This window comes from Coffea arabica, chromosome 10e (assembly GCF_036785885.1).
Source record: "Coffea arabica cultivar ET-39 chromosome 10e, Coffea Arabica ET-39 HiFi, whole genome shotgun sequence".
Taxonomy (NCBI): Eukaryota; Viridiplantae; Streptophyta; class Magnoliopsida; order Gentianales; family Rubiaceae; genus Coffea; species Coffea arabica.
In genome coordinates this window covers 6668803-6720862 of record NC_092328.1, presented here as the reverse complement: position 1 = coordinate 6720862, position 52060 = coordinate 6668803, and the positions used below count along the sequence as shown (strand labels likewise).

Genomic DNA, 52060 nt, shown 5'->3' with positions numbered 1-52060 from the left:
ATGGGAAATGGCATGTGGGACCAACTCAGGATTCAACTTTCAAAAAAGGGGGGAGGGCTTGCGTCCAAAAGAATTTTGAGTAGTGTATTGCTTCAGAAAGGGAGGAAAAAAAATGGAATTTTAGTAGTAAGTGTGTGTTGTGTGTGTAAGACATTGGAACATTTGTGTATGATCAGATGGCATTGATGGTGAGGGTTGCTGGGGACGTCATCGTGTGCTTTTATTCAAGTTGGTACGTACTAAAAGAAGATTAACTTAATCTCGAAGAATCAAACCTGAAAACAAGAAACAATAAATCATATGCCGGATATAACAAAAGATTGAAAGACAGCCCCCGCCGTAGTCATGTGAATTACGAATTTTAGATGATAAAAAGTTGTCACTGTTTTCAATCCTGAGAGAGCCATGTGGAATGTGGTTCTTTGTGCTTTTGTCCTTTAATGGCCAAAGGATGTCCAGTTCAAAAGAAGAACCATAAAAAAAAAAATAGTGAAAGTGATTGTGGAGGTCACAAACTAGACTAATCGTTAGTGACTATATAGCTTTTTCTTTTTTTTTTTAGTTGGGGAGTAAGAAGCTTTTCTTTTGTATGAGTAATAAAAAAGGAATGAACAAAGAGTTCCAAACTCCATTTTCCCTTTAATCAGTAACTATGTAGTCAGTTTGTCTAGCTTCTACAAGCAAGAATGACATTCCCAAAGATTTAGGGGCTCAAATAAGTGGAGGTCCCATGCCCAAAGAATTGGAGATTGTCCATGGTGAGTTAGTGAAAACATATGCATCCTGCAGGCTTGATCTTGTACCCACGTACATGATAAAAACGTCCGGTCTGTATGTATTTTTTTCAGCACAAGAATTTTAATTGAATGCTTAATTCTAATAAGAATCAATAGAATTACTTCAATTACCTTATCTTATCTACCAAATCTACCCTTGTTTGTTAATTATATTCAAAATTCTTATCTAATTAAACAATCTAATATTCTCTATCTAATGATTTTCTATTTCTTTTTTCTCCCTTTTGAATGATTTTCACATCTTCTCCATACTCCTCATATAATATATTTCATCTTTTATATTAATTTTCTTTGAAAATAAATATTGTCATTTTCATACCTAACATTTTTAGTTAATTAAATCATAGGTTCTATTTCTTTTTTAGATGAAAAGATAAAAGGACAAATTTGTCAAATTTAACTTATTCAGCATTCAGTTATAAATGTTTATCAAACAGTATAAATAGGTTTAACATTAAAATTCAGACATTCATATATTTTTTTCAGTGCTTAAAATTCAGCAAATTAATTGTTTCAGAATTCAGACTTCAGAATTCAGATTCAATTTTATCAAACGGAACCTAAATCTTACGTAAAAACTCCATTTTTTTGGGTGGGGGGGTGGCATAACAATGCTAGAGAATAAATGTAAGTGCAACCAAACAAATGTGTTTAGACAAATTAATTAATTAATTAACAGAGTCAGAAAAATGCAAAAGTAGATCTTGTCTTGGTTCGTTAGATTGCATTAGCACTAAATGAAGAATATTCCCGGTCTGTTTTTAGTTGGTAGTATTACCTATAGTATTCTTGATTGGCAGTTAAATGTTTCTTGTCCTGTTACCATCAAGCCAATAAAAGTGGAGAGGAACATGCAGCCTATTTATTTTCAGGTTTGCTTTGTACTTGTTCCAGATAAAGTAAAGTTATAAAAATAAAAATAAAAATAAAAAAAGCATTGGCATCCCGCGTTCCAAATGTTGGTTTCTTCGTGGATTTCTACTTGCTAGTAGGCTGCATGTTCAGATGTTGTTCATAACTTTTAGAAACTTCCCCATTCCATATACCTTTCAACTTTCCCCGACTTCCCTTAAGAAGGAAAATCTTTTGCGCAAAGTAAAGAAGGCATGGGGAACTTGGAATGGTAATGGGCGGTGTGGGAAGTGGGTTACATGGATATACACTGTTCCTGAATTCAAGAGCAGAAGGATTATGATTGAGACAGCCGCTGATAGAAACACTGAGATGGATCAAAGAATTCAAGGGTCTGATATAACATTGAAAGACTGGATGCAAATATATATGGATTACTGCTATGTATATATACATATATAATAAGGTTGGATCTAAGATTACACAAATTATGTATTCGGTAGTTCTTGAAAGATACCATATCAGAAAGAAAAGAGATACCATATATGTCAGAAAGAAAAGAGGTACCATGTCAGAAAGAAAAGAGAACAGTATAAGTTTGGCAAGAGACTTCGCTTACTGCTTTTCTCTTCACTTTTTCATGGCCTGTCCTGTGTCCCGATCGATCTTGAATCTTCTTTTGCTGCTTTTAGGACTAGTTTGCGAGTCCAGGAGCTAGCTAGCAAAGCAAACTTGAGTACGAAACATAAAAGAAAGAAAAAAGAATAAAAAGCGTGGTAAGAATCCTCTCAACTTACGTGGGAGAATCGAGAAGAAATGCATGATTTGTTTCGATTTGTTCAGTATTATTACTGCAGAAATTTGTGCTGATCAAGAATCTTATAAGCCTCCCCTCCACTTTCATAGGCAATTGCAAGAAGGGTAATTAAATCAAATCAACAACGTTATACTCTTCTTAAATCTTAATTTTGGTTTGACAGTTGACTGAGCTATAAGAGATCCACCAATTCAAGTTAAGTAGCTCTCGATATGTGTACATCTAGATTTCAGTTTTAGGACAATGCTTTTTGAAAAGTCAGTGAACATTAAATCTTGTCTTTTTATCGAAAAAGACATAAGACACACACACCCAACTAATTAAATTGACTGAGGGTTAAAGCTAAGAGGACCTAAGAGGTAAATCTAAGGGGGGTCCACAGGTTTGCCTTTCAGTTACCAATTGGCTGTCCCACATCGCTAGGATGTGGGTTCTTTAACCTCGACTTAAGGTCCACAGGTTTGCCCACAGGTTTGCCTGAACGGTTGTTTCTTTTTATCGAAAAAGACATAAGACACACACACCCAACTAATTAAATTGACTGAGGGTTAAAGCTAAGAGGACCTAAGAGGTAAATCTAAGGGGGACCCACAAAGCTTACCTATCCAGTCAATTGGTAACTGAAAGGCAAACCTGTGGACCTTAAGTCGAGGTTAAAGAACCCACATCCTAGCGATGTGGGACAGCCAATTGGTAACTGAAAGGCAAACCTGTGAACCTTAAGTTGAGGTTAAAGAACCCACATCCTAGCGATGTGGGACGGATGCCCATCCCCCCCCCAGCCGATCTCACCACCTGAACGGTTGTTTCTTTTTATCGAAAACGACATAAGACACACACACCCAACTAATTAAATTGACTGAGGGTTAAAGCTAAGAGGACCTAAGAGGTAAATCTAAGGGGGACCCACAAAGCTTACCTATCCAGTCAATTGGTAACTGAAAGGCAAACCTGTGGACCTTAAGTCGAGGTTAAAGAACCCACATCCTAGCGATGTGGGACAGCCAATTGGTAACTGAAAGGCAAACCTGTGAACCTTAAGTTGAGGTTAAAGAACCCACATCCTAGCGATGTGGGACGGATGCCCATCCCCCCCCCCAGCCGATCTCACCACCTGAACGGTTGTTTCTTTTTATCGAAAACGACATAAGACACACACACCCAACTAATTAAATTGACTGAGGGTTAAAGCTAAGAGGACCTAAGAGATAAATCTAAAGGGGACCCACAAAGCTTACCTATCCAGCCAATTGGTATGAACATTAAATCTTGTCGAAGTTTAATTTTATTAGTTGATTTCATCATCAGTCAAGAGTTCCCAGAGAAAAGAAAAAGGTTTTCATTCTCTCTTTCGCTTCTCTTCCATCCAAATCTTCTCCGTTGAACATAGGTATCAGTGCCTCGAGACACCTTATCAACCACTTGTAGAGATAGCAAATGAGCCGGATAGGAGCGATTTGGATGGGACTTAGTTGGGATTGCAAAATATGGGCTATACCCAAACAGTTCCACATTACTTAGTCATGAGATCAATATGGGCTAGACTAACAATAGGCTAGACCCATTTTAATACCGCCCAAATACCAAATAAATCACATTTTGTTTTTTTAACTCTTCTTTTACTAATCAAGTGTCTCAATATTACTTGCTTTTAACATCATTTAGTTAGCTTGTTTAGCTTTGTAAAATTTTCATGCAATACTGGATAGCCCACCCCACCAGAAAGCTAAGCCGGGAACAATGTGAAAGTATGATGGGGCATACAAATCTCCTGCTCATGTTTCTGAATAGTTTAGTGCAACCTGAGACATGGAACGCATGAAAAAGGCTTTAATCATCGTTCAGCACCTTTGGATGTCGATACCTTCATTGAAACAATAAACTTATCCAGAAGGAAACCTTCCGCAAACCCCGAAAAACTAGCACCAAAGAACCTTAACGGACAGAAAAAAGATGGGATCGGAATATAGTAATGGCTCTAAACCCAGCATTAAGCTGGCCAACGAACAGGAACCCGGAAAGCCAGAGAACCAGAAAAAGAGAAACTCCTGAAGCTCAACTGCCCGTCTGATCAATAAATCTAAGAAGAACCTAGGTAAAACAATTATATATATGAAATAGATTCATCTAATGATACAAGAGACAAATATTTCCAAGCTAAAGAGCATATGAACCAATAACGAATGACCTGTTGATTCTAAATAGCAAGAATGTACATCATGACCCGTTCCCATACACAAAACTTGTGAATTTTCTATGCCAGCAATCATACAGCCGAGTTTGGGTGTGTTGTTTCTAGGGGACAGGTCTCCCATGAAAGAGCGGGGAATATGGGTTTATCCACTAAGTTTTGAGTGCTGTTTGTCTTCTTTAAGCTCGCTTCAAAATCACCTCCTCCTTCCAGCATTCATCTTTTAGAAAAATTTCTTTAAACATGCTGAAACAAAATCCCACTTATCACCAGACATCATGTACTCCTACAAGTTCACTGGAGGACTTCCCTAAATTAAGAACATGGAGGACAAGTCAGAAACATTTTGATAGCGAACCTTATATTGAAGAAACAGCTAATATGATGTGAAACTAGTCTAAGGACTAAAAAGTCCGGAGAGAAAGATGCTTCACCCACAATTGCTAGAGTAACTAAAAGGCCAAAGCTATTACCTTGAATAAAAGATCATGAGCAATATGTTCCCATGGCAGTGATATGGACATCAAGCAGCACCTCAGGGGGAGCATCTCCTCATAAGAACTGCGGGTGGAAGAAGCAGCAGCATAAGCATGCTTTGCTGCGACAGAAGCAACAGATGCTGCCCTCCTTACAATTTTGCCAATGCTTAATCCTTTACTAGAATGATGATCCCATTCTTCCTTGCCTTGGTCTGCAAGAAAGAGAAGTAGCACATCAAATTCCGTCCTTAGATACCAAAACTTAACTGAGTTGATCAACCAGAAAGAAAGAGACATCGAGGTTCTAAATGCAAGCAGCACCTGAGAATACAATGCACTTATCAAATAGTGAAGTAACAGAAATTTGAACAGTTCCAGAAAGAAAGTGTACAAGAAAGGAGCTTGTAAAGAACAGATGAGCAATAGTGCAACTTTGGTAGCCCACTCAAAAAGGAGACAAAAGTTGAAAATTGGTAAAAAAACATGTTAGTATTTTAAATGTTTCCCTACAGTTGAGTATAATTAATTACAAAGATGTAGTTGACACTAATGCATCCAACTATTAATAAAATTTGAAACAAAGGCCCCAAAATTATCAGCACATATATGCTTCTGCAACATGGAAACAAAATTTTCAAATAGAACTATTGTTTCCACAATTGTATAAGCATCAGTGAGTTTTCTACCTACAACACCAGAAACAGCCACCTCAACTTCGCCACGTCCTCCAGGTCCTTTCATGTAAAGTCTATCTGCTTTGCCTGGAGAATGAGCAAGTGACAGAAGGCTCCCAAATCCAGTCCTCCCAGCTGTAAACTCAGGAGAAATAGAGCAACAAAACTAGATCAACTTGAATTACCAACCAGACACCAGACAAACTTTACGGAGAAAAATGCCATGTAAAAATTAAACCTTGAATGTTCATTTGACAGAACAGGATAATAAAAAAGAAATATACATCTCCACTTCCATATAAATGAACTCCAATGGAGGTCTAACACATTTGTAATTTTCTTTTTGAACTATACTGCTTTTCAAGTCTTGATCAATTATTCATGCCAATTCAAACTATGGCAATCCACAAAAAAATGAGGGTCCGCCAAAAATATAAGTTCATTCGAAGGACCCATATTCATTACGCTGTAACTGTTAGCACCTCAAATGGTTTGGTTCCCAACACCAAAAGCTCATGGTTATAACACAAACTCTTAGTCTTACAGCAAATTTAACAATTGTTCAAGGTGATCATTAGAAGCCAAGATTAACAGTGGACAAACTTTGAGGAGAATAATCGCCATGTAAAGAAAAGCTTCAATTTAGAATAAAACTTGAATGTCCATTGGACAGAACAAGGGCCTAACATATCTGCAATTTCCTTTTTGAACTACACTGATATTCAAGTCTTGACTGATTATTCATGCCAAGTCAAACTATGGCCATTCAAATAAAATGGAAAGCTCCCCCAAAAATATGAGTGCATCTGAAGAAGCCACATTCAGTGAGCTGTACCTGTTAGCACCTCAAATGATTTGATTCCAGCACCAAAATCTCGTGGTCATCACACAACTTTTAGTCTTACAGCAAATATAGCTACTGTTTATGGTTATCACTAAATGCCAAGATTATCCTCTAGGTAGTACGTATTGCAAATCAATAACAGTCAGCTTGAACTCAAAAATTAGGTTTAAAGTACAGAGAATGAGCAAAAACAATGGCGTAACTTACTATTGATGGAACATTACAACACAGAACTCAGCTTACCATCATAGGCATCTCGGACCATCTGATAGCTAACAAAGCCTGAGAAAAGAGTAGTCTGCACACAAAAGCAGCAACTTCAAATCACCATCCATGTCCAGTCATTCAAAACTAATGTAACTATGTTCCAGAAAAAATGTCAAGTACCTGAGCTTGACATTTGAAAACTGACTGAGTGTTTAAAATCAATCAGAAACATCTAGGCTATAAACCTAGAATTGATAATTTCTGGTGCATGTTAAAACATTATTGTGCATAAACTTCTCTTAAAACATCTCTTATCATGCTCATTGGAGTATGGACTGTCAATGCCATAAACATTTGCAAATAATATTTGAATTTGCCCCATGCTATTCATTTTTCTGGAGAGAGGAATGAAACAGAGACATACCCATACACTAATAATAATCTCCTCAAATATATTTCAAAACTATAGATGCGATTGAGAGTTGCCAGTTTTAAATTTGAGAAAAATAAAAAGGATTCTTATGATAAAATACCCTTTTTGTATTCTAATTGAATTCCTTTCCTTCCCTTCTAAAATCTTTCCAGTAATATCCACTTTTTAAAGATGAAAAACCCTTCGCTACCAAAAAGAAAAAAGATAAGAGAATCTAACTAACTAACCTACTCTCTGTTCTTTCATAAAATACAAGTAACTTGTCTGGCCCTCTCTATTCTCCACTGTAACCCAAAATGCCTTCAGTTCTTACATACATTTAATTAAGAAAGATACAGGTGCTATTGTGACTCCTCTCTAATCTTAGATTCACTTTGCCATCAATGGCATGGCAAGTAAATTCAATTAAAAACTTCTGGCAGACAGAAGAGATCATGCCACAACAGCTAGTGCATCTACCAACCGAGAACCAAGAAGTCCAACATGATCCTTAAATTACCAGTTAGCAACATAGAGAGCAGAAATTTATATTCCAACAAATGATCAGTTCATTCCAGACCTTAGAACTCTTTGTCTTCACTGCTGTTGTGCCACTCTTCAAAGAAAAATTGTCTCTAGAACTGTTATCTTGCTGTAAATTTTCATATGGAAATGCTGCCCCATCATTTGCATTAAGGATTACACAATAACAATGATCTACATCTGTCAACACCTACAAAAGAACAAGAAGATAGTGACTTGTAGAAATACTAGAGTGAGGTTAGTCTTTTCACTTGGTAAACTGCAATTTTAAATGTATCAACATGAATACACACAGACTTAAGCAGGGCAGTCATAATCAATGCAAAATCATGAACTATGATAGAAGGTTTACAGAACATGAAAGATGTTGACAGAGAATAAGAAGAAAGGTATGCCCAAAAATTTTAAGTCAATAGAGATTCAATTTTAAAAAAAAAAAGGGGCCTTATTAACCAAAATCTTAATTGTCAATTTTCTTGGTGTGCCCTCAAAGCCATTGATGAGCCAAACAAAATGTTTCTGATAAGATGATCAATGTTACAGTCCAACAGTTCTTTAGAGAATAGGTATGAAGCTAACATAATTACCCCAACCCATCCATCCCAAGAAACCTAAAGTGGTAGAGTTAGGTAAAGACAGCAGAAGGGGGAAATTTGCAGGACTGGATGATTAAAATGAACAAATTCATAAATGGCTTTTTCGTTTTTTCAGGTAGTCAGACTGCAAAGATAACTAGTTTATTGGTACTTTACCTAAGTACAAAGTGCATAGAGCAGAGTAGTGTTCTACAAATCAAACTGGCCACTGGTGTTTTTAAATGACAAAACAAACAACCCAATGCTTCAAAGCAGCACAACCTTCAAGGTAGAACAACAAAATCTAATTAATCGACAACCACAAAGATATTTACCACTGCATCAAATGTGGAATCAAAGTCGTCAACAGCGAAACATATATCTGGATAGGCAGCGGTTGTTTCTACTTCCTGAATGGGCAATTATAAGAATGTATATAGAAACTTGTATGAAACTCAAGCATAAGAATAGGACAGTTCTAGCAAAAACCTGCCTTTCTAGAGTCCAAATGGAAATTGATACGACTTGGAGATGCATAGACAGTCTTCACAACCTATCAACAGGCCAAAGAAACTGGTGCATTCAAATCTGACCAATATATCTTGAAGGATGAAATGAGAATGAGGAAAATATGCATCCACCATCTGAAGTGGAAAAGATACATATGTAATTTTTCTTAGTTACCATAAAGAAAATGGTCCTAACGGTTCATTCAGGTTAGAGAAGTCTTTTGGGGTCGCACTTAATGCTTTCAAGCGACAGAAGCTAGACTCAAAGAGAATATCAATCATAAACATAGAAAACATAGTTCATGCAGTTCTAAGCAGAAATTTTATTGTCTAAGAATACACAGTGTTTAGCACAAATACCTTGTATATTGGAGCCAGAGGTCTGCCTTGGACACTCTGATAATTCCGAAGCACCTGATGACTGGAAACATGACACCATCAAGAAAATGCTACTAAAAACAGCAGAACAAAGCTTTTGCACACATACCAAACCAAACCACCATATAGCACTCATATTACACATGTATGGCATAGCAAAGATGGAAGAACCAAATAACCACACACACAAAATAACAACAATGTCTAATGATCAGGAGAAGATGTCTATACCCAATGTGGTGAATGAAACATATTTTTTTAACTATACTATCAAATTGCATGTATACCATCTTTTCTCTCTCCTTTTTTGATGCCTATTATCTTTCTGCTAAAATGAAGAATAAAAAGCTCAAGCTTACATGTCAGAAGAGCATCTTTAAAGAAACAAATTAATAATTAAAGTTGCACTGAATAAAGGACATCACCTGCAAATAGCAACTGTAACAGTAAAGGAGCTATGAGCAATTAAATTCAAGTAAAATGAGCGCCGCCAGTCCACTGTTAATAAACTATCACCGACTAATTCATCCAACTGCAGACAGAAAACAAGAAGAAGGGTCAATAAGAGTCAAAATATAGTCTTTGCTTACTAATAAAGATGTTAACTTTGATGTCCAAAACTAGTCTATAGAGAGTTGGCATGTTTCAACATTCATGAATTACTGAAGTACAGAGTTTCATGTTAAAAGGACTTGAAAATTTGCTTCAACCCACATAAAGGAACATAAATTACAAAATTATCCAGCATTTACCTTAGGTGCCCACCTGCGTACGAAGAAAGGAGAATTGTCTTCCCCGCTCTCACTTGAACCATTTCCATCCGAACCCTTTTAGCAGAACATGCAATATCAGATTTCACCACAGGGGACATGTAACTCAACCTTTGGGACCAAGAAAATAAACCAAGCATCATATGAATAACAAAACACCACCTTTCTAACAAAGAACAGCATATCATCCTCCTGACGGCCCCTAGACTCCTTACCGCTTACAAAATACACATTCAATACATCATGCCAGAAATGGATATCCATTTCCACATCCGAGGCATCATCTTCATCTGCTGAAGGTTTTGCTAGAAACTTGGAATGCTTTCTCACCATACTCAACAACTCAACCTGTTTCATGATAGGAAAAACTTAAAAAAGAAACATAAAAATAAGCCAAGAAGATTTCCTTTTTTATTTTCATTGTTCCTTTTCACAACTCTCGTAGGCAAAATCTATTCACCAAATTATTGCTCATTATTATGATTTAGACCATGAAAGTTCGCTAGTGTTTATCACTATAAATTTTCCCTTCTTTCTTTACAGCAGTACTTGTATTTGCATCAGTAACTTCCCGTTCCCACAATAACTAAAAACAACTGCACTGTACTACATCGAAGTTGCTTCCTCACCATTTTCCAAACTACTTGTTAAAAAAAAAGAATGCTACAAAATTATCTTCAGTCTTTTTCTTTTCTCCATATTTCTAAGTAAAAACTCAATACAAACTCCTGAATTAAATATGCACTTCCAGAGCACTTCCTCAATAAGTCAAAGTTAGCAAGGTCAATTACTCAAAACAACAAAGAAGCAAGTCCAATAAACCAAAATTACAGAATTAACAGTTTCTACTTTAATACTGAAATTAAAAACTCGGATAAGCTGAAATACTAATCATTCAAATTACTCCACAAATTACACAAACGGAATTGCAATTCTGTACTTGGGCTTACCGACTAGGAGTTTGGGTCATGCCGTCACGCAGCATTTTTTTTGGACTTCGGCCGTCTGTCGCCGGAACTATTAACCTAACCAGATGGCAAAGAAACTCTTAAATTCAATTACAAAACGAACTTAAACTGCACAAAAAATAGTGAATTTCCGTAGAGACTTGTGGAGGAGACGCGTGGATTTGATGCCACGCAGGACACAGTAGATTTTCGCTCTCTCTCCACCTGTTTCCACGGGAACGAAGATGCTCGATGAAATTGAGCTGGGAAGGACAAATGACCAAATTCGTCCCTCACTTTTTCTCAAAATACCTTTTTTTGTCCCCATCTTCGAAATGATGCAAAAAAATCGCTCACATTTTGAAAACATACCAATTCTGTCCCAGGACCAAAATTCAATTAACTTAATGTTTTCTTTCTTTTTTGTCCAACAAACGTGATTAGTACTTTTATATATTAACACTTAATGTTTTCTTTCTTGCCCACCGTTAAAAGGATACAAAATCATCCTGAAATTTTTATTTATCAATTTTTTCAAAGTAGAGAATGATTGGGATTTAAGAAGCGGGAAATTTCATGCTATTATCAAATTTAAATAAACTTTTTAAATGGAGATAATCTTGTATATATTGTCAGTGTATACACTATTATCGTTAAACATATGACGTGTAAAATTTGAATTTCATTCATATAACCATGATAGATTTACTCTTATGGCTGAGAGTCGCATGCTTTAGCCTCTAGCCATATTATATTGCGACTCAAGCCATATTTATATTGTTTTAGGGGCCATTACAAAAATTAAACCTGACTTTGTGCTTCACTGAATAATACGTGTTTTGTGCTTCATTGAAAAATACATGTTTAATTATTAGTAAATGGTAATGTATAGCTAGAAAAACTCAATTATGAAACTATCGATTTTAATAAAAATTGAAGGAAAACAAATAACAATATCGTTGGGGAAAGGAGGAGGCCTTAGTCTATTAGTTAAAGTTAAGACTAAAGGACTTTCTTTCTCGCAACTTACTTTTTAAATCTTAGCTCTCTCCTATTTAATAAATAAATAAAATATCATTAAAACATAAACAAATTTTGCTATCTTTTTATCCGCTATTGCATCAATAGATTCATATACGGAATTTTCCTTTTTGATGGACATTAGGATTGGGCAAGGGTTGGGTTCCAATTTCATGCACCATTTTGTTGACTCGACCCGCACTTTACGCGTGAACTATTTTTTTATTCATTTTTGCCCCACATATCAGCGGATATTCAATAATCGGGTGCTTGTTAAGATAGAGTCAGATCAATGGGTACTTGCCCCGTCCCGCTCATTATTTAATTTTTTTTAAAAATAATTTCTACTAATTTAATTTTATATCTTACATATTTATCTAAAACTTAACGAAGATTTTTCTAAAAATAAAGTCTCCTACCAAGAAACAAGCATGCAAAGAAAATACAAGAAAAAGGAAAAAATTAAAAGAATTCAAAATGATGAAAATTTAAAATAAGTAGTACCTTTTTGTTTAAATATATATATTCCACATCAACTAAACTCTTTTCTAAAAAATATAAGATATGACCTCTATAAATAAATATTGTAAACAAACTATGGTCTCTTGTATTTGTAGTGCAATTTGTTCAATGAAATTACTTAATTAGTTGTAAAAGTATTATTTTGTAGTATGTGCATAAAAAAATAAATAATATATATATGCAGGACAGGTTAAATACTTAGGAATTCTTAATTCTATAACCCTTATGCGACCCGCATATAAACAGGTTTCCAATCGTCTTTTGACTCAATTAAATAATGCGGATCAAGTACCCTATTTTTCAGATTGGATATAGAGGGTTTTCGGATCAACAAATATTTTATCCCACCCCTAACGAAACATGCATTACTAATAACAACAATGTTTAGTTTGTCGTCTGCGCTTTTTTTTCCCCTATCATTTGCTTATATAGACAGAGCCAAGGCATGCGACTCTCGGCCAAAACAGTGATAAAAATTTAACTTTGGGACAAGATCGTACGTTTCTAGTAAATTACGGTTGATTTGCATCCTTTTAAATATGAAGATGAATAAATAGTATCATTGAAAAGTAACCAAGAAACACGTTACGAAGAATAAAATTGGTCATTTTCTCATTAAATTTTGGAGGGAAAGAATTTTATTTTTCCATTCTGCCCTTGATTTAATACGCATGTGACTAGGACATGCATCTCAAAACTTTGATTGGAATTGGGTTTTGGAACAAATTTAGTACGTTTTTTATAATGTGGAAATGATTTTTTTTTTGATAAAAAAAGAGAGAAATTTTATTTATGAGACTTAATGGAAATCATCCAGTACTGTTTGCTTGACAAAGGTAGGCGTTGAGTTCCAAAAAAATTCAACCGAATTGTTAAGACTTAGCGTGAAATGCCAAAGACGTGTTCAGCTTTGTTTGATTCCCTTGGCACCCATCTCAAATATACATTACTTAAGCTATTCAAATGATCACGCAAGTCATTAACGATAGGACCTATGACTAGGCGAGCTACTTGGTCAGCAGCTCGAGCTCGAGCTGCTCGTTAGAGCTATCGAATCGAGCTCGAGCTTGGGAATATAATACTCGAGAGCTCGACGAGCTCTATCGAAGTTTTTGTAATATATATTTTAATTTTTATTATTGTGAAATGTCAATAATATTCTTTATTTAAAATTATATATAAAATATTAATTTTTATTACTTGAGCTCGAATAAACTCGATTGAGTTTGATTTGAATTAATTACATTTAATCAAACTCGAACTCGAGTTCGAGCTCGAGTTCCATAAATCGATGTCGAGCTCGAGTTCGAGCTTAGTTATTTTGCCTCGAGTGTATTACTCGACTCGACTCGACAGCACCTCTACCTATGACAGAGGAATCATCTTCTTCTGTGTTCCGCATTTTCCGGATAACTGCGGTTCAATGGAGAAAGATAGAATAAGTAATGCCGTCGCAAATAGAAAAGCTTCCCGACCAGCTACAGCCTCAGCAATTCTAGCAGAAATGTGGAAATGATTTTGTATAGTTTTAAATGTAGAGGATATTTTTAAAAAGACTTTTTTTTTTTTAAATTGCTGGTTACAGACTTAAAAGTGGACTTTCAGGCGCATTTTTAGGCTTGAGCCTCAAATTTCATATATTCCAACACAAGCAAGCAAGATTGCCGCCTGGTTAACCCAGGCCTAAGCTCTCTGCACGTCTGAAAACTTAGGCTCCCTCATTCGAAGCCCTTTATGGTGATTGGTAAACACCCTGGCAAAATCATCTTCAAACCAAGTGACTAACTCTCGACTATGCATCAACAAACCCAATATCATCATTCATTGGGCTTAGTCCACACCATTTTTCACCGTTTTTAACTCATTAAAATCTAAAGTAACAAGTACCAGATTCGCCATTGCCCCTTGGGATTGGCTCGAATGGTTTCGGGTAGTTTAGGTAGGTCCCGACATCATGTGTTTGAGTCACTTTCTTAATTTGTGTATCTTTGGGAGGCGGGGTGTACAAGCACAGGGAGATTAGTCTGGCAAAATTTGGGATACTCCTTATGTTAAGAAAAAAAAAGAAGTACCATATTTGCCAGGAGCCCTTTAGCCTGGTGGTCACTATCAAACACATAAAGTCTTAGTGGTGTTCAGAGGTCAAGGGTTGAATCCTTATTTCCCATCAAATTGTCACTGTATGTGATTATCTTTAGCGATTTTCTCTTATGGATATGGAGTTTCTATTAGTGATTTTCTCCGATGAATATGGTTGTTTGGATAGGAGGTTATTTGAAATAATTATTGTAGCACTTTTTTGTGATGTGATGTATGTAAGATAAAAAGATGACTGAAAATTGTGTGTATGATGCAAGCAAAATAAAATTTGAAATTTTTATTTGAAATTCTTGTAATCCAAATTTCTATTTCCATCAGTTCTTCCTTCCTAGATTAGCTGAGATTAGACTATAAGAATGATACCGTTGCGACAAAAAAAAAGTATCATATTCGGTGGATCATTCAAGAGTGTCATAATTTAAACGACATAATCATGATAAAAAGTAGTGTTTTACCAAGAACAAAAGCTACTTTAATGCTCGTTTACTTTTCTTTTTTGCAATTCTTTTGGTACTAATTATAAAAGCAGGAATCAGCCAGCACGCTAGTGCTTTGTGCCAATTTTGGTGCGTACGCTACTCTCGAATGATGGCACAAAATCAGAAGATAGATGATTCCCAATCTGTCTTCTCATCTTTTTTGACATATTTTAGAGATAATTTCAGAAACCTCCCTTGAGGTTTCTGACAATTTCACTCGTCTCCCCTTAGGTTTGAAAATTTATACTTATCTCCTTTAACATAGTAAAATACTTATAATACCATCTACTTAGTAGACAATTTTAAATTTAAGACAATAAATTTATAAAATCTAAAAAAATCTATTTTGCTGTCTCATGTCTATTTTCTAGTTAATATAACCTCTTTTTATTATCTTTAATTTTGTGGATATTAGTAAATTAAAATTACAAAATCTATAAAGGGATTAGATTATGTGTCAAACTAGAAGGAAATGAAAAGACTCATAGTGATAGAGAAATAAGTAATGAAATTGATGATTGAAATAGGAAAAAGAACTAAAAATGTGAAATTTGTCATCTTTTGTTTGTTATTAAGAAAAACTTTTATAAAATGTCAATAATTACATAATGCTTTCTTTCATTGGATTAGAAATTTTTTTATTATGATTTTATTGTGGAGGTAGAATTATTCTCCACTTTTGAGATATTAATATTTTTAAGGCCATAAGAGAATTGTAATAGTAATTCTAGGTCAAATTAACTTATATTTGAGTATTGATATTTATTTGGGGCTATAAAATTGATTGTCAATTGGATTGTGTGTGTGTGTGTGTGTTTTTTTTTTTTTTATCGTGGCAAGTATTGATATTGTATATGCAATTTGAGATTTTTTATATTGCTATTTGATTTTAAAACTTATGTTTCGATGGTTCTCAGGACTTGTTTTGTTGATTTATGCAAAGTGTAAAAGAAAATAATTGAATATACTATATTTTTCTTTTTTAGTTTTGTACAAAAGGACAATTTAGGATTTTTGAAAGAAAATCTAAGTTTTTAGACCTACATTGTTACGAAATAGTAAAAGTATGGGAGGTATATATAATTTTTAAAACTTAAGGGGAGCTCTTTGTAATTGTAAAAAATGGCAGGGGAAATTTGTGAAATTATTCTTTTTTTTTTTTTTTTTTACCTCCCACCCCTACTCACAGTCTTTTCCTTTGTAATTGTCAAACTCAGGCTTCAATAAAAACTCTAAAAATCCTCCCCTAACCACTGAGCCCTCCTCTTCACACCTTCTTGCTACTATAAAACACAAATTTGTCAGACATGCCCGTTAAGTAAAATTCAAGTAAAATTCTGAAGAGGAGGAAAGACCATGCTAACTTGAATTATGTCCACAATGACACATTAGGGAAGGATCATGAGCAAGCCAAGTTTATATAAAAAGAGTAGAAATTTAGTTAAAATAATAACAACTGTGTAGACTTTAAATAATTGAGGTGTTGAGGCTCCAGACTGCCTCCATTATTTATGATCATGGTGCATGGTACAGCGAAATACAGCCCAATGAAATGCCAAGTAGAAAAAAATATATTTTTTTGTGTGTGTGTGGTTTTAAATCAGACCCTGATAATTGATTGTGTTTCTTATATACATCTGCTGCATTAGATCGTGGTTCTTCTTAGAATTGGAGAAGGAATGTACTCTTTAACATATGGAACTCAAACAAAATTGTCCAACCGTAATGTGGCCCGCTGCTCAAGTTCCAAATTGACTTTAAGCAAATGAACAAATTACAACTTGCAAAAGCACTATAGAAAATAAGAAGAAGAAGGGATATCTTTTGAGTTATCGACCAAAGGGGAACTTCACAAAGAAAACAAAAACAGGGATTACAAGACCACTTTATTGAAGCTTAATTTAATACGGTAAAAAAAAAAAAAAAAGCCCAAAACAAAGAACAGAAGAAAGAATAATAGTTACGCTTCAAACATCTGACTTTGCTGATTTTTAAATGTGGCCATGAGAAAATTGGAAATTAATCTTATACTCAAAACAAAAACAGCTCATTTAGTTCCACCTCCTAAGTCGGTTGCAAGCAAGAATAAGATCAATATAAACATACGGAAAGAGTAAATAATTTGATCAATTGAAATTTCGGATACATATAAACCACATATACTTTTCTTCATCATCGAGGATGATCAATATTAAGATTACATAAACATAGAAAACCAGCATTCTTCATATGATCCCAACCCCACATCGATCCAAAATAAGCTTCATAAGGACATCCAAGTCCAGACCCCATAGCACAATTAAACTTACCAAGGAAAAGACACCCTTAATTTGCTTCAATCATTCAGTCTTCAATAAATTAAAACTCCATCTCTCTTTCCTTTGCTGTTTGTTCTTCTTCGACCGCTACCATCAAGTGCACTTGTACTATTATTTCCATCGTTGAAGATCAGGGGCAAGTCGTTGGAATCATCAGTATCATCCACAGTTGCTATACGGATGCAAGAGCATCTATCTAAGGAAGCAAAGAATGCGCTAGCAACACCATTTATTATCCACATGGCCACCCCATCAAGCCTTCCGCACCCTGGTGAACAGCCGTGGTTATTTGGTGAAGATCGGGCCATCTTGGTCTCGACTGAATTGGCTCCGTGGTTGAAGCAGGTGGCGCAGCTACTTGAGGAGCTGGTTGTTGCTGCCATGGATTGGAAATATCACAAGTCTGCTAGCTTCTTGGTTGTTTGATGGCAGCAGATGAAGGAGAATATGAGATGGTGAGAGAAGATATTTATCGAGCTGTCTTGAGTGTTTTTTTTTTTTTTTTGTTGGGTGAAAAGCTGTCTTGAGTATTCACTACACTCTTTAGAGATCAAATCTTGAATTCTTGACTGAGGATTTATAAGGAGTCTAATTTTATTGCCTAGGCATGGCCTTTACTGGATGTGTGAAATTACAAAATAGTTGTATTGGCAACGCAAAATGGTGTCATCATTAGAGGTTTTAGTGGCGCTAATTAATGAATGGATTAGTTTGGCAAGTGAGATCTCAGAGCGGGTTTGGTAGCTAATTATTAACAGTTATAAGTGGTGAAAGGGACATATTTTGCATGTACACAGCCATGACAAAACACATTTTATACATATATACGTTTGTGCAGAGGCATATAAGTACAGCAATATGAAAGTCCATATGCTTGCATGAAAAAGATGACAAATTAATTAAGTGATGGTTATTGGTTATTTTCAAGTGTAATTTAGCCCGTTCTGGTTTGTTTGGATAGAGTATTATTTGAAATAATTACTATAGAAATTTTTTTGATGTGAGATAAAAAGACGGATTAGGAAATATGTTTATGATGCAAGCAAAATATTATTTGAAAAAATTTGATATACAAGCGTAGCATTTTAGCTAGATCTTTAAGTTGTAGAATCATTGTGGAAAAATTATTCAGGTTTTGTTTTCTTGTTTCTTTTCTAGTCAAACCCTTAAAGGTCTTTCTCTCCATATATATATATATATAAGGAATGAGAGCTTGAGAAAATATAGAAGGGTTTTTTTTTTGAGGGTAGAAAATAATATAGAAGGTTCAAGAGAAGGAAAAAAAAGAGGTGAAGAAAAGGGTAACTTTGTCCCTAAAGAAATATCCTAGACAAGCCGATCCAAGCATGTGTAGCCAATTAGTACCATAGATTAACCCATACATGAGAAATAATGGAAAGGTGCGGACGAGACATGGAATAAACAAAGAACAAGCGTGTCCAACATTATGATGAGAGTCAAGCGTTAAAGCGCTTTTCATCATTGGGATTAGCCTCTACACTTTCATTTTAGAATAATTTTTCTTCTTTGTAGATCTTCCCCTAGCCAGTAGCAGCCACCCACCCCACAATCAATGGCTATTTTCTTTGCATATAAGATCTGTCGTAGACCCATGTAAGCGTTGATATTTTAAATATTGGGATATATTACTACTGATAAACAAGGAAAAAAGAAAGGGTATATTTGAGTAATACATGTATACATTAATTAATTAGGGTTCTTCTTCAGTTCTTCTTTTAACTTTTATATGAACATGGAATTTCGATCTCACTACCTTAGGAATACTCACCATGTACATGTATATCTTGCAAATTAACAGCACTGGATATAGCCATGGGCCATGAATACGACGCAATGCATCTGAGAATACAATTTCATGTCAACAAACAAACTACCTCCTCCCACGCATATTTGGGAGTTGAAACATTTAGTAATGTATATTGCCATAAATAGAGTACAATGAATGGTCCAATTGAGGATGAGGTTTTATTTATTCAAGTGATCAATCCGTAGTTTAGGTGATGTAGATATAATTGGTCGATGATACCAAAACCACCACTAGATGGCCATATACATTTGCCTATTCTGCTTCTTCATGCTCATCTACAAGCACATACCGGCATACAAATACATCATTTTGGAGTCACATTTACAGAAACCAAAATTTTGAACACTCCTAATCAACTATGACGCAAGGCTATTGTTGCTGTCACTCACCATCTGTGTGAATTACTTGTAATTAATGTTATTGAGCTCAAAATTGTTTGCATTTTCACACTGTTGGATTTCTCTAATTTTGTCACAGGTAAAAAAAAAAGACTGAGAACCCTAATTTGCAAATTTCTAAACTCTTTGGCATGGCAATTAGAAAATAAAAATGACTGGTAACCCTGATTCTCAAATTTGAAAATCTCTTTCGGTTCCTAAGAAGTATGGGAGACTATGATTAGACGATCGATCTATTAGGTGCTAATGTATATTAATGATGAAAGAAATTCTACTCGAAGCAACTATACGATGGACACAGGTTAGAAGATTTTGCAGTCTCCACCTCCTGATCCTTAAGAGCTTTTATGTTTGTGTCTATCACATAAACATATTGTTTTAAAGCCATTTTGTGTAGATAAACTCTGATGATAACAACATTTCATAATTTAATTGTTAATATCATTAGTTACTAAATTTTTATTGCAAGTATGAAACCTCATTCGAAAGAGTAATTTCCAATTCAAGTCTCATTGATAAGTGGTTACTAGCTGCTGTTCGCATGACTAAATTAGGCCCGTCAACGGTGCGGATCTAGACCCACTAGTTTGGCCTTCTGCGATTATTGCCATAAAAGCTAGTCTTGGGCTGTTTGCCCTACCCACTTGGTTGATACTCAAAAGCCCAAGCATTCCTATTAATGGATCAGTAGGAAAGCCATTTGATATTTGAAATCTCTCCATGGATCAAGTTTCAAAACTGCTAGGCCCACTAAGGAACCTCATAAGCACACAAATCAAGGGCTTGGGCCGACATGTCAATAAAACATATTCACCCAAACTCAACATAATCAGTGGAAATCTTCGAAATCTTTCACTTACACTCCCTCGTTTGTGCCATCCAAATTGTCCCTTCCTATCAAAATATTAGTCAAGTAATCGTGAAGCTTTTAGTTTGAATCTCGTCTCGTCTATTTTCTCATTTTCCAACCAAAAGTCTTTGAGTATCCTTTAGAAACAAAAATAGATTCACCGTAACAGGAAATAAGAGTTTGAAGTATCATTCAATTGGTTCAACATACTAGGTGGCGTGCCACATGGTACACGAGATCAAGTATCTAGCATTGAGAAATGATGATAGTACATCTCCATTTTTTTTTTTTGGGTCTAGTGAATGTCAAATAGAGTAAAGGATGGCCCATTATAATGATCTTTAAGGTCGGAAAGTTTGACCGCGCCAAATGGCCCAATCTCTAATTCGCAGCATCTAGACGCAGCTTCTATAAAATGCTTTGTACACGACGACAGCTTTGTCTGAGGCTGGCAATCTCATTTCCGTTTAATTTCCTCCCTTCCTTCCCCTATAAGGTATTTCCTTCCTTCCGACCCAAATCAATCAGAATTACTAATATTTGATCCCCCCAAAATAAAAATGTCAAAGCAAAATGCCGTCTTCATTGTAGCCATTCTACTGTTACTCACCGTTACATGTACCGCTCGCGGTGATCCTTCTCTGCTGAAAGCCCGAAAGGAGGTACTGTCCATCCTGCAGATTGATAACCGTGCTTGATTCCTTCCCCTTTTTCTGGCGTTTTATTATTTTGATTTTTTTTTTATTGTTTAATAACTGCTGTAGAATCCTGAGGCGGAGAAATTCGTGGGGGTTGAAGGAGCAAGCTGCCAAGGAGCGGAGGATGAAGAAGAGTGCTTGATGCAGAAAAGTTCTGTGGCTCATCTCGATTACATTTACACAAATGACAGCCATGGCCGTTAGCATACTCCTTTTCCATGCCCCGATGTGTCTAGGTGCAAAATAAATTATGGAAACGGGTTATATATATATATATGAAAAACGTTTTCATTTACTTGCTTTTGCGAGTTGGAATTGTATTACAAATCAAATTCATTCGCTTTTGGAATTGTATTACCAACTACCAACCTTTTGGACTTGTGTAATTATTCCACAAACAAGAATACCAGACTTAATTTGCCACTTGAAACGAACTCTGAACAAGAATTTATTTGCACTATCAGTAAAAGATAAAATTGAAGTTTCAAAACTGAAATTTGAAGTCTGACAGTGTATACTATATTCGTCATTTGATTCATGACATGTGTGCAAAAATTGAATTTCAAATTCAAATTTTGCATAGTTGTCGTTCATCCAACGCTGATAGTGTCGCAGGAAAAATTAATCCATATTTAAATACTAAATTTGATACATCTGAGTATGTGTCACATTAAGTGATAAATTAATAACTTATCACTTATTTTTGAGACCAAGTTGTATCTAAAAAATTTAATACCGTTTAATTACTTCAGATGTTCTATTTTTTGTTATCAAATGCAACTGAATATCCATTAAATTTAAATACTGAATTGAATTATTAAATAGGGCTCGTACCTAATTCCGTTGATAAAAAGATGTAAAAAGGTCTCAATTAAAAACAATAATGGATCCAAATATATGGTAGGTCGGATCAAATTAAAATGAACCAAATGTGGGTATGCACATAGTAAAGCAGTAAAGAAGAAGTCTAAAGCAAACACTTCTCTGTTTGGATGTGTCTCAGTGAATTTACTAAGTCTAAGTAATAATTTAATGTTCCATTGACGAGCAACAGTCAAAAAAGTGAGCAAGCAATCAAAAAGATTAGAGAGCCTGACCACCCGTCAACAACTGATCGCCTTAGATTCTATCCATCTCAACCCAATAATTTCTCCACATGTTCCCTCAGAAATCCTCTTCTACTATATATATGTCCCTCACTCCATTATACAAACGTCTCTTGCATTTCATGTCATATGAAAATAGTGGTGGTTTCCCACGAACCAAGAATTATTAGCTCACCATTGTAGCATTCTCGTCCCAGAGGAGAGCCCCCCAAACAAAACAGAAAAAAAAAAAAAAAGGGGAGGATGAAGTTCAACAGTCTTTTCATGGTGGCCGTCCTGTTCTTCTCCATGCTAGTTACTACAAGTCTTGCTCGTACTGAACCTTCTCTGATGAAAACCCAATACAAGGCAAGTCGAATTCTTTTCATTTTCTAACTCTGTTTGATTTCTCAAGGCCTCTATTGTTTGCTTCACTTTTGTCCTCCTCCTGTTTCATCCATAAACTAACTAAATTCTTTGCCTGGTTTTTTCTCCTTTCTCTTGCGGTTTTCTTTTCCCTAAAATAATTTCCCTTGTTTTTTGGGGTTCTAAAACATTTAAATATGCATACATAGGATGCTGGGAGAGAGGAGAAGAACAATAATTTTGGGGCTGAAGAAGTAGGCTGTCAAGAAGTGGACAAAGACGAGTGTCTGATGCGGAGGACGCTGGTGGCTCATACGGACTACATCTACACTCAGAACCACAATCCGTGAACCAAAGCTTCTTAATTAATTTCTCTGTATAATTTGAATAGACCGCACGTATATCAAAAAAGGGCTTAGTAGTTGAAATCAATCATCCAAGAATGGGACAAAAGGGCTAGTAGTTGCATTATTCATGTTGTGGATTTTATGATGTAATGTCCATAAATAATGATTTTCAGCCTATACAAAACTGTATGTACCAATATGTGTATTGCACTTAGTGCCAAGTATGTCAGACGTGTTCCATCTCGGTGTGCTTCTCCCTTTTTTTTTTTTTATATGTATATAAATTGTGTTTACTATGTACTAAATCCTAGCAATAATTTCATTAAAGAATATTCAGCAGCTCATAGTACTGAATTGCAAGAGCAATTTATAGTACTACCATTTTCAATCAGTTTCCACTAAATAATTCGTTGCCTGTCGATTTTGAATACTTTATAAAGAGAGGTTATGGAGGAGGAGGAGGAGCTAATAATTGGACTAGAAAGGCAAAAGAATCAAATTTTAGTTGTCCAAAAAATGAGATAGTAAATATGTCACGAACTGGATGTTGGTGGGCTTATGAAGAGGAGTTCAACCGACTCCAATGTTGCCTGTCTCAGATTTGATTGTCCATTTACATCACCACTACTTGAATCAAAGTTTTGATTTCCAATCTAACATAAGAAGGAAAAAAAAAAAAAAGGAAGAGCAGGAGTCCTATGATGTGGTTTGAGACTTTAGAGTAGGGGTGTCAATTAGGATTTATGAGTCGGTTTTTTTTTATAAGTTCAAATTTGACTCATAAATTATATGAGTTTTTGAATTTCAGAATTTCGAGTTTCGAATTTAAATTAAGTTTGATCTAACTCATAATTAAATATAATTTATAATTATGAATCACTATAATTTATATGTAAATTATTAACATTTTATATCATAATATTTATAATTATAATTATATATATATATATATATATAGAGAGAGAGAGAGAGAGAGAGAGAGGGGCAGACACACACACACATACAATTACACTTATATGTGGGCCTAGCCTAATATACTTCAAATTTGACTCACATTTAGTTCGGATTAAATAATTAGACTCAAACTCTATTTGACCTAATTAAAATTTAAGTTCAATGAACTTTTTTCCAGTCGAATGAGCTGAGCTCGAGTTGGCCAGCACCGTTGACGGTCCTACTTTTCGAGTTGATGCTAAATGAGAGAGCACGTCAAATGCTCCACTGCTTTTGACAAGAAAGGAATATTATTGTTTGCTCATACCGCTTCTAGATATCAAACAGTTGGAAGACTCGCATGGAAATTTCTTAGGAATACATGCACCATTTGATCTGATGAGGTCATCGGGATGCAGCTTCACATTCATCCGTCAGAAAGCCTTGGAGTGTGGAGTGGAGTACACTTCGTATGGAGTAATCACGTCCGAGAATTCAAAGCTTCATCAGGCGATTTAGACACGACCAAAAAGAGACAACATGGAGAACAATTCCGTGTATAATGACGACTTGCTTTGCCAAGAGCATGACTCTTTCTCCAGTGGTTGGACAGAAATTGTTCATCCATAGCCCAACCAATAAGCTAAAATCAATTTGAACAGATATTTCATCTCATCTGCTACACACTGTCTATGATCGTGAGGAACACGTTGAACGACAATAAAGTTGCGAATTGCCCAATCAAGACAGAATTGAGTGGTTTCTTGTACCCACAAAGAAAATTAGCATACATCTTAATAGCAACTGTCACGTCTTTGTTGTAAAAGTTGACACACCAGAGAAATGCAATAAAATGACAATAGAACCTCACCATTTTTCCTTCTTCCTTTCACATCTTAATTTCTACCACCAGGTCCCCCCCCCCCCCACCCAGGACTAGAGGAGGAGCTTCTCTCTTTAGCAAAGCCCATTTGTCCTGCAAAACAGCCAAATATGACACTAATCGATTACTTGTCATGGCAAACAGAGCAAAGATGTGGCATGCTGTTTCTTTCAAGCTAATAAAGTATTGAGTCAAGAACAATAGTTGCAGTTACTACTCCACGCAGACAAGTTCTGTAGATAGAAGGCGTTTTCACTTAGTTCTGAATTTCTAACCAAGTCCTGTTCTCTGACCATCACAAGATCGAGATTTTGTCTTGCTTTAATAATTAATGATTCCATTTTTTCCAGATAACACATTAGTATAACTATACTAACAATGTTTACCTCCAGGTTAGCGCTCTCAACAGTAATCAAAACTTGGCTGTTGCTAGGACCAGGTGTCATGTGAATTTCCAAGTCAGACAAGAGACTGAAGTGAAATGAATGATGGAACAGACCAGAAAGGGGAGAGAGAAACCTTGGAATGAACCTTTGGCAACGACATCAGTTTCCACACTGGACCGCATGAACTACAATTTCAGTCTAAAATAACCATAAGCTTTCATACGCACCACTGGATTAAAGCTTGTCTTCTCGCTTGCTAGCATGAAGGAGACGAGTAAATGGAGAGATGAGTCAGTGCAAGAACTCTTCCTTCTTCAGCAAATTTGAAACCTCAAAAACCACACAAGTGATATTGGACAAACATTAGTCTCAGGTGATGTGTTTCCTCGTAAAAAGTGAAATCTCATAGATTACTTTCCTATTTTATAACACTCAGAACATGTCTTTCACAGGAGAACAGAATCACCTGAAATAGAGCAGTGGAATCTAAGAAATCATTACCTTCAGTTAGTCTCCACATTTACTTGTTCATGTCTAATGTATGTTGATGATCAACTGAATCAAAAGGGAAAGATAAAACCGGAAAGTAGGCACAGATTTTGTTCAAAGACTTCTCTTTGATAAAATAAAAAATTTTATTGTAAAAAACCAATGCAGAATGGTTATCTGTGCTCAAAGCACCAAATCAGCATCGTTGGCACAGGATGAAAAATACAGTAATTAAAAGGAAAATCAAACTTTTGGGCAATTCACAAATGAAGTGACAAAGGGGTATAACTATATAAAAATGACACAGCAATGCATCACATACAAAATACTTTAAGACAATATGATGACATCTGAAAGTCTTATCCAAATTTTGTCTAACACGTTTTACATTCCTCAGATGCTGCTAGTGATGAATCTTTGCACCAGCCGAATTATCTCTGATTCGTCTCGTAGGAAATCTCCTCAAGTCTCAATGTCTGATGGATTAAACATTTTCCCAGTTGACATGGTTCTTATATGAAATCAGCAGATTGGTATTTGGCCACACAGACAGAAGAAAAGATTGTAAACATGAATTAATACTTTAAAGTAAAAGTATCATAAAAGGTTATCAAACAAACAACCTAGATGATTGCATCAGTAAAAGTGCAAAACTTCAATCCACAAAGGAGCATAACACGGTATTATTAACTTCACAAGAGTAAAAACACAAGATCAAGCCATAAAACACCAAGCTTTATCTTGGTACTTTAAGAGCTAAACCTTATTGTCCTTGCTTAGGACTCAACTTTAAGCATGATTGGAAAAAATATCCAATGGTCAAACGTGCAGAACCTCAAAATACAGACAGATGTCCAAGATACAGACTACTTGCATTTTTCTTATGAGTATCTTAACTAGTATCTTCGCTTAGCAGAAAGACAAACTTGGATGAGAAACCTTGTCGTAAGAAAATTTGACAATCAGTTTGACGAGACTTTAAGATAACAAATCTTCAGATTTTTGTTCCCAAGCTTGGGATCACAATCACTAGAAAACAAAATTCAGACAAGACATATTGATTATATATTTGACACTGCAATCAACTTGAATTGACACAGCTGTTCATCTCATAATACCTAATCTCTTCAGTTGTCTATGCCACAAATATTGCTTTGTTCACTAAGATAACCATAGATGATAATTGACTATATTGTGATTCCATTACATACAGGAGCCAGCTAGTATTACATGATTCTAACATCACAAAGTTAAAAAAGACAACCCCAGGTAATATAAAGCAGCAGACACACTAACACTATATACGTTGCCCAAAATTTACCAGATGCACATGATTTTCTCAGATAGAGTTTCCTACCTTTGTTCCTAACACTCAAGTCTTTCATGATTCAAGCCACCAGCTTTCTTCAAAAAGGCAAGAAATGTGCGCCACAGCCCAAATAGAATTAAAACCAACTCTCAAAAATAAAAGAGAAGTTTGCATTTAATTGTATTATATTCATAGCTACATAAATATGTTCCACTGGTACAAAAATTCATAGATGAACTAGATTCTCATCTTCATTAAGTTCAACAATGAACCGATACTGTTTGCATTTTGAGAACCTATCATTCATTAATTAGTATATTCAACTAACTTGGATACCAAGATGCTGGTCGATCTGTGTTCTAACTATTTTTACACGTTACAAAAGAAAGAGACAAATTCATTTATGCAGGCAACAGAACACGACCACTGCCCAACACATGCAAGAGCAATGCAAGGCAAATGGTAAGAATAACAGCTGACTTAGCACCAACATATCTGATGACTTCCAATCCACGATCAATAATGTCTTCACGGATTACAGCAAAGCTTCTCTTTAGCACCTCCGAAATCTTCCAAAAGAAAAACTCCACAAGCGATCTGATGGTTTCAAATGTCACCCTTCCAGTCACATCGAGAACGAATTTCCTATTGCTTGGCACTGCCAAGGTTGATGAAACACTGCTTACCCATCCATTATTCTGAGTGTTGATAGATCTGCTTCCTTCTTGAATCTTACTCAATGCCACTTCTCGGTCCTGAAGTTTATTGCTTCCCAAACTAGCTGCTTCATTCTGATCAACTGGGGAACAAGAAAAATTTGAATTCGACCCAAGATCAGGTTTTGAAGCTGTCAGCACCTGGTGAGATGTCTTAACAAATGTTTCCACAGCCCCATTAAAGAGTGAAACCAGAATGTCTCCAACTTGATTCTGATGCTTAGGATTAGTCAAACCAGAGAAAAGTTCATCGTAAATGTTGATGTCCATTGTTTTATCAAGATACACAGCAACAGCAGTGCTCACGAAAGTTTTTATACAATCAGCAATAAGGACCTTACATCTATCATCACAAACCACATTTACCCACCCAGGCATTGACAGTGAACTCGAATTCACGTTCAACATACCATTATGCCCATCTCCATTCAATCCTTGATTTAATTCACCATTCAAGCGAAACCCCATAACCAAATTCCTTGCGAAACTGCCAACAACAACCGAAACAAATCCAGTCCCGGCACTGGAAGTCAATTTATCCAAAAACCTATCTGAAAAATCAGATTTACCAACTTCCTCAGTCTCACCCCTGTTTTCAGACCTATAAGCCCTTAAAACCCCAATTGCAATAGCCTCGCTAACCTTAGTCAATGACCCGGAAAGCTGATCAGATCGAGCAATTTTTGATAGCTGCTTCAAGCTAGTGGGAATTTCATCAGAATCAGACAGCAAGAACTCCTTAAAATCCTTGCACACAATACTGATAGTATCCGAGGATTTGGATACCATTTCAGCAACTGAAAACAAAGCTTCCAATAACTTCAAAAGTCTCCTCCTTTTCTTGGCAACACCAGGCAAGTGATACACTTTATAAGCCCCATAACTCGAGAAACCAACCAACCCCAATATGATTAACCACTTCTTCTTTTCCCTCGTATAATGCAAGCCCCTTTTCATCAAGTCAAGATCCATATTCAACTGAAAACAAAGAAACCAAGCACCTACTAGAATTTTTCCATTGAACTTCAGAATCTTCTGTCTTCAATGTATTCAAGAGTCGGAAATACTAGCAAGCACAAAGGAAAATACAACAAAATGAGTCCTGCAGCTCAAATTTGATGAAACCCTAGGAAGAAACAGAGAAATTACAAGGAAATTATGTACTATTTCGACGATCGAGAATTGTGGATACGGATTGCCAAAATCGAGGGGCCGAGGGATTAGTTTTGACAAATTGATTAAAGAGTTATTGCTACATAGTACAACTGCTAGTATTCAGATAGAGAGAGAGAAACAGTTGAGGTAACGAACCAGAGACGACGAGGCGTGCCGTTGTAGAGAGAGGAAGACAGGGGGTCTGTTTGGCAATAGCCATTGGACCAAGCAAATGCTTTTTATTTTTGTTTTGTTCGGTTTTTTTATTGGTTAGTTTATTTCTGACTCGGCCGAAATTACCTGAAAAATATTGGAATTGAATTTGATTCGTGGATGGGAGGACGGCTGAAGAATTGTAACGACGAAATAAAATTCGTCGGGTTTCATCATTTTGTTTCCACGGAAGAAAATACCCAGTATCTCCATTGGGTCAGCTGGAAATTAGTTCAATGGCAATATGCCCCCTAATCTCTAAGTAATTTGCAATGCGCTAGTTGCTAATCTTAGTTCTTCACCGTAGAGGGTCAAATGCTAGAGTTAAGCCAAATTTTTGATCTGTTAATTTGCGTCAAACATGATTGGTGGGATTGGCATTAGTCGGCAGCCATGTGATAATTGGAGCTAGTTAATCAATGTCTTCAAAGTTGGATTTGTTTGCTTTTGATAAGCCGTTAAATGTTTTTCCATTTCATGTGAATTCTATTGAGTTGGAAATTTTCTCTTAAAACTAAATAAACTATATTAGTATATCAATTGTGACCACTTGAATGCCTTTACAGTAGACATGTTAATGAGTTGAAAGCATATGAAATAAAGGCCCTGTTTGGAACTTCAGTTTTTTTACAAGATTGTATGCTATTAGTTTTTTAACAATTTTTACTACAGAAACCCCAAAAAATTTATCAAAATTTTTAACCTACACACTTCAAAATACCCAAAACACACAAAACTTCCAAAAAATTCCCTTCCCTTTTTCTTTTTCTTCCTCTCCCATCCCAACCCACTACCACCTCCGCCGCCGGTTCCGGCACCGATCACCTCTTCCGGTGCGGTCAACCTTTTTTTTTTCCCTTTCTCCCTCTCCCCCTCTTACTCCCCCGCCATCCTCCCTTCTACCGCTGTGTTTTTTCTCGAACCGATTAATGCGGAAATTCTCGCAAGTCTCATCGATCGTGGCTAGTTCTCCCTCCGAAATGGCGACGTTCGGATCAAACTCCCAAAACTGATAGGGAAAATGGCCATTAGTCGTTTGCAGCCACGGACTTCCTCTCTCCGCGATCTTCAACTTCCACATTTTCCTCCTTTTCCATTACAAATCTCCTCTTCCACTAAAATTCAGCAGATTCACCACAAAACACACCAAAATTATCCAGGAAAAATAAAAAGGACAACTCACAGGCAGTTACAAGTACTTATACGAGAATGCAGATGCGTACGTAGAAAAGCAGTGTGTGAAGTGCGCGGTATAGTTTTGGTGATTTGAGCGAGATCTTGTGAAGAAGATGAAGATGGAAAGTTGCAACAGTGAAGTAGAATGAGGTTTACCGGAAACGGTCAAGAGGAACAGAGAGAGAGAGAGATAGTGAGTGAGTGAGTGATGGAAACTGAAAAGGAAATAGAGAGAGTGGATTTGGCTTTTTAAAAATTTTGTGTTAGAGGGGGAAGGGCAAATGGGAGGAGAGGGGGAGAATGAGAGGTTTAAGAAGAAAATGGGTGGCGGGGGAGGGAGAGGTGGCGGGTAGGAGATGGGGAGAGAAAATGCAAAAATAAATAAATAAATAAAATTCTGCTGCAGACTGCTTGATGGCAGTTTCGGGGAGAGGAACATGGGAGGGAAAGGGGAAGGGAGGAAAGAAAAGAAAAAAAGAAAATGAAAGAAAGAAAATGAAAAGGAAAAAAAGTTTTCATTTTACAAAAGTTTTTCTATAACTTCTAAAGTGATTTACAGTAAAGTTTTAGACAAATTTTTAAAAAATTCAGGTTCCAAAAGGGGCCAAAGAATTAAGAACGTCTTGCAATACGCTAGTGACAATCCTTTCTTTTTATTATTTTCTGTTGTCAAAATTTTTTATTTTTGAGATATACATATGTCTCTTAAGTGAAAGTTATTTTCTATAGTATCTTATAGTAAGTTATTTTCTATAGTATCTTATAGTTACGCATCTTCTATTGTTTATAGGGCTTCTTCACCATATTCTTGATTCCTACAAGCATTATCAAATTTCGAAACATTTATTTTGCCACTTCTTAAGTGTTTTTTTTTTTTGTTACTTAATAAAAATCTAAAAGTAAGTTTTGAAAGTAGTTGAAAACAAAAAGTTAACAACTTAATATCCCAAGGTATAGCCACATGTTTTAGAAATAGTTGAAAGCATGCTTACATGCTTTAAAGTTATAGTTCTAGTATAGTATCTCGTCAAAGAAATGTTAATGAAAAGACTATTATACCTGTCAAGCACACTTTCTGAAAAATAATTAATGTTACTTATTTAAAGAGTACTAGAAATCTTTTCATTCAAACATCCTAAAAATTTCATTTGCCCCTTTTTAAGTAATTTGAGCATTATGCCAAAGATTAATACGTAGCATGGGGCTAAAACACAATAATGCCGAATTTAGAGAGAATTAGAAATCAGTGATTGTTGAAGGACCTTAATGAAATAACTCCAGCAATTTAGTAGCCGCCATCATTTTTTTTTTTTTTTGGGCGAAACGGCAGGTTGTAGCCGCCATCTAGTTCTCCTTTAATGTGTGGACATGGGCACGTGTGAATGTGTGATCGGCTTACTTCCAATTCCATGGTTGTTAATGTGGAAATTGAACGATAAGTCCATAAGTAGAAGAAGGTTCATTATCCAGAATAAAAAAAGAAGTAGGTTCATTAGGGCTATACAAATAAATAAATATATAATTGTATTTCCGTCGCCCAAGCCTTCAAGGCGCAAGAATGGCAAGGGGAGGAGTTGGGACCGGAGGCGCCGCCCCAGCCTCCGCCCCTTGCTCACTAATTCCCCTCACCCTAACTTTATTATAGTGAAATATTAGTAAATAATTAAATATTAAAATATCAACACATTATCAAATTATTATCTATTTTAATTTTATAATTGAAATTCATGAAAATAATTAAACAAAAGTTATCTGAATACAATCCAATATGATGAAACAAATACAACTAAAGTAGTCAAGTTTCACTTTTGACACAAATACATTTACCAAGTCATTATTGTGTTTTCTTTTGAGAAAAAAAATGTTATTCTGTTAAGTGTAATTAGAAATTTAGTATAAATGTATTAGTAAATTTAGTATAACTAATTAATAATTTCTATTAGTAAATATGTATAATTATTAGTATAATTGATAATATCAATTATATTACATATACTAATATATATTATATAATACATATAAATAATAATATTTATTATTATAAATTTATAATTAATTAAATTAAATAGTATATATATATTTATTAATTTTTTTAACGGATAGCGGGACCGGAAATAGAATAGGGATACACTCACCCGCCCGCCAATCCAGTGATGGAAAAAAAATTGACGCATGGTCTATCGTCGCCCAGTGGAGCTAGTCCACTGGCCCAACATGGATGGGAAGCTGAACTGGAAACGTTGCCATTTACCAAGCCATACGTTGTAGACTTGTAGTTTGCATGTTCGGACGATTAAGGCCCGGAAATCACGCTCATCTCGAATTTGAGCTTGTCTGCACGGACCTTCCACCACTTGTGGTACGAATACATGCAACACTACTTGATTTAATATGCAAAATTGCCTGTTTGGATGTCAAGTTTTTTTGCCCTATTTTAATACACAATTTTTTTTATAATAACTTTATCTACAGTAACCCTTTAAAAACATCCCAAAATTTTAATATACACATCCAACATATCTAAAGACATACAATTTTTTTTTTTTATTTCTTTCCTCCTCCTCCCCACCTCAATCCACTATAGACTAGTGTGCCAGCGGCCGCCCCCTCCCCTATTTTTCTCTCCATTTCTTTTATTCCCCTTCTTTCCGTCCCTATTCTCTCCCTCCCCTCTTCCCTTCTTTCTCCATTCTCCTCTCCTCTCCCTCCTCTTCTCGGCCCTCCCCTTTCTGGTCTCATGGCAAAGGGAGAGGAGAAGGAGGAGGAGGGAGAGCGAGAGAGGAAAAATGAGGGGTGAGGTGGTGGTGGCGGTCAATGATAGGGAGGGAGGGAGGAGGAAAACCAATGGTGATGTGAGGAGGAAGAAGAAGAAAGAAAAAAAGAAAAAGAAGAAGAAAAATTTTTTTCTCCAATTTTCAAATACACAAGATTTTTCTACAATTTCTACAAAAGTTACAATAAAATTTATAATAAACGCCCAGAAAAACTCGCCATCCAAACGAGTCCATTTTTCACATCATTCATGAAATTCAGTACAAATGTTACGATGTGCCAATAAGAAATAGGGGGAATGGGACTTTTAACCATAACAGGAAACTTCGGACTCTCATGCTATCCAAGCATCAATCCAAAGTGGGGAATATTGAGTGATGTAAGAAAATCATACCCATCTTTGTCGACGTCTAGACGCCTTAGTTATATCAGCAAGGTATCACATGCCAGGAAAATTCTGTAATGCAGTTAAGTCAAGAGCAAAATATGCAAGGTTTGTTCTCATTCTCTCCCTTAGGAATCTTTAGTGCACTTTCCTATCCCATTCTCTATCTATGATGCCAAAGATAGATGTCACTCTAGTGAAGACTTATAAGTTAGGCTTGATTTAAAGGGATAATTTCAGAAACCTCTCCTGAGATTTCTGACAATTTCATTGAGCTCCCCTAAAATTTGAAAAATTACACCTACCTCCCTTGATATGATAGTTTTATTAACAAAACATTAAAATAACATTGACATGGTCAAATTTTTAAATGAATATCCAAAAATGCCCTAGTGTAATGAGTTTTAATTTACTTCTCTATACAATTATAAGATCACCTAGTATAATTATAAGAAAAATGTGCCAAAATTTTCATGTTCATACCTATTATTTGATAAACAACTATAATAATAATTTTATCACTATGATAGGATACTTTTTAATTATGGATTTAGATTTATAAGATAGAAAAGAAAATGTTGAAATAATTCATTTAGAATTTATGAATTTTTTAGTAGTAGGATTATCATAATTTACTAGTGGTTTTGGGCCTTTTTTGATTTATTTTTAATTTTAATACCAAAAAATAGAAAACAAAGGTCAGCAAAAACATTAGATTGCATATAAAATTAACTCATAAAAAAAATCAATAGTTTGACATTCGGTTACAATAGAAACTAGAGGTAATAATGGCAATTTTATAGTTTTATTGGCAAAAAAAGGAAAAAGAATGAAAAAATAATTTTAAAAGTCGTTCGAAGTATAACCATACAAAACAAGAGAATTTCATTAAAATAGTTAAGGGCAATATTATCATTTCAAATGGCAAGGGATGTATGTGTAATTTTTAAAATCTCGAGAGAGAGATGAATGAAATTGTTAAAAACCTCAAGGGAGGTTTTTGAAATTATCCCTTATTTAAACATCAAAGTTCCTAATGTAAGGTGTTAGCATATTAAAATGTAAAGGAATAAAAATTTTTCATGAACACATTTTTCAATTAACTTTTTACCTCACATATATTAAATCGTACATTTTCTACAATGACTTCTAAAATTAGCAATACAAACGGACCTTCGAAACGGAATTGGGTGTTAAATGGCCATGGTAACTACTTGGAACTTTTGTCACAAATGCAATCTGTTTTAACTTGGTAAAAGATTACATTTGTTTTAGTTCGTTAACTATCTGTTGCATTGGGGGACTTTTGACGCTTAGGAGAAGCCTATAAGTTAATTTGATTCTAATCAAAATACAAACTTCAACATCATTAGAGAATGGAATGGCAAGTAGGGTAAAAAGGGGGATAGAAGAATTAACCATTCCTGCCTAACGAATTCAAGATAAAAAGAAATGCCAAATTACATTCGAAGCTCAAGTGGTAGATTAAATTTTAATAACTCAGGCAAGAAAAGAAGGTTAATAGTTATAATTAACTTTTTCAATAGCCTTTTATTGTGAATTTCGAATAGAGTGCTTCAACCAATTCAACTTTCAATAGACAAGAAAGGTATTCAAATTATAACGAAATCCAAGTTATGACACTACCAAGAAGCCACAGTTTGATTTCTTTTTGCATTTCACAAGGAACAGCGTACTGGGAATGAGGGAAAAGTTGGCAGATCTCGTATTCAACTTTAGAGAAGGGCACTTAGAAAACACACACACCATTCAACGTTATAAAAACTTTTGATAGGCTTCACCTCCAAGGTTGCAACTTTTTTTTGGGCAATTTCATAACTTTTTCTCAGTCAAAGATCCCAAATTGCCAATGCCAACAAATACTTGTTTCTCGCTCTCCTTTTGAGGCAAAGGCAAAGGCAAAGGCAAGGCAAGGTCTCGTGTGCTTTCCAACCTTCTTTTTTATCCTCCAGGAAGTTCCTTTTTTTTTTTTCCCTGGGCCAAGAATAAGGCCAAGAAGGAAGCAGTACGTGGGGGTGGGGCGTCTGTTAAGAGAACAAGAAAGTTGAAGCCAGCTCTTTTCATCCCATCATTCAATCTTCAACATTGAGAATATACTCTCATAACTTTCAAAAAATAAAAAAATAAAATAAAAAAACTGTGAAGCATTGCTACATTAGACATGCAAAAGTTCATATACCAAAGTGGTCAGGCAACCTTTGAAACAGTAACAGTTGAAGACTTCACGAATAGACCAATTGGCTGTCCTACCCTGCTGTTATGAATCGGAGACTAGCGCACAAAAACAGAATTTGCTCCCCGTCCCTTTTCCCTTCGACCTCCAACGTGATTTGATGGTTGTATTCGGCAAAATACCTGAAGAATTAGTTGCCCCGACGCCTCATCAAGAAATACTAAGCTGTTCAGGGAGATAAACTCCAAAACAAGAACGTAAATGCAAAGATCCATAGAACTATTCACTGCATGGGAAGTTGGAACTATACTCCAAACAGATGTTGTTCTGGTTTGCAGCTATCACTGCTTGAAAAAAACAGAAAACTATTATATTATTTGTGGTTCAGTGAAGATCTCCCAGCAGATGTACTCAGGTTTAATGTAATTCTGTTCCAACCATACAATAGACTGCATGCCATCTAAGTTTAAATTTGACAAGAGATGTAATAGTTTAAGAAATTAATACTGGCAACAGGAAAACAGCAATGAAGAATAGCAAGATTGACAATTAAAAGATGGTGTACATTCAATAAGATTCAACTATAGATAGCAATGAAACCTGTAGATGAATGGTAAAGTAATTGGAACATAGATGACTCTCCAATAACAAGTATTTGCAATCTCTTTGAAATTTGAACTGGTTGAAATACTCTACAAAAGGCAATTCTACAATTCAAAACCTCTAGTTAGAACAATAGACAAAACTGAACATGAAGGTCCGTGAGGACCTTCAGGAAAGATGCGATAAACTCAATAATTTGGATTAATGGAATGCAAATCCAATAAACCACTATTACAATTGTAAATACAGGGCTGGTAAAATTCTCTTTCCGTACCAGTTTATGAGTGTTTACATTCCCAACTGACAGTAATCCACAAGGTGTTTGCGGCATTCTTTTACATAATGTAGTAACTACGCAGCCGATTACCGCATGGCACCACTTGCCGTAACATTTGTGCGCGAGTTTGGATAAGAGGCCTGCCCGGATTATTGTAAAATACAATTTGGAGGACCTAGAGCAGATAATTCTTGTCCAGTGGTCATTCTCATTTAGCCATAGATCCACATTATGAGGCCTCTTGGAAGACCAAATCCTTTTTATCAACATATACAGGGAGAAACAGGTACCTTGAAGCTCAATGAAACTTTCTGTGTGAAAATCTTTAACCTCTCCGGCCTGCTCAGTTTCTTTCTCCTCTGGATGGAAGAAATGTGACAAGATTTATATGAACAGATCACTACTTCCTCCAATCATTGTATTGTTCTTGTAAGTTTACATTTTGAAATGAAAAGGGTAGCTGTATAATTTAGACTACATAGCTTCAAGAGCTCTGCCGAGCGTTGCTTCAGAACTGGATTGCAACCGCTCTGAATGACAAGAAGCAACTTCGCCGCTAGACCTGCATCAACAGCAAGTGCAGCACATTCCTCTGGAGCAAGCTTGCAAACTGCCCACAAAATTGACAAGGCAAAGTGAGTACAGCTCTCTGACACCTTCATCAATAGCTTCACAATGGCGGGGATAGCACTAGGACAATTCTTTAGAGCCAGACCACCCTCTGGAAGGGTACATAACGCTTCGAGAACATAGAGTGCCAATTCTAAGCACTCGGGATTCAAAGTGGGTAACAACTCCACCAATTGAGGAACAGCCCCAATGCTTACCACCGAGTTCCTCACAGATTCATGTGAGCAAATCATTTTCAGCAATCTAAGGCCAGCCAACACCCCATTCGGATGTCTCTTATCCTTAACTAATCTAAGTACTCCCACCAAAAGACTCAAGCTTGACACGATTTCGGACTCAAAATCCTCCCCGTCGATTAGTATTTCGATCAATTTAGTGCAATTGATTTTCGTATCAATCGAACCCTCATTCAATATGTCTACCATTAACGAAACCTTAGCTGGTTGTCTCAAGTTCGTCTTCGCATCTGAACTAAAATCCAAATTCACCAAAATCCCAATCGCCTCTGACCCAACAGCATGTGTGGTAAAAGGGCCTAATAGTGAAGAAAGCAGAGCAACCCCACCATTATCCACAACTGTTTTCTTGGCTGAATCATGAGCAGAAACGACTTGCCTCAACTCTTTCAAAGCTTGAACTCTAGCTTGACCTTTAACTTTCTTCAGAGTCTCCAAGAGCTCCAAAGCCCTTCCTTGCACATCCTCAGACCTCTTCTTCATAGCAAGGTACTTCTGAGTAAACCAGCTGTAAATGAGCTGGTAAAGGGTACTATTTGGGGTTATTGAGTCATCCCAAAGCTCCTGCATTGTGGTGGGGCAAGTGAAGTGCCCCAAAGAGAACCACTTGAGGATGTTGGATCTCTCATAAGTTTGCCCTGTGCAAAGGGTCACAGGATCTTGCATTGGCTCTAGAGAGATGGGACAAATGAAAACTGATGGAATTTCAATTGAATCCAGCTCCTCAATCATCTTCTTCAGATCAAATTTTTCCCCAGTAGCACAACTATGAACCACTCCACCACCACCACCCAAGATCCCATCTTTGACTGCAGTTTCCAGATCCAATACCTGCCCACCCCCACTCACCTCAAACCCGTCCCTCCCCCTACTAGATGGCTGGTACATAGGCATCTTCACAGCCCCCTTTTGCACCCGAAAAAACACACCTATTAAAATCACTTAAATACAGAAACCCTTTTTACCAAGAGGCTGTGTTGTTGTTCAAGGAACATCACATCTGAAGACCAAGAATGAGAGATGAAGCGTGTGGATGAAAAAAGAGAGAGAAGATAAAGAAAGTAGCAAAGAGTTTTACACTCCTTTTCTTTTTTCCTCTCTCCCTTCCTTATTGACCAAAACAATCAAGAATTGGTATCAAAGGGGACATCTTTTCTTTTCCTTGTGCTTTATCTGAACTCTTTTACTCTGGTCAAAAAAGCCCTATACTTCATTTTCACCATCATTATCATCATCAAATATTACCAAACACTACTTGTATGATTTTTTATGATGAAAATGATGACAAATAAAATGTGCAATAATCCCCCTTCCCTAATACCAATGCTCTAGTTACTCCCCTTTTAGCTACACTTACCCTCTTCAAGCTCAAAAAGATTGAAATCATTCAACAACGCAGATCAGAAAAAAAGGTAATCAGTACCCCAAAAACAAAGAAGAAAAAATCAAACAGTTCCCACTAAATCTCAGTACACTAAAAATGAAGAAAAATCCCAGCTTTTACTTATTCCCTCAAGATTTAAATCAAGATAGACAATGTAAATGATGAACCAGGAGAAGAATTCAGAAATCTTACCAATTTCTAGAGAGAGAAAATTAGAGAGAGAGAGAGAACCAGACAGAGAAAAAGCAATCTTCTCTGTACATGACCCTCCTCGTCTACTGCTCTTTGCTTATGGGTCATGGGGCTGGTGCCTAGAGAAAAAAAAAACCTATAAAATTTGGGGGGTACTGATTATTTTACTCTATTATTTTACTCTACTGTGTGAAAGGTTATTAAATGTAAAGATGGATTACCGGGAGGATACGGGTTATAGGAGGTAACTTTGACTCTTGGGGCTCGAGAACCACACGTGCACTAGAGCGCGCACTCCAAAGTCACCGAGATATCCGGTTTTTTTTTTTTTATTTTAAGAATTCCTATTTTTCACATTTTGGGATAAACTAAGTAGTGTAGGGGTGATTTTTTGAGAGTTTAGGATAAAAGTAGCTGCTTTTTTTCAAGAGGGGAGGAAACGACGCAACGTCATTTTGGTCAGATGGTCAACTTATGGGATGAAACGGATAGGGTCCATTCCTTTGATTTACCATTCATCTCTTCTTTTCTCTTTTTTTTTTTTTTTCTGATACATCTCTTCCTTTCTCTTATTATTCCCATTTTAATTAGCATTAATTTTGAAAATTAACTTTTTATACATTATTAGTATAAATTTTTTTACACTAATTTTTTTTACATTAATAATAATTTATGTATCTTATATGATTTAAATATCATAATATTAAAAAAGTTGTACAATGATAATGTATAAAAAACTTACTCTTTAATGCTATTTATATAGATTAATCTTTGCTATACTAATACATATATATATATGTGTGTGTAGCTATAATTTCTTACAAAAAAAAAGAATTTTTTTGTCTTTCTTTTTTGTATATTATGAAAAAATTTTGCTAAGTTCACAAAATTCAGTGAGGGAAATTGGTTTTTATTCCCCTTTTAATTTGTCCATTTGTACAAGCCATCATTTAGCATTTTCTTCGTGCTGTTTTCGTTTGTATTTGTAAAAAAAATAATAATAATAAATTAGAACTGTCATTTCAAATATGCTTTGACATCCGGTCTTCGTCTCCTTTTTTATGCTAGGACGTTTAGTCTTTTACTGCTTTTTAATTTTTTAAAACAGGGGGCTGTCTTCTACTACTCTATTCCACTTGTTTTTCAATACGTTGGAAAGGCTTTACAGTAAACAGTACCTTTAGCATTTTCCATTTGGAAGCTTTCGAAGTGAGCAAATACTTTAAAGATATGCTTTTCTGTTTTACAAGGCTCATATATATATCAGGGAAGACACATGGAGGGACCTCCTCAAAATTTTGAAATGCTTTTAGATTTTTTTGTTTCAATCGTATTCGTTCAGTTATGGTCCCTCCAAAAGAATAAATAGTACTTTTGTATCTTGAATGCAATTCACTTTCTTGAATCCATTCCTCCATAAAAAAAAAAAATGAACAAAAAAATACTCATGGAATATAAATGCAATAATATGCTTGAAGAGAGAAGCCAATGGGAGTGTCTTTTGCATTTTCAAAGAAAGCTAGTGGTTAATCCACTTACGGTGTGTTTGGATTGCCTCTTTCCAACAAAAATTGCTACGTTGTTCGTGGATATATTTTTCAATTACTTTTTTACATTATATATATCAAATCGCTACAGTATTTTTTTTTTTTACAAAAAGTTTAGAAATATACAATCCAAAAAAAGCCTTATTTTTTGTTGCAAATGAAATCTTACCCAAATGGAAGAAAATGCATGTCAAACCAAAGTTTTCGAGTTACTTGACAAAAACAAAAAAAAAAAAACTGGAAAGTGCTTCACAAATATTGTCAACAAAAATTTTTGAAAAGGAAAAACTAGTTTTGAGACTAAACTCAAATTGATGTAGTCCCGAAAAAACTGTGTGTGTTTGGATAAGAGATTATTTGAAATTTTATTTAGAATAATTAATGCAGTATTTGTTTTTATAATGTGATATATGTGAAATAAAAAAAATTTATTAAAAAATATGTTCATGATATCAGCAAATAATAGAGTATTTTGCAAATATCGGGTAAATTGCTTTTGTTAGTCTGTTAAATATTAGCTACTAGTAAAGATGCATAGGATACATCAATTGCCTAGTTGTGAGTAGTAAAATATTTTACGATAGCTTTAGCAGTTTCAAATCTCAATCAAATTGAATGATCTCTAATGACAAAATATACACCAGAATTGATTAAAAAAAAATTTAAAACTAAACATGGGTAGCTAACCAATTCACAAAAAGAAAAAAAAAATGGTGGAAGGTGGAGGCCCCATCTTGTGGGTCCCGTAGAGGGTTGTGTACCTTTGCTAAAGTGCCAGCTCATCGGATTGACCGGTCAAAGCGTTTGACCATAGCCACAGACTATGAAACTACACACATGGCATGCCGTTTTCAGTTTTGTTTAATTTTCTACTAAACAAAATTATCACACTTTTATTATCTACTGCTACTATAATTTATTAGAGCAAAAACAAAAAAAATACTATGCCTCGATTTGGGACTTTTTTTTTTTTTTTTTTTTTGGAGGGAGTTAGGGATTGTGGTGTTCCAGTCAAAAGGTTTGACTGACCGAATTTTATTCTGTACGTGGGAGTGTGTGACTGTGTGCAGGTGCGTGGGCCCCGTCGAAGCCAACACTCAAAGAAATTGACACGTGGCGGTGGGAAGCGTGTGGTCTGGTCTGTTTTGGCTCTTCTGGCACCATTCCTGAATCAATTCAATCCTCGTCTCTCACGTCTTTTCTTTAATTCTCATTTTGGTTATATTTAAATTTAATTAAAGCATCTTTTTGTAATTGTACGTACTCCGATTCAATTAATGAGGGATCAGAGTTGTGGGAACTTGAGATTTGACCACTACTACTATTAGTAATATATGTTATTCTTCCATTATCCAGACCTAATGCAAATTGAATACAGTACTATTTTAGTGTCACACGCCCTACCCAATTTTTTTTGTTTGGTCTTCAAGGTTTGGTTGTCCATTATTGGTTGGGGGGGCCTCGAAACCAACAAACTGTCGTTGTGTCTGAATAGTTATTATTTGATCAAAAATTATTTATTTATATTATAAATATATTTTTTATCTCACATACATTATAGCATAAAAGTGTTATACTCCCTCCGTCCCACTTTCATAGTCCTGTTTCTTTTTTCACACAGTTTAAGAAAAAGTAGTTAACTTTATTGGAAAAGTAAATTTAGATTGCTATTTTCCTAAAATACCCTCACATTAAATATGGTACAATTTTATGGAAACTTGAATGGGGTAGGTTTATGGTAAAAAAAGAATCAACTCTCATTAAATGGGGTAGGTTTATACATTGAATAATGGTATTTTAGGAAAATTAAAATACAACTGCATTCTTCAATTGGAAAGTGGACTACAATTTGGGACAGACGAAAAAGGAAAACGAGACTATGAAAGTGGGACGGAGGGAGTAGTAATTATTTCAAATAATCTCTAATCCTATTTTAATTTCTTTTTTTAAATTTCTCTTTCTGATCTTGGAGGGATTTTTTTTTTTTTTTTTTGTTGGGTGAGTCGAGGAGTGGAGTAATGTGTTTTTTTTTTTTTTTCGGAAACGTTAGAACTTATGTGTTTTTTTTCTTGACTATCTTTTTTGTTAGAAAGTAGGTAAATGGGAAGAATAGAGTGTGGAAGATTTTGGTTTAACATTTGCCCCCATGAATTGTTGTTGTTCAAATGGTTGGACTAATCTTGATGTAAATATGTGTACCTTAACTAAATTATTGTGTCACTACCCATTACCAAAAATATATATATATGTTAAAAGAGCTACTCAATACAACCACTACTTCGAGTAAATTAATTTTTTTACAAAAATTTGATTAGTAGCTAATCATATTAACTCGAATCGAGCTTAGTGTTTGTTAACATAATTTATGGAGTTGAGTTTTGATCTATAAACTAAATTCGACATCTACACACAGAAATGAAAGTTCTTCAGCTTAATTTACTAAAACAAATTTCAAGTTCCTTATTTTTTCTTTTTGCAACACGCAAAAAAGATTTGAACTCAATGGCATTAGACAAAAATTTGTCTAGTACACTAATCAATTCAAGCCTTTAATACAAAATTTAAGATCATTAAAGAAACCTAACCAAGTCCAAACAACACAATTTTGACTCCAATCAATTCTTCACACGAGCTAGTCGCCAATATCTTACCAAAAGCATTAATCATTCTTGAGCAGCACAAGGTTCTGTCTAGCTTACCATTGTAGCCCAAAATAAAGAAGCGTTTTTAGCATCTACGGGCGTCCCCTTTTTGTCAATGATGAATGAATAAATCATGTATTTCATCGAGGGAGTTTTTTAAACACTATTAATGTAAAATTTCTTTTAAAACATTAGCAGATTTAGATCATATCACATAATATAAATTTAAATTTAAAATTTAAGTTATATACATGTGATATACATCTATAAGTACTAGTATAAAAAAAATTTATCACACTGTTAGTATATAAAATGCTAATCATTCTTTTAAAGGTGTAAAACGATAATGAACGAGCACGTGGATTTATTATTATTATTGGCCTGTATTATGGTTTATGGACGCCAAGAATATCTTGAGTAAAACATAATAAAAAGTGTATTTGGATTGAGATGCTTTGAGATAAAATAATTTGTTTCACAAATTTAAATCATTTTTTTATCTCACATACATTACATTACAAAAAGTACTATAGTAATTATATTAAATAAATCATCCAGATACGCTCCTATCCAAACAAACTCATTAATAATAATAATATTTGATTAGTCAATTACGACATTGAAGTTGGGATGGTGGCGCACGAAAATATGAATATGTACTGCCAAGAAGGAGGTCGCTGTATATGATTTTCTTTTCAGCAAATAGTATGGATGTCTAGAGGAATTCTGGCCCATTTAAAAAGGAAAAGAACTTTCCGTTTGTTTGTGGGTCAAATATAAGGATTATTCAATGTGTCTCAGTTGTCATTGAATATCTTTCGATTGTCCGTGTCAATGCAGTTGGATAATTAGAATCCACACATCAATGCAAATTGGTCACTTGACGTCACGATTGGGGCAGAATTTCTGCGATCATCTTTGACGGGTCTCTTGATCAACTGGGGAAGCAAACATACTACTAGATTAGATGATGACCATGGGAATTGGACATTCCGATTCCGGTTTGCTGGACTTCGAAATAAATAAAACCCCACCATGGATGGAAGAATTGGAGCATCATTCCAATTTCCCTTTTTCTCCCTTTATTTGTTGGATAAGGCTCTATTTTAGTACCTGCATGAGATTTCCAAATATGTATATAGTTGTTGAAATTGATAGGTAAAAATAAAAAAATAATAATATAAAAAAATGAGGATCGAAAAGGTAGATAGCTTTACTGGGGAGAGATTGTGCATAATTATTCCCAATAAGTTTCTTTTAGTCTTGAATGCAGATTTTGTGTATATTAGAATGAAAAGAGGCAATAGCGACAAATAGATTAGAATAAAGTAGGATATAAATAAAATAGCGACGAATGACAAAAAAAAAAAAAAGAATGAAAAGAGACAATGAGTTAGGGCAGTGATGGAGTTAAGAATCATACTATGATGAGAGGGTGCAACGGTCAATTTTTGTATAAAACATACTCTTAGAATTATTTAAGAAATATATTATGTTTTTGGATTTAAAAAACTAAATTATTTTCTCCTATTAGAGCGTCGTTAATGTTTAATATGAAATAAATCCAAAATTTTTGTTGGAGGTAATCAATAAAATATTTTACTTGTTTAGGAATTAAATGTAGAACAAGGGGAAAGTATAAAAGCTCAAAGGATAATCTACACAGAGAAAGGAATTTCTTAAATTTAAGGGGGGCAATACAACTAAAAGAGAGAATTTTATGAAATTCAAGGGGTACAAATATGGTGCAAAACTAGAATTCTTGAAAACTTTTAAGGCCATTATATCATATATATATATATATATATATATATATATATAATAATGTCATATTTTCATACTTATCCTTGCGCATTTTCTCTTTTTTACGTGGCTTAATGAGACGGCAAGTAATTTTCTACGTGACTTGTTACTTTTTTGTTTGGATATATATCAATTCTTATTTTCTATAAGAATTCTTAATATTATATGATTCTTATTTCCTACCCAAAAAATGAATTAAAAAGTATTTCGATATAAATAAAAGAGACATAAATCTCCTCTATTAGATATATAGGAATAAATCATAATATATATTTTTTATAGTGTCCTTTTTTAAATTTTTTTACAGCTTCATCATATATCCTTTTTATTTTAAGATAATCTACTCGTATATAGAACAATGTACAAACAATCTAGACATGAAAATTAAAGAAAGTTAACCTAAGAAAGTTTTTACAAGACTCACAGTCCCCATGCATAATTGATGCACAAAGAGAAATGGTACTTCATCTGATTGAAAATTTTTGGAAAAATCCATAAAGAAAATGTTAACATTTTTATCATTTTAGTTGTTATAATATCTAGATAAACATAATTTTTAAAAATATGTGTATTTATACAGATATATGTTAAAAGTCTTGGCAAGTGATGCAACCGGTAGTGCCTGGTTTGTTATATTTGATCAAGAGTCTGAAAGAATAATAGAACACAAATTTTCTTTTGTTCTTGACGAATTTAACAAGGTAAACTTATATCTAATTTTTAAAAATATTTTTAATAAGGATTAATTTTTCTTACACTAACAGTGTATACACTATCAGCATTGGATGAATGACAACTATACAAAATTTGAATTTGAAATTCAATTTTTGCACACATGTCATGAATCCAACAATGATAGGAAAGATTTACTCTTTTAATAATAGTAAACAATCCGACACTTATCTTAGCCATTGAATATTCTAACAAAAAAAATCTATTATGCATTTCATTTTCAGGAAGGATTTAGCAGTGAAATCGTGTCATCAATTATAAATAAGATCACGTGGAAACCTTTTGTGTTCCAAATCAAGTTGAACAATTACAATCTGGAACAAAGTAGTAATAGATTTATAGTGACTAGATGATTCCACTGTGATTTCGGGAGAAAAACGCATTTCATGCTTTCACATGTAATGTGCAATAAATTTCTCTTATATTTCACATATTATATCTCACATAATATTTTTGTCTTTAATTTTGATAAATCATTATCAGATTGGTGGAATCGACAACTAATACCAACCTGAAGCATTTTCTTCCCAGATCTCAATTAGTATAACAGATGATTCTAATCAACAACATTTCAACACACTTCATATGAATCATTCATCAGAGAATTCAACAAAAATCACAGAAGAAGGGAATTCTCATAAAAAAGATTTGCATGAGAAGGTAGATTTAATATACTATTTTACTTTCTTAAATTATAATCTTTACGTATTGTTATACACAATTTTGAATGCGATAAATCATTTTTTTTCCAATACTTAGTTATCTTGCTTTGCTATCATGCAGCGATAATGGAAAATCAATAAATGTTGATTTGCACGGACAGATTGAGGAGAATGTTCAAACAGAAGAAAAATAAAAACAAGTTTATGAAGAATAAAATATTATTTGACACTATTTACTGCGCTTTTTATTTATTTTCAAGTTTTTTAATGTTATGGTATTGTTGAATAATATTTTTTCTATTTTTAAATTATTATTCACTGAATTAGATGTTCAAATTTATATTATAAAAATACTTTGTATTACAATGTGCACATAGTAATATACTTAAGATAAGTTATAATAGATTACACATTAAATTTTTATAAAATTAACTAAATAGTTTATTATTTTTCGATGATTCCCGTTCGTTGAACGGATACAAAACTAGTTATTTTATTAAATTTAAAGGTGGGCTAATCATACGTGGCGTTCGCCACTGAGTTAGGGAATTGTCCTATTAGATTCATTTGTCTCTGAGGTTGCCTAAGATTATATACTTTAAATTCCTTAATCATTTTGAGGATATATAAACCTAACAATAATTACAGGCGAAGCCTTGATCCGGCAGTCAAAGAAAGCTTAGCAATAATTGAATTCTTTTGTCTTCCAAATCGACAAACATAAGCACATGGACACATTTGACTCCTTGCCAGTGTTGAAAGTGTGCTCTGAATTGACACTCATGAATGGACGAGTGCGTTGAAAGCTGAATCAATTGGATGCATTTGAATAAAATATTATTTAAAATAATTATTATAATTTTATTTTTTTATGATATAATATATATAAAATAAATTTATAATTAAAAATATATAAAAAACATATTTATGATACAAGATGAGATGATGTTACTTCGTCAATTGATTGTCATCATTAATCAGTAGAAATAATACAATCAGATGATCATAATCTTAACTCTTAAGTAAGAAAAAAATATATATTTTTTTAATGAACAAACTGGGCCTGCTTTAATTGATCTTCAATTTTCCTCCAATAATCCGTAAGGTCCACGAACCAGAATGCGTATGGACCATAGTACTGTAGAAGCCCAACTGGGCTTTATCTTCCGAAATATGGGCCAGGAGCCTTTCTCGGTTCAAGCCCTCATGTTAAGAGACTTAGCTCGCTTTAATTAAAGAGGAGAAAATTTCACAACCAATCAAGCAGCAAACAAAACGCAGCTTCTTCTGGTTCACCGATTTTCAGTTGATGATTGCCCAAAAGTCTCAGAGCTTTGTTGAAATTCACTCGAAAATTTATTACACTTGGTCTCAAACTAGCTATGCTAGGTATTTGTTCACGTAAAAACCAACAAAAAAAAAAAAATTATTGTCCTGTAGCCTGAGTCAATTTTCTACAGTTTCGCCTTTCTCATCTTATATTTTGTCCTTTTGGCATGGACCCAATCGAGGATGCAGCGGCGGAGCTCAATTTTGAGAAAATTATGTTTTAGGCTTAATAAGTTTAGAAATTTTTAAAATTGTTCCTTATTTATTTGCCTTCTATAAAATTTTAGAATTCTCTTTTCTATCATACTAAATTATTAAAAGTTCATAATCATTACCCTTCACGAGAATATTAGGCCTATCAAAAGTTAAATATGAATGTCAATTTAAAAGTAATTTTCATTGCAAAATTTAAGCAGAATTTAGTTTTAAAAACATATTGAATGTAGATAAAAATGAATTTTTTAAGATAGACGTGTTTATTGGTTTCAAAGTCTATTATTACGACGAATCTTGTGCTGAAGGTATTTGACCCCCTAACTCTGGGCTCTTGACTCCATCATAGGGATGGCAACGGAGCGGGGTTGGGGCGGGGGACCCCGTCCCCCGCCCCGTTGCCTATTAGTTCTCCCCGTCCCCCGCTCGGTCCCCCGCCTCCCGCTCGCCTCGCCCCGCCCCACCACCGTCCCACCTTGCCCCGTTTCCCCCGCGGGGTTAATAAAATTTTATTATTTAATTTTATTATAATTAAATTTTAATAAATAATCAAGTACTAAAATATCAATACATCAATTATTATTCATTGTAATTTTACAATTGAAACTCATAAAAACAATCAAACAGAAGTTATTTGAATACAATCCAATATGATGAAATAAATATAACTAAAATAGTCAAATTTTCACTTTTTGTACAAATGCAATCACTAATTCATCATTGTGTTTGTGTTTTTTTTTGAGAAAAAAGTGTTATTCTATTAAGTGTAATTAGAAATTTAGTATAAATGTATTAGTAAATTTAGTATAACTAATTAATAAATTATATTAGTAGACATGTATAACTATTCATATAATTGATAATATCAATTATATTACATAAACTAATATACATTATATAATACATCTAACTAATAATATCATTATCATAAGTTTATAACTAATTAACTTACATATAATATATAGTCATTTATATATATATTTTTTGTTTTGCGGGTGGCGGGGCGGGGGTATACTCCCCCGCCCCCGCCCCGTTTCTAAGCGGGGGGAAAAAATTCCCCCCCGCCCCGTGAGCCCCCCGCGCGGGCACCCGCCCCATTGCCATCCCTGCTCCATCATCGTCAGGATGTGATTTATTGTCTTTGGACAAATTATAGTTTATGTTACTTCAATTGGTATGGACAAATAATTTCCTATCTAAACATCATGTATTCAATTTGAACTGCCGAAGAACTGCTTGCAGGGTCGCGGTGATAACCCGAATTGTTTTATACCATCCGAATTTTTCAGCAGCAAAGCAATTGCTCCAAGCCTCTAACAATGGACATAGCTCAAGAAAAGACATTTCGCTGAATTATACATGGATCACTTATTAATTCCATACAACTTTTTTTGTTTTGTTTTTGGTTTCCTTGAAAACCATAGTACCTGATATAAGGGACCAGTAGGAGTTAAGACAAGCTGCCCCAAGCCAGTAGGGGTGATCATATCGGCCCTTCCTCCCCATGATCTGGAGTCCTAACTTTAGAGAGAATATTAGACTCGGTACATTGGAGGAACATTTTTTTGGTGGTTTTCCCTAAAAGTTGAAACAAAACCAAATCGATGTGATTGGCCAGGTCAGTGATTGAGAGGAAGGTACAATTTTCCGTCACCTTTAGCCAAGGAAGAGTAAAACATTTTTGGACTTTTCTTTGTATGAACTTGAAAGCCTAGAAGGTGTCATCAACTACCCAAAAAAAAAAAAAAAAAAAAAAAAACTCAGAAGGTGCCCACTCTTGGCTGGGGCGGTAACTTCAAAAGGAAAAAACATCTGGTTTGGAACATCTTTCCTATGCTGCTATTAGTTCGTACGGTTGAAGGCTCGGAAGTAAGAATTCATTGAGATGAGGATTCACCATATGACGTGTTACCGTGATATACTAGAATCAATTATTCATCATCAAATAATAGTGATGAACCGTTTCTTATCTAGTAGAAATATCATACAAAAAGTGTAATTATTGGAGGAGAATTAAACAATGGGGAAGTCTGAATCAATTTTCAAGGGGCGAAGAATCCAAAGATAACGTCACAAAAATCTTCTTCGTTTTTTCAAATAGCAATTTTGAATAAATAAATTGAAATAAATACATGTATCTTATGTATTACATACTATGATAAAAGTTAGGCAGAATTTGGAACAATACTTGCCATCTCTTGCTTTCCAGAAAGTAGAATTTTAGAGATGAATAACAAAGTACATTTCCACATTGTATGATTGTTAAATCTGCTTAAAAAAAATGCGTGTCAATGGTTGTCGAATCTTCAAAGTTTATTGGAAAATCATGAGAAGAAGAAAAAAACAAACAAATTGAAGAATCTAAAATTTGGATGAGAGCGTTCAAGTCAACATTTGCTAGTTTCAAAAACTTGAACACGAAATTTTACTACAGTGAATGAGATGGAAAGCAATGGCATTTTTTCTTGCAGATTGGGAGTTGATTTGCACATAAAAAAAAACAATGAAAACATTAGATTAGAATGCAACCTTGGATAATGTATTGGGTAATGGACCTTTGTTGGACCATGATGCAATATTTTTACTTTTATTCTTAGGAGTCTTTTGGTAATATTATAGACGCTTTGATTTTTAGCCTCGAACATGTACGTACAAATATTTAAAATTGTCACCTTCTAATAATGCTTGAGATTTTAGAAACCGCCTAACCATTTTAAAAATAAGCGTCCACATACCTAAAATCCAAGGATGAGGAAAATTATTGCATCGGTAGTTTAGGGATGAGGAAAGATATTACATAGGTAGTTAGTGACATCCAATTACAGTGAGTGATTAAAAATTGTTTATTGTTTTCAAGCTTTCTTTTGATGATGAGTTAAAGAACAACTACACGATGATGGAAGCAAGATAATTGTTTAGTAGTAAATTTCAGTCAAATATGTTGAATCTATTTTACTACTTAAACGCAACGCAGCAAAAACTAATAAATATTTTCCAAAACATATAACCAGAGCTCTATTGAAAGTTTTATGTGGCCCGCAATTTGTCGCAACGGATCTTCTGTCCCACACTCGTGCCACTCTCTGTCCCACTTTTTATTATATTGCTATTTCTCCTTCATAAACATCATGTTTTAATTCTTGCTTGCTTCCTTAAGATCCAATAACTATTAATTCAGTAAAAAATAAATATAACAGCTTCAAAAAAGCAATATATAATAGAAAATTAAAAAATACAGTAGAAAATTCATAAAAAAATCTCATTTTTTATGTATTTTGATTTTTTGAGTTTGTTAAATTTTGTGTATTACTGAATTAATAGTTATTAGATCTTAAGGAAGCAAGCAAGAATTAAAACATGATGTTTATGAAGGAGAAATAGCAATATAATAAAAAGTAGGACAGAGTGGCACAGAGTGTGGAACAGAAGATCCGTTGCGGCAATTTGTAATCTGCCACCGCCAAATGCCAACTTCTTGAAATCATAAATGACGTGAGTAAGGAACTTTTGGTAAGGTTCTATAGGTTGGATTCGCATCACCAAAACTCTTTAGCTCCCAGGAGAAGATGGTCATCTTGCTTTCTGATGGACGACTTCCCACATGTGGTTACCGATGACTATCATTGTGAAGGACTTTTATAACTATACCACGGATGGTTTTTTTTGGGCTTCAGCCTTCAAGTGCTGTTCTTTCATGGAATACTTGACAAGTTTTGGATCTTTGTATGGCTCCCATTTTTGTGGGACATCGACTAGGTCCACACTGGTCACTTTTGTAGGGGTTGCTTAAATGTATCCGAATAATCTCAGTCAAGACACTAATTGTTATGTCAATGGCAAATTCCTAAAAGATGATTGATGAGATCAAAGATTCAAAGCCATCCATAAACTGTGCAGTTGAAGACCTTCTGTTGGTGATATAGATTTTTAAGAGCTGCTGGAGCCTAGAAATCTTGAAAAATCCTACTGATACTGTGATACATGCTTTTGTTTGATGTAATTCATCTTGATTATGTGACAGTCAACATCTCGACTCTGTTTTCGTCTGTCATCTTCGGGTGTTAGTCTTGAGTGACTTTTCAATGATTTGATTACAATGAATACATGCAGAAGTAGGAAAATGAAGAGATGTGACCTGAGTGGGCTGATGGAGATTAAAGCTTGCCGAAGTATGCATATATTATTGAGTGGGT

At 34.7% G+C, this 52060-nt stretch overlaps 3 protein-coding genes and 1 non-coding gene across 9 annotated transcripts; 1 reads left to right on the top strand and 3 right to left on the bottom strand.

The window, feature by feature from the left end:
• Positions 1-4547: 4547 nt before the first annotated feature.
• LOC113712361 (uncharacterized) lies at positions 4548-11358 on the bottom strand. 6 transcript variants are annotated; one of them, XM_072067293.1, is made up of 13 exons: positions 11157-11358; positions 10997-11073; positions 10211-10395; positions 10031-10105; positions 9704-9810; positions 9261-9321; positions 8881-8944; positions 8727-8797; positions 7854-8006; positions 6898-6952; positions 5823-5945; positions 5131-5348; positions 4548-4967 (listed from the first exon to the last, which is right to left on the bottom strand). In XM_072067293.1, the coding sequence occupies exons 1-13, from the start codon at positions 11321-11323 to the stop codon at positions 4944-4946; spliced, it is 1380 nt and encodes a 459-aa protein (XP_071923394.1). In that variant the 5' UTR covers positions 11324-11358; the 3' UTR covers positions 4548-4943. The 6 variants fall into 6 exon arrangements, with proteins under 6 accessions (XP_071923394.1, XP_071923396.1, XP_071923395.1 ...); XM_072067295.1 differs by lacking the exon at positions 5823-5945; XM_072067294.1 differs by lacking the exon at positions 9704-9810 and having other exon boundaries at positions 10044-10105.
• A 9548-nt stretch (positions 11359-20906) lies between these two features.
• LOC113713090 (uncharacterized) lies at positions 20907-22651 on the top strand. The gene is made up of 2 exons (XR_011822054.1): positions 20907-21172; positions 21275-22651. It is a non-coding gene; the product is annotated as an uncharacterized protein (transcript).
• A 4511-nt stretch (positions 22652-27162) lies between these two features.
• LOC113712965 (protein PHLOEM PROTEIN 2-LIKE A10-like) lies at positions 27163-29252 on the bottom strand. Its single transcript, XM_027236643.2, has 2 exons — positions 29034-29252; positions 27163-28788 (listed from the first exon to the last, which is right to left on the bottom strand). The coding sequence occupies exon 2, from the start codon at positions 28692-28694 to the stop codon at positions 27408-27410; it is 1287 nt and encodes a 428-aa protein (XP_027092444.1). The 5' UTR covers positions 28695-28788; positions 29034-29252; the 3' UTR covers positions 27163-27407.
• Positions 29253-36398: 7146 nt separating this feature from the next.
• On the bottom strand, positions 36399-39082 carry LOC113712727 (U-box domain-containing protein 30). Its single transcript, XM_072067716.1, has 2 exons — positions 38940-39082; positions 36399-38363 (listed from the first exon to the last, which is right to left on the bottom strand). The coding sequence occupies exon 2, from the start codon at positions 38255-38257 to the stop codon at positions 36911-36913; it is 1347 nt and encodes a 448-aa protein (XP_071923817.1). The 5' UTR covers positions 38258-38363; positions 38940-39082; the 3' UTR covers positions 36399-36910.
• Between the last annotated feature and the right edge of the window lie 12978 nt (positions 39083-52060).

Excerpts from the sequence above, each read along its gene's own strand:
- LOC113712965 (XM_027236643.2), bottom strand. The coding sequence starts at position 28,694 with ATGGATCTTGACTTGATGAAAAGGGGCTTGCATTATACGAGGGAAAAG.
- LOC113712361 (XM_072067293.1), bottom strand. The coding sequence starts at position 11,323 with ATGGGGACAAAAAAAGGTATTTTGAGAAAAAGTGAGGGACGAATTTGG. Across the intron at positions 10,106-10,210 it reads TGCTGTTCTTTGTTAGAAAG|GGTTCGGATGGAAATGGTTC; the intron begins GTGGTGTTTTGT and ends TTCTGCTAAAAG. Across the intron at positions 6,953-7,853 it reads TGAAGACAAAGAGTTCTAAG|ACTACTCTTTTCTCAGGCTT; the intron begins GTCTGGAATGAA and ends TTTTGTGTGCAG.
- LOC113712727 (XM_072067716.1), bottom strand. The coding sequence starts at position 38,257 with ATGCCTATGTACCAGCCATCTAGTAGGGGGAGGGACGGGTTTGAGGTG.